The sequence below is a fragment of the Mytilus trossulus genome, chromosome 1, assembly GCF_036588685.1.
Source record: "Mytilus trossulus isolate FHL-02 chromosome 1, PNRI_Mtr1.1.1.hap1, whole genome shotgun sequence".
Taxonomy (NCBI): Eukaryota; Metazoa; Mollusca; class Bivalvia; order Mytilida; family Mytilidae; genus Mytilus; species Mytilus trossulus.
Window position 1 is genome coordinate 81,134,975 of NC_086373.1, and position 72,089 is coordinate 81,207,063.

The 72,089-nt window shown below is 32.3% G+C and overlaps 6 protein-coding genes and 1 long non-coding RNA gene across 7 annotated transcripts; all 7 read right to left on the minus strand.

Annotated features, from left to right (window-relative positions):
- Positions 1-13,074: 13,074 nt before the first annotated feature.
- Positions 13,075-15,900, minus strand: LOC134696571 (proton-coupled folate transporter-like). Its single transcript, XM_063558465.1, has 3 exons — positions 14,733-15,900; positions 14,464-14,547; positions 13,075-13,148 (listed from the first exon to the last, which is right to left on the minus strand). The coding sequence occupies exons 1-3, from the start codon at positions 15,898-15,900 to the stop codon at positions 13,075-13,077; spliced, it is 1,326 nt and encodes a 441-aa protein (XP_063414535.1).
- A 1,843-nt stretch (positions 15,901-17,743) lies between these two features.
- Positions 17,744-22,262, minus strand: LOC134696643 (proton-coupled folate transporter-like). Its single transcript, XM_063558591.1, has 4 exons — positions 21,140-22,262; positions 20,171-20,254; positions 18,420-18,576; positions 17,744-17,906 (listed from the first exon to the last, which is right to left on the minus strand). The coding sequence occupies exons 1-4, from the start codon at positions 22,260-22,262 to the stop codon at positions 17,810-17,812; spliced, it is 1,461 nt and encodes a 486-aa protein (XP_063414661.1). The 3' UTR covers positions 17,744-17,809.
- A 2,330-nt stretch (positions 22,263-24,592) lies between these two features.
- On the minus strand, positions 24,593-27,949 carry LOC134696735 (proton-coupled folate transporter-like). Its single transcript, XM_063558699.1, has 4 exons — positions 26,866-27,949; positions 26,280-26,363; positions 25,214-25,370; positions 24,593-24,680 (listed from the first exon to the last, which is right to left on the minus strand). Exons 1-4 carry the CDS (start codon positions 27,947-27,949, stop codon positions 24,593-24,595), a joined length of 1,413 nt encoding a protein of 470 aa, XP_063414769.1.
- An 8,998-nt stretch (positions 27,950-36,947) lies between these two features.
- Positions 36,948-41,572, minus strand: LOC134696819 (proton-coupled folate transporter-like). The gene is made up of 4 exons (XM_063558809.1): positions 40,459-41,572; positions 38,609-38,692; positions 38,063-38,219; positions 36,948-37,095 (listed from the first exon to the last, which is right to left on the minus strand). Exons 1-4 carry the CDS (start codon positions 41,570-41,572, stop codon positions 36,948-36,950), a joined length of 1,503 nt encoding a protein of 500 aa, XP_063414879.1.
- A 1,372-nt stretch (positions 41,573-42,944) lies between these two features.
- Positions 42,945-44,072, minus strand: LOC134696908 (lysosomal proton-coupled steroid conjugate and bile acid symporter SLC46A3-like). Its single transcript, XM_063558909.1, has one exon. It carries the CDS (start codon positions 44,070-44,072, stop codon positions 42,945-42,947), a length of 1,128 nt encoding a protein of 375 aa, XP_063414979.1.
- A 9,778-nt stretch (positions 44,073-53,850) lies between these two features.
- On the minus strand, positions 53,851-55,630 carry LOC134686849 (uncharacterized). Its single transcript, XM_063546664.1, has one exon. The coding sequence runs from the start codon at positions 55,467-55,469 to the stop codon at positions 54,015-54,017; it is 1,455 nt and encodes a 484-aa protein (XP_063402734.1). The 5' UTR covers positions 55,470-55,630; the 3' UTR covers positions 53,851-54,014.
- A 7,862-nt stretch (positions 55,631-63,492) lies between these two features.
- On the minus strand, positions 63,493-69,398 carry LOC134686864 (uncharacterized). The gene is made up of 4 exons (XR_010101680.1): positions 68,813-69,398; positions 68,309-68,404; positions 65,919-66,121; positions 63,493-63,895 (listed from the first exon to the last, which is right to left on the minus strand). It is a non-coding gene; the product is annotated as an uncharacterized LOC134686864 (long non-coding RNA).
- Positions 69,399-72,089: the final 2,691 nt, after the last annotated feature.

The window sequence follows — 72,089 nt, forward strand, 5'->3', positions numbered from 1 at the left end:
ACAAAAAATAGATCTATTCACATTATATTTTTTAAATAAAGAACACCTTAAAAAATGTTGCTATCATAACCAAAATTGACAGACATTTTGACGGAAAATTGTTATGTAAGCAACACAAACAATCCTGATATTTTCAGTATTATCAAGGTTTGGATGTATATCTTGATTTAATATGAAAGGCAAATTGGAATAAAACTTTTTTGAACATCTGCACCAATAAAAAAGGAATTGTAATAACTTTAAAAAAAAAAAGAGGATTATCTTTGAGTTGCTAACATAAGATTTGACAGACATGAACAATGCTGCTAACATAAAATTTGACAGAAATTAAGTTGTTGCTAAAATAAAAATTGACGGAATTTTTTGTTGCTAACATAAAAATTGACGGACTTTTTTGTTGCTAACATAACATTTGACAGACTTTTTTTGTTGCTAACATAATATTGACGGACTTTTTTGTTGCTAACATAAGATTTGACGGACATTATTGTTGCTAACATAAAATTTGACGGACTAAAAAGTGTTGCTAACATAATATATTGACGGACTTGTTGCTAACATAATATATTGACGGACTTGTTGCTAACATAAGATTGTGCTATCATAAATAAATTTGACAGACAATATATATTTGAGATTTTTAACCAACATTGGAGATCTTATCCTAGTTGAAAGTCATATTAAAAAACTCCTGCAAAATACCACTGCCTGAAATTTAAAAAGATTTCGACCCAGGACAGATAACTATAATTTGTAGCACATCCAAATGTTGCTAACATAAAATGACAAGTTTGACAGAAAATATGTTAGCAACAGAATTGATAAAACTATTAATTAAATAAAGTCAATTGTAAGATCCAAAATGTGTATGTTTAATGTACATTATGAAATACAATTTTAACAGGCTTATATAAGTACCTACAATGAAGTGGCAAGATTTTATGAACCTGTTGCTATCATAAAATTTATTGACAGACGAGCATCTAATAAGTAAGGTATTTGAAATTGAAAAAAAAAATATCACAGATGTTTTTAACAAAAGAAAAGCAAAAGATTTGGAAACAGGGATGTTTGAATAATCAAACTACACTAATAAAAACCATTATACCAGTGTCAACTTAAAGCATCGTAAAACATGAACCTTGTGTCAAAAAATGGGAAGTTATTTCCGTCAAACAGTTCACATTTTTCATCTTGTTTTGATCATTTCTACTTTTAATGGAAACAATCATATCCAATAATTGGTTTTCTTGCTTTATATAACATTCTTATTTAATAAGACATTCACACATTATCATTCAAATAACAGTTAGTATTATTATTCTTAATTTGTTCTTTTTGTTTCATTTCTTTTTGGAATCTGCCTTTATTGAAGAGCTAAACTTCGGTAAAATAAAGGTACTCGTTTTCAAGCGTAAATCATAATTTGTCCATTACAACATCAATGTGACCATTGTAGTAAAATATAACATGCATTTACACTCGCAAAGAAAAAGGGGAAAGATGGAACAAAAAAAACCTTTCTGTCACATATTATTAAATTAAATTATATAAATTAAAGCTTGTACAAATAAATTTTATTCATTCCGAAAATGACCGAATTTTGTACTTGCAACTGACAACTTTAAGGGGATGTGTTTACATTAATAGGCTGTGTAAGCGGCAAGCTACAACACCAATACGCCCTGCTCCTGAACATGCATGAAATATTTGCCACTGGACGTTAAGCAACCAACAATCAATCCAATACGCTCGAATTGTTCAAAATTCATTTAATGAAAATATAGTATTTTGTGACACCTAAATTACCTTTTCAGCCATTATTACTATAGGTCAGTCTTCTCAATTAAGAAACAGTCTCATAAGACTACTTGTAAAGTAAAAGCCTATCGCATGTTATATCATAGCAAACTAGATTTTGCAAAAAAAGACTTGTTTTTAACATAGTGCCCTTGAAGCTTTCTCTTTTGTTCCATCGCACTTTAGCGTGCTATACCATCGTACTTAGCAAACAGACAACCATCGTACCTTAGCGTGATACACCATCGTACTTTATAGCGTAAACCATCGTACTTTAGCGTCACCATCGCACTTTAGAGTACCATCGCACTTTAGAGAATCTATATCATCAGGTAAAAACGACAAATCGAAAAATCAACGAATTCAACTTTATATATAGCTAATATAGGATTACACCACTTCAGACCCTTTTGTTTTCCACATTATTTAATATTGCCAATAATTAACAAGTTCCGGGTCGATTCCGATACCGATACCAATAGTATATTCACCTGTAACCTATTATCTTATCTGTGCGTTCCGCATCTGACAGGTGCACCACCAAACGGTGTATTTAGGATTTTGCTATATACACGGGTCATGATCACAGGGTTGACACTACTAAATTTAATCATTGTCAAATTGTTCCCTATTATAGTATTTTAATCATTGAGAATTTCTAAGATAACAATACGAGTTTAATGTCTTAAATTCAAGTTTATATACTTCAACCTAACAGTAAGTGCTATTCTCTTTGTCCTCAAAACCGGAAAAGATGACACGCACTGAATGGTTTGAATTCTAATTTTATTTTTCTTCTTATTCCAAAAGCATATCCATAAAAAGTCTTTTTGTGTTCTTATTATGCTTTTGTATCAGTGCCCAGTATTAGACTGTATCATATAGTTGTGAAAATATAACAGAAATATGCGAAACAAAAGACTTTGCTTGCATCATCCGTGTGTGGTAAGCGGTTCATAAAACACTGATAACTTGTTCAAAATTCTGTACAAATTATAATTTGTACAACATTACATCTTGCACACAACATATATTCAGTTACTTAGTAGTCAAATTCACTCAAATACCCACAATATTTCATATATACCTTTTTTACGTGCAATTTTATTGATATCTGATTTAATTTTCACAAGAATTGATAAGAGTTGAGTTGACAAAGACAGTGGACGCATAATATATACAGGCGATGTTGCAACTATGTCTGAGATGCATTGGTTCAGACCCCGATGAAGGAAGAGGGATTTGAGTGCATTGCTCATAGCAATTTTGGTGTAGTTCTAATTCCGAATATATGTTACTTTTATTTAAAAGATTTGAAATACATTTCTTTAGTCAATATAAAGTGTATGGTCAATCTTGGAAAGCAGAAAAACAAATGCGTTAGAATTTTCCATTATGCTAAGTTTTCGTTTAAAGAAAAACTACTTTTAACATTAAGTATGAAATTCTTTTAATTCTATATTTAATATAATATTTCAAGAAAATAATAGTTTTAAACTACATTTTGCTATGCAGAATATTGTTGACAAGGAGAAATTAAAAAAAAAACAATCTAAAAAGTGTAAGTTCTTTGCTCTCAATCACTATTTTATATAGGTTAGAAAACAGGTGTTTTTATAAGAAATAGTTGAACCAACTCAAAAAGTATAGGAGCCTGTTATTCATTGGTTGTCGTTTGTTTATGTGCTACATATTTGTTTTTCGTTTATTTTTTTACATAAATAAGGCCGTAAGTTTTCTCGTATGAATTGTTTTACATTGTCTTATCGGGGCCTTTTATAGCTGACTATGCGGTATGGGCATTGCTTATTGTTGAAGGCCGTATGGTGACCTATAGTTGTTAATGTTTGTGTCATTTTGGTCTTTTGAGGATAGTTGTCTCATTGGCAATCATATCCCATCTTCTTTTTTTTATGAAATTTAACGCTCTATTTTTGTTTTATACTGTAGAGGTACTTTATAAATTCAATAAGGAACGGACATTTCAACATTGTATAAGACCAGGTTTAATCCACCATTTTGTACATAAGAAAATGTCTGTACCAAGTCAGTAATATGACAGCTGTTATTCATTCGTGTGAGTTGTTTGAGCTTTGATTTTGCCATTTGATTTTATACTTTCTGTTTTGAATTTTCCTTGGAGTTCAGTATTTAAAAAAACTTTTTAAGTATATTATACTTTAAAGTTGGTTATTTAGAGACCCACTCAATATGATAGATACAAATAATAATCTACTAAACTTACCCTGTTTGGTTGGATTAACCTTCCGTGAGAGTGTCGCTTTAAGTAATGGAATGCTCAAAACTCGAAATATCGCAGCAGACCCAGCTGTAATGGTGATGGCATGAAATATTAATTCAAGGGTAAATATAAAAAAAGAAGATGTGGTATTGCAACTCATAAAATACAAATATGAATTACACACCTAAGTTAGGATCATACAGTGCAATCATTTTAAAAGGTAAGATGGTAGTGGTTTATTTATATTTACTCTTTTTTTTTCTTTTTTTTTTGGTGGGAGGGGGGAGGATATGGACTGCTTAGTGTAAAACGCGAATAGTTTAAAAATGTTCTTCCAAAAAAAACCGGTGCAATTTTTACATGACGGCGACTATGGTAGGTAAAGCATATTTAGGAATGGAAATGCATGAAATGTTTAAAGAAATAGTTTAGACTTACCTCCATATACCATCCAGTCGTTGTTAGAAAATCCCATTAGTATTAAATAGGCAATTGAGGACAACATGGCAAAAACTATAATGATTTCATCTTTTAACCAAACACAACACGAGTGCATAATCTTCAACATTGTGGTTCCCCCAATATATTTCACAAAATCTACTCCTGCATTGTACCAACCGATATGTTCTGAGGTCCAGCAAAATGGTTCGCCTAATAGGAACAATGTTAGTATAGAAGAAATAGAAGTATACGGAAATAAAACAAGAAGTAATATAAATAGATTAGCGATAAAATATCCTAACTTATTACTTACGTGTTGTCTCTTAAAACATAATGTCAAATTCTTAATTGGTAATTTGAAAACGGATGTTTTTGATTTGTCTTTCGGTGGTGTCCATGTCTCTTCCAAAGTCAACAAAATCAGAATAGGAAGAATTAAAAGCAATGCACTTGAAGCCAGGTACGGATATGTAAAACCAAGCAATTGAATTAGGTATCCAGTTCCTATATTAGAACAGATTGCTCCCAATCCTAGGAGAGCATCATATACCATCATCATTAAAGATCGATCATTACCCAGTGTTGTTGTATCTGCAATGATTGCGTGATTAATCAGATTGAACGCAAAAGGGGTACCAGCAAGGCCCTCTATCGCACTAGCAGCTACGTAATACTGTAAAGGAAACCTTCCATACACAACTATAGTCTTCAAAACAAACGCTATAAAAACCATCACTGTATTATATAATAAAAGTGGCTTTCGACCGATCCTGTCAGTCAATGGTCCAATATAGAATAAAACCGGAAATGCAACTCCATATTCCGCCAATGATATGTACCATGTCCAGGAAGAGGCTTGTTCTCGAGACTCGTCTGCAGAAGATAAACTTTTGTTAAAGCAATTGTTTAGATGATTGCTAGAAATGTTGTTATGCATATCAACAGAAGTGTTGTTAGATTCGCGTGCATTTTCTAGATACGAATATATATACTGAGGTTGAGTCAATCCAGCGAATTCTATAGCAAAATAATTAATCATCACAAATAACGATAATTTTGCTTTAGTGTATTCCGATTTATGTGAAATTTTCTTTTGCTGCAAAGAGCTATTATCCCTCTTTATGAGAGGAAGTCTCTCGTCCATTTCGTTTGATCATCTGTTACATGTATTAAATATGTATAATCTATTTATGATAAAACCATGATTAAAATTTGTTTGTATACTGCAATATAAAGTTTGACCAATTATGAATCAATGTAATTAAACAATCACCATACGGTATACAAAAGTAGTTTATCCACATAAAAAACTCTTTGTTTTACACACTCTATTTGGGAAAGGAAAGGTCTTGTGTCATAATAAACATTATTTCTTAAAACGCTGATATAGTATGGTGCATATACTAATACATATAAGAAGATGTGATATGAGTTTAAAGAGAAACCTATCCATCCAAATCGCAATTTGTAAAAATTACCCATTATAGGTCAAAGTACTTTCTTCAACATGGAGTGTATAATTTAGATTACCATAATTTCTGATTTTCAAATACACGCTAAAAACCTTCTGTTGTTAAAATATAAGCCATCTTCACATACACATAACACGACATTTTGAACTATTCATATTATCATTTTTTTTATTTAAAAACTTATACATCGTGGTCAGTATAAGGTCTTGCCTCTGAATTATTGATATTTTGATAATACATAATGTACAATGATATACAGCATATCTTTGTGGGAATTATCTGTTTCATACATGTATATCATAACAGGTTAAGATAAATGATACACTAAACTGTCCCATATAAATGTATTAATAAAGCTCACATGACTATTATATAACATAAACATGTATGCAGTGTACCCGAACTTAAAAGTTTATGAGGTACATTTAAATGTTGGGTATAAATATTCATATTATACACATGATACAATGTTTGTAAATAAATAAATCCCACTAAATTTTGTATCGACAGAAGTTCTTACTGCCCAATGTGTTTGCAGATGCGTTTGTGGAAGTTGGTGGAGTAGGGGGATTGGGGGTTCTGGTGGATTTTATTTGGACTTTCGTTTGAAACTTTTACCCCTCCTCTTCGTTTAATTTCAAGACGTTTATATACGGGATTTTTTTGCATAAGTTATATTGATCATCATTTGATATAAGCTTCCTAAAAGATAATGTTATTGTCAATTTTCATAGATATGTTATGACATCCATGCCTTGAAAAAAAGTGACGGTTCCATACGATTACCTATCTGTGTGTATAAATCTAAATCATGTGCTATCCCATAATTCACAAAATAAACTTATTTGTATATTCAATACTTGAGAATTTTCGAGTTAATCAGTTATTTTGACAGACTGTTGTTCTTCACTGTGTCTAAACCACACCGGCACAATTTGCTCGGACTCGATGGTATCTAACATCCGGCACAATGACGGAACACCAATAGACAAAAGAATGGTAGGTTTCTCCTTATTATTTTATTTTTTTGATGATATCGAAGAATATATATGCATATACAACTATTTTTTATTGTGAGATGCAATATTTTCTACAACCGTTCTATATTAACGGAGAAATAAGTCAAAATGCATGTCAAAATGACGAATTGAGTGAACCTTGCCTCGAAATTGTTTAATTTCTTGTTAAAGTGTTCACATTGTACGGAATGAAAGGTACGGGAAGATAGATAGTGACACGGAGATTGCAAATTTAGTTATTATGAGCATCTCAATAATTGTAACTCTGTGTATGGAACGAAAGAAAAGGGTCATGTCAAAATGGAACTGACCGATTTCGTCAATGTATACAACCCGGTTTCGTCATAGATTTCCAAAACGCATAACCCGGTTTGGTCAAATAAAAAAAAAATCATAATCGCATTACATTATAATTGATTATTTAACTTCAGTGTTCAAAAGGAGTTGTGTGGGTCGTTCGAAAACAAGTCCGTTCACCAGACAGCGGCTTACTATTTAAATGATTCTCAGATTCAAATAAATAATAAGCAAATTCCTACTCTTATAGAACACAAATATTTTAATTTTACTTTGCATTCCGAAATTTATATGTAATCTAATCATTATGATGTATGTAATCTTTTCTACCATCGCTAAAAATAAATCTTCTTAAGGATAAACGTTGATAATAAGACAAATGTATAAGCATGCATAATCGACACAGAAAATGAATGTAGGATTTCAACTACCATGCATTAAAATAAAATATATTTATCACTAATTGTAACTATACTGCTATGTACAAATTAGTATAATAGTCTCAGGTCATCGATAAAATTCAATAATAATTATTTTGTTAACATTATTAAAAAAAACGAGTCTGTACTGTCGCCATTGTGTTATGATGATCGTACACTGACGTATATATACGGACAGACGGATTCAGTTTATTTCAAAGTGGGCGTATTTCGAACAACTTTTACACATCGCCGAGCGTAGCGAGTCGAACAATATTTTGATTATTTTTTGCTTTACAAAATCGTTAAATAAAGGAATCAATATAGTTTTGGCAACCAAAGGTGGGATCGGGGCGTGCAAACTATACGTCATCTAGATTCGCCACTTATCTTATAAAGTGTATACCGAATTAAAATATTGTAAGAAATGAGAAAACATGGACACCCGGGAAATCGGATTATATGAGTTTGATTATGTTTATTACAATAAATGCCGAATATCAAGTTCTTTTTATCGATTTCTATACCTTTTTTCAAATATATAATATATAAGTTATATAGGAAAATGACAAGGCAGACAAATATACAAATAAATCGACTTGGCCGATATCCTAATAAAACTTATTGACCTTTAATTACGATTTTTTTTTTTCCATTTCTTTGCCTTTTTACACGCCCGTCCCAATTTTGACAGGACGTATTATTGTATACACCCGTCTGTCCGTCCATAGAGCAGAAAACAGCCACAATGGGTCTTCAATGAAGCGAGAAACTCCCGCATCAGGTGGCGTACTTTAGCTGGCCCCTTAATAAATATGTATACTAGTTCAGTGATAGTGGACTTAATAGTAAACTGCGAATACATGTATATTTATCATATTTAAGGGATAATTTTAACTATGATACAAGTTTTGGAACAAATCACGAATTTACTGTACAGGCTCTGTCATAAGACGAGTTAAGGTTTATTCATCATTATTTTTTTTATTATTTGTACTTTTGTTGTACTGTTCGTGTCAGCGACAACACTTAGACTCAGACCATTCCCGAGTCACACGCTTGTAATTCCATGGTTGTTTTTGGTTGCTTTATGCCATATGTGTTTTGAACATAAAATAGGCAGGTAGTTTTCTTGTTTGAATTGTTTTACATTTATAATTTAGGGCCCTGTTATAGTTTGCTTTCGTGCAGTTTGTGTTTTCTCATTGTTTAAGGCATACGCTGACCTAAACTTGATTAATTCAAAATCATATGTGTGTCTAAAAGAAAGTTGTCTCATTGTCAATGTGTATGGGATAAGTGGTTACCGTCACTTCTTCTAAATAAGACCTAGATATAAATGACGGTCATGTTTTGCAAACCAACTTTTATTTACATTGAAAATACAAAACTGTCAGATATTGTTTTCGAAAGTTATCTTGAAGTTTTAATTGAATTTGAACTGTAAAAAAATGAATTTGAACTGTAAAAATGATGTGAAAAACATGCCTAGGAAAATAAATGTGCTTACCAGAAATGGGGAGAAAGTTACAAATCTCACTGCTATGTTATGGATGCTTAAGTATGAAAACTCGCTTTTGTGCGCAAGTAACACAGTATACTTTAGTTAGTATATAGTACCAGAAAATCTGGCAGGACTGCATGCATGATTAATTTGTACAGAACAGTATAGACTATAGTCGGGTTAAGACTGTTCGTCAATGATTGAATGCATAGTGTTTATAATGTAGTATAGTAAATTAAAATTATGACACAATCAAAACACATACTTTTTATTTTCCATCTTTACATACTACTATTATAAACAAAGAAAATATAATAAAGTTACAAAATAATTAAATACCATTGTTTGCTTTTGAGTATTTATATTCCATTAATTTAAAATTAGTTTGAAGTTAAGTGAAATAAGGGATACGCCTTTCATTATGAACATGTGTATTATCATAATTAACTATAAGTGCCCGTTTAAAATACATTTAAACACGCCAAGTTTACTTTACAATGAATATATATATTTAAATTCCCGAAAGACAATGTTCAGATCCGTGCCAAAGTTGCTTTTCATAAATTGTTTGTTAAAAAAGATAATAAAAAACCGGGTGATATATAAAGACGAAACCGGGTGATTGTGTAGTAACAACATTGACGAAACCGGTTTATTTTAATTTGACATAACCCTTTTCTTTCGTTCCATACACAGAGATAAAATTATTGAGATGCTCATAATAACTAAATTTGCAATCTCCGTGTCAATATCTATCCGAAGTTCCCGTACCTTTCTTTCCGTACAATGTGAACAATTTAACGAGAAATTAATCAATGTCGAGGCAAGGTTCACTCAATTCGTCATTTTGACATGCATTTTGACTTATTTCTCCGTTAATATAGAACGGTTGTAGAAAATATTGCATCTCACAATAGAAAATAGTTGTATATGTATATATATTCTTCGACATCATCAAAAAAATAAAATAATAAGGAGAAACCTACCATTCTTTTGTCTATTGGTGTTCCGTCATTGTGCAGGATGTTAGATACCATCGAGTCCGAGCAAATTGTGCCGGTGTGGTTGAGACACAGTGTTCTTTTGCTTCACAGAATCGAGATACAGCTTGATTTATGTCCAAAGATAAATATAGTAAGATGTGATATTTATATTGCACATGAGACCACTCTCCAACCAAAACCAAATGAGAAAGAAGTTATCAAATATAGGTTAAAGTCATCGTAGGTGGTTTTTAATAATGAGCAAAACCCATACTGCATGGCAGGATATAAAAAGCCTCAGAGAAACAAATGTTTGAAACAAGTTGAAAAAAGGGGTCTAGTATATGTAAAACAAAAAACATGATATAAAGCAGTAAACGATAACCACATATTTCAAAGCGATATTCCACTTATTTTACTGTTTATTTATATACATCACGCGAAGACAATTAAAATAACTGACGAGGTTTCAATATTTTTAGAGTTTTTCTTCACAAAAGTGCAACGGGAACTTATAATCCACCCAAAGCATCTAATCCTCACAGTTTGGTAGTTTTGAAAGAGTTTTTTGTGGACAATTGGTAATTTTCTAACCTTTATTCTTTTGATTTTAGCATTGTCTATCATTCTTTGTGTCATGATTTTCACTCTTTTTAAAACAAAATTTCTTGTAATCAGAAACATGATTTCTAAACCTATTGCTAACGGAACTTTACTTTGCACGAAGTCGAGACATTCAATTATACCTTAGTCCTAACATATCATAGGCTGTAGAACAAACAAGTGCATTTACAACAACAAATAACATTGCCCTGTTCCATGGGATATTGAAAATCGGTCATGTTTTCCTAAAACAAATTGCAAAATATATATAATAAAAACAGCAGATTTCCATGTAATTCCGCACATTTTAACTATATACACGACACTATAACTCTAAGGAGAGGTGGCGGTGGATTTCAAAATGAGTGTTTTGCAAATTAAAAGTGTCCAGTGTTTTGAGATCGATCTGATGCGTACTATATGTTTCATACATTCTCTTCAAAACCAAATACGTCATCCTTGTCGATTCATATCCGAACAAATACGAAACTTATTTCGAAAAAAACTAATCACTGAATGTTTTTTGTTTGGACTCACTATACCCTCTGTTTTTTTCTACATTTAACGTTTGTGACATTCATACTAAGAGATTAAAATCAAATGACAAAACACATCAAAAACGAATAGACAACAACTGTATGTTGCAATGGTCAATATAAGAATTAAAGACAGGGTTATACTTAGTAGAGACAGTAATTAAATTACATAAATAAATAAATAACAAAAGAAATATACAGATCAACATATAAAAGCTCTAGCAATAGACATGTCATTTAATTCAATAGTGGTAAGAACTTCCAAATATAAGAATTAGAAGATGTTGCATATTAGATGGTCCGGCTATGAATATATTGGACCATTTTCTTTCAAAATTCATTCAGATAACCTGACCTGCTTCTAGTAAATACTCATTACCCAAAACCTATTGCAAAGTTTGTTATCAATACGTTCACGATACAATGACAATAGTTCTACAAGTAATTTGCTTTCTCATTTATACATTGCTTTAATACATAATAATAGTGTTGGTACCTATAATATATTAATAAAGAGGAAGTCACATAGTAACATTAACTAATGACAATTAATGAGAAGTCGGATAATGATGACAATATTTCTCACATACATTAGACTCAATTTGTTATTATTGTTGCAGATCACGCAATGAATTTCAATTGTAAACATTCTAGAAGAAGTGCAATTTCATGACCATCTTATTTATATCTCTTTAAAAGAATAAGATCTGTATACTTTAATCATTTTTTTTTTATAACAGTTTTAGACGTTTGATTCTCTACCGTCCACGTCTTGGATGGCTGGTTTTTCAATACCGTCCACGTCTTGGATGACTGGTTTTTCAATACCGTCCACGTCTTGGATAGCCGGTTTTTCTATTATGAGTTCATTGGTTTTCTTGGTCGTTTTTAAGCATACCGCATACCTGAAATGAAAAGTAAATACCAGTTAAGCACACAGTATAAGTACATGTATTACTTAGTAAACTATTCATACAAAATCCAAAAATTTTCTAGGAAAATAAAATTATTTTATTTACGGGCCTTTGTTTTCGTTTCTGATGCTTGTGTGTGTGTGTTTTTGTGTTTGTTTTTTTTTTAGTTTTTTTGTCTTCTGTTGTTCGGTCCATAACTATAAAAATTGGTTTCTAGATATGGTTCATTCTAATTATATCTTTTACTATGATAATCTACATCGAAACTATTCATATTTGTGCATTTTTTGCATAGTTGCTAAAGTGCATGTGAAGATGGACTTTAAAAATCCAACAAAAAAAGCAACAAGCAAACAGACAAAGAAGAGAATGTATGATTTTTATTACTTACATCATTAAAATGAAGGCAACAAAGACAAAGCCCGCCATAGTGAAGAATACAAATCCATTATATAATGACAGAGTATGGTGATAGATGTTGTTAAACAGTGTGGCTCCTCCTATTCTCAGTAATGTTTCCATCACATGAACAGATGAATACAGTACCCCTGTAACAAAAAAAAAATATTAAACAGTGTACATTAGGGAGCTACCATTTGATTTTTATGGGGGGGGGGGGGGGGGGGGGGAGCTAAGATGAAAAATGTTGTCCTGCATTTTTTTTAGGTGTAATCTCTGTCCTGCCTTTTTATTTTTCACCCTATCCGGTCCTGCTTTTTTTTTTTAGTTTATCCTGACTTTTTTTACATAAATTGTCATCCTGACTTTTTTTTTTGCAAGTGTCTCATCCTGCCTGTCCTGCCTATTTTTTTCAAATTTCATCCTAGCCCCCCTCCCATAAAAATCAAATGGTAGCTCCCTTAGCTCCTCCTATTCTCAGTAATGTTTCCATCACATGAATGGAGGAATACAGTACTCCTGTGACAAAAATAAAATAATACTTAACTTCGTACAATTATTTTTAACTGATGTACATACTCGCTAGTAAGCGGCTTTAATTGGACTTGCGTGTGTAGTGGGTCTAGTGTCCTGGTGGATATATTGTCCGATCCTTACAAAACAGATCTCAGTAAAATGTTTCGTTGAAGATTGTTTTTGTATTTTGTTACATATATATTATATATAATACAGTTACCTTTACTTGTATCTGTAATGTGTTTGCACGTCATGCTGTTAGTTATATATTATCGGGTTATTTTTTTCTCGAGCAACGGATGTATCCATTTGATGTTGGTTGTGTACTGATTGATGGTTTAGTCTTAGATGCATGCTTTTTTTTTTATATCAGTTGTTAGTGGCTTTGAACTAGCTATCAGTAATTGCGTATACTCTCAAATCTATATTTTGTGTCTCTATGTTGTTGGGATGTACAAGTACCCGGCCACCTCCACTTGTATTTGTAGTTTTTGTATTTTTATCCATCCGATGAGTTAATGTAAAAAAGAAGATGTGGTATGATTGCCAATGATACAACTGTCCACAAAAGACCAAAATGACACATACATTAACAACTATAGGTCACCGTACGGCCTTCAACAATGAGCGAAGCTCATACTGAATAGTCAGCTATGAAAGGCCCCGATATGACAATGTAATCTGACAATTCAAACGAGAAAACAAACGGCGTTATTTAGAACAAAAAACAAATATGTAACACATAAACAAACGACAACCAGTGAATTACAGGTTCCTGACTTGGGGACAGGCACATACATAAATAATGTGACGGGGTTAAACATGTTACCGGGATCCCAATCCTACCCTAACATGGAACAGTGGTATAACAGTAAAACATAAGAACGAACTGTAAAATTCAGTTGAAAAAGGCTAGTACCCGGCCGTTAGAAAATTCAGCGGTTGTCGTGTGTTCATGTGTTACATATTTGTTTTTCGTTCATTTTTTGTTACTAAATTAGGTCGTTAGTTTTCTCGTTTGAATTGTTTTGCATTGTCATTTCGCGGCCTTTTATAGCTTACTACAAGGTATGGGATTTGCTCATTGTTGACGTTCGTACGGTGACCTTTAGTTGTTAGTTTTTGTGTCATTTTGATCTCTTGTGGGAAGTTGTCTCATTGGCAATCATACCACATCTTCTTTTTTTAAAAGTTCTTCTCGAAATTCAATATTTGACTGTTATGTATAATTGTAGTATTCCATTGCCAAAGTTTTTAATAATAATGGCCGCTTATTAAATAATGCTAAAAAAGCCTAAAGTAGTTCTCGGTCACCAACCTTGCTTGTCTTTGTGCACCATCTCGGACAAAAGTGCTCTAATTAAAGACACTGGCAGAACTCGAATAATTCCTGTCCCTATTGCTGAAAGGCGAAATAATGTCAATTAAGCTTGATTCTTTAATATCGATAAAAAGATATAAGCAATTCATGGTAACTTCAGCTTTTCCTTTTATGTCTCTCAAATTTAGATTGTAAAGAATTATTAAATTATGTCAATATTACAAAAATAGTCGAGAAGCGAATACAACTTAAATAACATATATTACCCCCGTATAATATCCATTGGTTTTTCGATAGCCCATACACAATATACGTTGCCATGCAGGATATAATTCCAAAGACTGCGATCACTCGGTCGGACAACCCGACGCAACAAGAATGAAATGTCTTTAGCATGAGTGTTCCACCTATAAACATGGCAAAGTCAGATCCTGCTCCATACCATCCAATATGTTCAGATGTCCAACAAAACGGGGTTCCCAACTGAAATATAGTTCTTATTGCACTAACCACACAATGTGGAAAATAAAAAAGGCAATACGCCAAGAAATAAATGATGAATTTGGTTATATTAACTAGTTTACTCATATTTTCAGGCTTAAAGCAGAATGAAAATAACTCGAAAGGAATAGTAAGCCATTTCATCTTAGTTTTCTTGTCTGGTGGTTTCCAAGAATCGGTTAGTGTTATCTGTACTAAAACACAAAGAAACAGAAACATGCCTGAAGTTATTATATATGGATCTGTAAAGCCTATTAGTTGTATTAAGTACCCAGTGCCTATTTGAAAGCTAACAGAACCAACAGCAGATAAAGCATCGTATACAGTCATCATTAAAGATCTATCTTTACCCTCTGAGGTTACATCTGCAAGAATAGCGAAGTTTGTTATTTGATATGTATAAAACGATCCTGCAAGCCCTAATATTCCGCATGCAATAGTATAATAATATAAATTCATGTTTCTATACACAATTACTGTTTTAAGAATAAATGAAACGAGTGTTATAACTAAATTCCACATCAAAACAGGTTTTCGTCCAATTTTATCAGCGATTGGTCCTGAAAACATTACAATTGGAAATGAAACTCCCGCTTCAGCTATTTGCATGTACCATGACCAGTCGGATGCTAATTGTTGTAGTTGATCGTCTGATGATGTTGAATTGGCTTCACACGTCTTAAAGTTTTGAGTAGAATTATTCTGTGTTTCATCACTGGTGTCATTAAAAGAATTATGATGTTTAATGTATGAATATGTAAATTGTGGTTCGATTGTTGTGGTCACAGTAATCGCACAGTTGTAAATTAATGCATACATCATCACTTTCATTCGTGTACTCATACATTCCGTATATGATTTCTCTTTAACCAAAGGAACTTCCTTTTCATATGTTTTATCCTTGGCCAATAGACCTTCCTTTTCATCGTCCATATTTATCTATTTAGATTATGTGTTCAATTACAAAATACACGTTTGTTTATCAATATTTCTATTTACATTTATTTGTGTGCATATACACTTACAGACAATTATGTCCTATATTTTTGACAAAGATAACTACATGTGGAGATAAACATTTATCTATAGAAATTTGAGGGAATAAAGGTCACTCTACATATTTATGATTTGCTTAGGATTTTTTACTGACTCAGTCTTATTATCGATAACTTGTTAAGATTGATGACAAATACCGTGAATACTTAATTCCATCTTATCATTTTTTTTAAAATTGTATGTAGAAATATCATCGTTCATGTTTTTTCTCCACATGTCACGTAAACCATTGGGAAACTAGGGAGCTTTCGTTTCACTGTGCGGGATTTATACATACACAGTCACGTTCGGTCGGAAAGGGAACTCTATGATTAAATTCTGGAACTAAAGAAATAAAAAAAAAATCTTTTCTGGCTCTTTTATTCACAAAAAGATCTACATGTTGTCTTGCAAAGTTTACTTTCGTTGTAGAATGTCGTATAGTTGTCCTGGTCTCCACTTGGAAGTTGTCTACAGCCGGACAGCAAATTCCTGATTTGTCCGTTAAAACCCCGGCTGATAGTGGGTAATTATGCAACATCTCCTTAATTTTTATAGAATCAGTACATATACTCATATATGAACAAAGTGTAGTAGTCAGTCGGGAACCAGCTTAGATCGCCTTTATCCCTGCACTATTAACGTTCATCGAGCGTTTTAGTGATCGTCATTATGCATGATAAACTGGGTACACTGTTCTATAGATACTTAATCACTGTTCCCTAATGACAGCAGTGCTGATTGTCAATTATGATAATCGTCCTGAATATGCATGAAATATTTGCCACTGGACGTTAAGCAACCAACAGTCAATCAATTTTTAGAATTTGATTTGCTGAAAAACTCGAGCAATATAGCATCATAGTTTTCTAATCACTCGCTCAACATGGGAACGGAAGTGACGATGCCCCTAAACGCACGAATGATGTTCACTAAAACCAAAGTTTTTTGGCGGAAATGCTTCGAACTCGAAAGTAGTATAACTGTTTAATATCAATCGAACAGTTTGAAACCAGAAATTGATAATGCATACTTTACTGAGGTCTTTATTGTTTTGATGATTTGAAAACCATTTTTATTTCATTTGAAAACCGATCAATGTCACGTGAAATTAAAAGAAATTCCATCTGCGAAGTGCATGATTTGGGAAGTATTTTTTTCTTTTGAATTGTTTCACATTTTTTAAAAATCTGGAACCTTTCATAGCTTACACAAAACTACATGGGTGTGCTGATTGTTGTAGGTCGTCCAGTGCATTAATGTTGTTTTGATTATTGATATTTGACTCTGATGGATATTTATGTCATTGGCAGTCATACTTCCCTTGAAATAATCCGTTGTAAATGTATCTGAAATTATGTCAATTGCGGAGGATAATGTTTTTGTGTGGATTCAAAACTTAATTTCAAATGTGTTTGTTTTTCAAACAAATACGAGTGCGTCAAAAAGTAAGTGCTATTTTCACAATAAATTTATAACACACTAAACAAAAGTTGTTTGAAAATATGTATTGTCTGTTTTTCTTCGACTAACGGTTTTATCGTTCCTTAAATGTATTTTGTCGTTCAGTAGCTGTGTTTTTCAAATATTATATCCATATCTTCCTTTATTTCTACTGTAACACAAACAAATTGATTTTTATCTTCGGCACAAGGTTAATTATAAATTTTTGTAAAAATTGATACATTATAAAAATGCACAACATTACAAAAACAACAACAAATAAGACCGTAGCCCCTGAGTTACGCATCTTCGGTAAATTGTACGACCATGATTTAAATATATTGTGCTCTTCTGTTCATCAAAATTATTGTAGTATCTTTGTTTTCTCTGTGCTCTGTATTGCAGTCTTTTCTATAAGGATTTCATCACGTATATGTTGTGTATTTGTACAGGAAATGAACCTGAAATACAAAAAGAAGTGAAAGAAAAATAGTCTGATGATTCCGAAAAGGTTATTTGAATACCTTCATTATAAACTACTACATAAATCAGGGAGCTAGCTGGATCAATATAAGGGAAACCGTGTGTCCGAATCTCTTTGTACTAAATGTGCTACTGTATATATATATGTGTATGTCATGTACATAATTTTTTTTAACTACAATATGTTTTAAGTCAACTCCTTAACCAAATATTTGAAACCAAAGGATGCACACTTACCTGATTCATAAGCAAACAATTACTAAAAACATAATTCAGTGAAATATTGCACACTGCAGACAGCTAGTGTATCTATTTGAATCCTGCGTTAAATAGACATCTTTACATTTTTTATTGAAGTGAAACCGGCTTGAATGATGTGATTGATTACCAATGTAATAGGAACCGTGCATTTGATTTGTGATGTATATATCTCGTATTTTGTGTGGAATGTATTGAGCATTTATTATAGATTTGTCGTTTAAAAGAATTACATTAGGAAAAATACTGCAACTGCTGAAACACCAGCCATAACAAAAAATACCAATCCGTTGTATATCGACATGGTCTGGTTATAAATGTTGTTAAACAAAGTAGCAGCGCCAAGAGAACAGACAGCTTCCAGTAGGTATACATTCGAAAATAATACACCTAAAGAAAATAGAAATGTATAGCATGAATTATTTATGTGGTTGAAGATCAATCAGAGATGGTAAAGCGTAATTAGCAGCTTTAAACAATTACACAAATTTAATATCGATAGTTTCTCTGTACACTTATTTTTTTTCAAATATAAGAAAGTCTGCTAAAATTACCGTGATGTACAACAGGAAATGATCCCTGGAAACGAACACCGAAACAATGTTCTGGTAACGAATACAGAAACAGAGTTCTGGTAACGAGTACAGAAGCAGTGTTCTGGTAACGAACACATACGCAATGTTCAAGTAATGAATACAGAATCAATGTTCTGGTAACTAATACAGATGCAATGTTCAAGTAATGAATACAGAATCAATGATCTGGTAACTAATACAGTTGCAATGTTCAAGTAATGAATACAGAATCAATGTTCTGGTTACTAATACAGAGGCAATGTTCTGGTAACGAATACAGAGGTAATGTTCTGATAACGAATACAGAGGCAATGTTCTGGTAAAGAATACAGAAGTAATGTTATGGTAACGAAAACAGAAGCAATGTTCTGGTAACGAAAACAGAAGCAATGTTCTTTTAACGAATACAGAAGCAATGTTCTGGTAACGAATACAGAAGCAATGCCCTGGTAACGAATACAGAATCAATGCTTTGATAACGAATACAATGGCAATGTTCTGGTACCGAATACAGAAGCAATGGTCTGGTTACGTATACGAAGCAATGTTCAGGTAACAAATACAGAATCAATGTTCTGGTAACGAGTACAGAAGCAGTTTTCTGGTAACGAACACATACGCAATGTTCAAGTAATGAATACAGAATCAATGTTCTGGTAACTAATACAGAGGCAATGTTCTGGTAACAAATACAGAAGCAGTGTTATGGTATCGAATGCAGAAGCAATGTTCTTTTAACGAATACAGAGGCAATGCCCTGGTAACGAATACAGAATCAATGCTTTGATAACGAATACAATGGCAATATTCTGGTACCGAATACAGAAGCAATGGTCTGGTTACGCAAACGAAGCAATGTTCAGGTAACGAATACAGAATCAATGTTATGGTAACGAGCACATATGCAATGTTCTGGTAACGAATAGAGAAGCAATGTTCTTGTAACGAACACAGAAGCAATGTTTAGGTAACGAATACAGAAACAGTGTTCTAGTAAGGAGCATCGAAGCAATGTTTTTGTTATGAATACAGTAGCAATGTTCAGGTAACGAATACAGAAGCAGTGTTCTGGTAACGAATACAGAAGCAATCTTCTGGGAACGAATACAGAAGCAATGCTCTTTGTTCCGAATTAGGTAGAATTGTATATTTATCCAGCAATTTTTATCAAAATAACATTTACAATACCAATTTTACTGAACCATATGTGTATTTCGACGATAAATGTCTCATCAGTGATGCTCGAAACAAACTGATTTGCAATCCAAACTTATTTAAAAATTGAAAAGCTAATAAATCCTAAAATGACAAACCCGATATATGAAAACTCTCATCATACAATACATAGCCTTTTTGTGGATTTGATTGCTTATCATTCAACATGTGAAATCAATTATCCTTATACTGACCTTGCTTGTCTTTACTCACTAAACGAGAAAGTACACCTTTAATCATAGATATTGGCAGAAACCTCAGAATACCAACTGCTGTTCCTGAAAAAATATTCTTGAACTTTATCATTTCTATAATATCTTGGGGCAAATTCTTTATAATTTAATCATATACAACTGTACAAAACCATTGCAATGTCAATTAAAAAAGTCAATGATGAATAGACTGAAGTGACCAGAGTGAACACGTGTATTGTCTAAACTGACTTTCTGTGCTTAACAATAAAACTTGGTTGCAATTTACTGATAAAAGTCATGGCTATATATAAGGGCGAAAAACGGTGTGGGTTCTTCTGGAAGGAATGTGTTATTTAGAAACCACAAACTGAAATTTGTATGCATAGAATGTCCTCGCGATTTGTTCTTATTGTGTAATATTAGAATAGTTTCAGTATTTCAATAATTGTTTGTCAAATCCACTTGATAAACTGTTGATAAAAATTAAATCAACTTAACTTAATATTTAATTACTGGTACTGTATATATATGCAAAATCAGGCAAAAAGTTTTTCACTTCTCTTTAAGCCATAAAAAAACAAATGAATAATTGTGATATATAATTAATGATTTTATAACATATATTTTATTTATATATATTGTAACATATCTTATGTATTCGTTGAAGTATATTAAAATGAAAAGTATACATAATATCTTTTTGTTTCATATAACGTATCGATATATATTATTATATTATTATATGTTTTATAAGTTATCTTTTCTTTTTTATAATGTTTCTACCAAAAAATATGATCATATCTTTTTACAAATAAATATAAGTTATCTTATCATATTTTTATAAGACCTTTTGAGGACCTGACTTTTTATCTAGAAAGTTAAAGAGAAGTTTTAAGGTTTTAACTTCCAGAGTTAACTTCAGATAATTTGTGACGCATCAAACTTTAAGTAATATTTTCATTACCTTACCTATATAAATCATTGAGTCATCATTTGATAGTCCGAACAGAACAAAACATGCTACACCAGATAGCATACAAAAAATTGAAATCACGTCATCTTTTAGACGAACACAGCATACGTGTAGACATTTGATCACAACACCGCCGAAAATATATACTGTACAATTGGTTATAGTGTTGTACCATCCAATATGTTCTGAAGTCCAACAAAAAGGTTCGCCTAAGATATAAATTGTTCTTATCGAGAAAGCACCATTCATGGGCAAGTAATAAAGACAGTACACAACAAAATATAATATTAGAAATCTGATGTAATGTTTGCTATTTTGTTTTGACGATTTCCATAATGTGAACAGCTGTCCTGGAATTTCGCGGAAACGGAGTGTTGAGGTAATTTCTTGTGGTTTCCACGGATCTTTAAGAGTAATGGTGATTAAGACTAGTAGAGAGAGCATTAGTCCTGATGATATAAGATATGGGTAAGAAAAACCAACAAGTTGTATCAAATATCCAGTACCTACTTGAGAGCAGGCAATCCCGAGTCCTAGAAGTGCTTCATAAATAACAAGAACGAAAGATCTTTCTTTACCATCTGATGTGCAATCTGCCAAAATTGCTATATTGGCTAAATGAAAAACGTAAAAATTTCCGGATAAACCAAGAATTCCACAAGCAATAACATAGTAGTATAAATGAAAGTTCATGTAAACAATTAATGTTTTTAAAGCAAGTGATATACATACTAACAAAACATTCCAAAGAATGAGAGGTTTTCGTCCAATTTTATCCGCCATTGGACCTACAAACATTAAAACCGGAAGTGCAAATCCAGCCTGTGCTAAAGAAATATACCACGACCAATTTGATGTTAAACCTTGTATATTGTCATCAGAAGCTGATGTTGTGTTGAGAAGACATGTCTTTGTTGCTTGTAGAGAATCATTAGCTGCTTTGAAGTCGGTAGCATTTGTAACACTTTTTAAATACGCATATATATACTGTGGTTCAGCTTGGCCTGACGTTTCACATGCACAACCATAAATCATCACATAAACCACTACCCGTAATTGAGTACCAAAACTACCGATTGATTTATCATGTTCTTTTAAAAGAGGTTTCGTTTCCTCCATTATTAAAAATTATTCCAGGGAGCCTGTTTTATCCCAAATTGTATTAGGTCACTCACTACATGCATAGTTTACTGTATATCATTTTATCTTAATATTTACAGTACACACGTGTCATTGTGTGCAAACATCAACATTTTATAATAGATAATGCTAAAAATAACATTTGAATTTAAATATTTTAAAGTAACAGTGATTTGTTTAAAATTGTAGAAGCAGTGATATCAATAGTTATCAAAGGTACCAGGATTATAATTTAATACGCCGACGCGCGTTTCGTCTACATATCAATGCTACTAATCATCTTCAACATTGCATTCGACCACATTTTCTATCAAATGCATCATAAATCTTGTCCACTGTCTACTGTCAGGTACATCTGATGCCAGTAGACTCAACCCAAGAAACAATGGCAAAGCCCCCAAATGTAGACTATAAGTGACTCAAAGGTTATTCGTACCATCTATTGTCAGAACATGGAATAATTCAAATCCAAATATAAGAAACACACCAACTATCCGACAATTTAAACGAAAGCAAAAGGTGACCATTCACCTCTGACATATTATGGTGAAGAGTCCAGAAAATTAAATTAAATGCATACTAGACTTAGAGCAGTTCAATAAAAGCGTACTTAATAAGGTAAACACAGTGAATGATTTGAATCCTGTTGAGGTGCTCCTGTTCAAGATGCCATCAATTACTTTCTAGTATGTTAGTAATATGTCAATCAAAGAATATCTCTGGCGAATGATCTTATAAATCTGAACATACACATTGATATTGAAACGCTATTGTCTTGGAAAAGATGCATACATAATTACGAAACTTTTTCTAAATTGGTATATGTCGTTTTATAAAACAGTCAAAAAGATTTTAACAGTTCTAGTCGACAGTTTTGTTTTTGTCTTTTTATTTTCTCTCTGCTTAATTGCTTTTTCAAAAGTTTTGTTGTTATCATTCCAATGTGACTTCTTCCTTTAATTTTCATTACTGTAAAGCCATATTGTGCATGTGTTTGCTGTCATCATATGTGTGTGTTGTATATATAAGGCAATGATATAATATAAGTTGTTAAACATTTATCTACATCATATTAGAAGTTCATGATTTTCTAAAATTAGATTTCGAAACCTTTCTGCTTATGACAGTTTAAATAAGCAAGCTAACAGAACTCAATTCAGTTTTAACTATTTTATGTGCTTTAACTTTGTTGAATATATAAACTTTAAATTTTCTGGATTTATTATTAGTATAAGACATAAAATACAAAGTCAAAATACAACAATAACTGATTCGAGCGGCCGTATGTAGAAACGCGACCCTGGCGTACCAAAAAATACGCCTGTGTCTTAAATGAGTTTTTACAAACAATGCACCTATGCCAATGCTGTTTATAGTTTTGTCCAGAGGGTGATTACGAGCTTATTTTGTGCATTCCTGTATTGACATATAATATTATTGATACAGTCATTTATGTCTATAAATTTTATGTTGATAGTTATTCGAAGCACGAAGGGTTTTTTACTCTACACGCTCCTATGACCTTACTCATATTTGGCTCAACTGTTTGGTTTTCAATGCTTTTCAAAAACGTATTCAGTTTGGCAGCCTAACTTTTTATTCGGGTGGCAGTGGTGAGTCCTATGCAGACAAAGGCGCAGTCTGTCGTTCAACTTATAGACCTTGCACAATTTATATTTGGTGACATTTTAAAGTGTATTTTACTAAATATCTCTAATATGATTTTGTTTTTATGAAACGTATTTTTAATTCAAGATAAATTTTATGTGAGGAGAAGTAGGAGATAGATTGGTCAATTTTAGCTGTAAACACTTATTCGACACCCAAACATATCATGCTAAAATGTCTTCCTTGATCCACTTTCGAATTGATTTGTTTCCTAGGTTCAATGATATCCAAATATCTATTGCTTCAAACTTACTTTCGTCCTCATTGGTAATCATTTTAACTGATAAAATCTATCCATAAATGCATATTGTAGTGTTGTTTTTAATTTATAACAGAAATTAAAGTTTTAGTTTAACCAAGAATATTATTTTCATTCATTTGTTTATAGCTTGATTCCAATAAATAGAAGAGAAATAATTAACATACAAAACGCTCGTAAGAATATGAAAAGATGAGTGATTTTATCCAATCGTTCACTTTTCCCGACAGTCCTCCGAGATTAGTTTAAACTTTAGTTGTATTGTGACACATTCAACAATATATTTTACAGAACCTTTGTCAAGAAAGTCAGTAGTGCGTGTATATTTTTTTTTTCATGGACAAACTGAATATTTAGAGATTATTCAACTATAGTATGGACATCATTTTTCAATTCTTTCTGTCTGAATGTCAGGATTATGGACCACCAAGTCAGTGTTGCTTGTTGAAGACTTTCTCAAAATGGCGTACCTTTAGAAATAAAAATAGGTAAATAAATCAGCAATATTTCTTGTTTGAAACTAAATATACATGATAACCAAATCAGTATGGCTTGTTAAAGATTTTCTGATACAAAAAAACCTTTAGAATAAGAATTAATATATAATTATTTGTTTTCGATTGATAAAAAGAGTTTATACATGACAATCAACTAACTCAGTGTGGCTTGTTGAATATTTTTTTCTATAAAAAAAAAAAAAGAAAGCCTTTAAAATTAAAAAAAAACCAAATCTTCACGAAATGAACATACATAACAATAACCGCATTCGATTTGTGGGTATGATAAAAGAAACACTTTTAATTAATTTTCTACACCTGCAGCATTTTTATTGTGAACATCGACTCATGTTTTTCATCTACTGTTCCACGCGATGGCGATGACAAAAAGACAAAAAAAGAAGAATAATTAATCCTCAACAATAGTTTTGTATACATATTCCCTTATTCCCTTATGAACTGTGGTTTTTCAATGGTTCCGTACTTGAAATGAGAAATAAACTTACAGTATCAAAATGGTGCCCAGTAACTGGAATCCAGCCATCACGAAAAATACCAAACCTTTGTATAAAGGTCTTGTTTCATAGTAAATATTGTTGAACACTGATGAACCTCCCACCGCACAAGCGGCTGCTACAAGACAGATATTGGAAAACAACACACCTAACAAGAAAATGCAAAATAAATACAAACAGTTTTAAATTAAGTAGCATTTAAAGTAAAGTGTTGATCAGTAATATCATGCAGTTGTATGGAACAAAATCACAAATAAACGGCCAGATAACATTTAACAAATGCCAGACGCGCGTTCCGTCTACATCAGACTCACCAGTGACGTTCATATCAAAATAGTTATAAAGCCACACTAGTACAAAGTTGAAGAGCTTTGGGGACGACATCAAAAGATCAATGAAGGATAAAAAACTTAATTCAAATACTTAGTAGTTTGGGGGTGGGGGGTTAAACTTGCTGCAAGTTTTGTTTATCCTACATCGATTTTACATATATATCCATATGGGTCAATCAATTTTTCCCAAATTAAGTTAAAAGGGGGGGGAGGGGGTCAGTAAAAAAACTATCTGAATTAAGTTTTTTTTATCCTACATTGAACTTTTGATGTCGTCCCTTGAGGACCCAAAATTCCATAAAGTTGTACCAAATACAGCTAAGGTAATATATGCCTGGGATAAGAAATACTTAGTTTTCAAAAAATTCAAAATGTTGTTAACAGGAAATCTATAAAAATGACCATATAATTGATATTCATTTCAACACCGAAGTGTTGACTACTTGGCTGGTGATATCATCGGGGACGAAACCTCCAACCGCAGTGGCATCAGCCCAATGTTGTTAATAGTTAGCAAAGGTACCAGGATAATATTTTTTATGCATCATCTAAATTATTATAGTAGCACACTTACTCATGTATAATGACAAAGATGTCACCATTCCTTCCGTATCTTGCATAAATCGTGTCGTTCTAGACAGTATATCATACCATACCTAAATATATTAACAATCTCATATCTTTTTAATCAAATACCCAGTGGCTACATATTTGTATTATTTTACCTTGTTTTTCAGGAATAACTAATCTAGACATGATCGCTTTCAGTAACGGTATACAAAGAATCCTTAACAAACCAACTGCTGTGGCTGAAAAAAATTATAATATAGTTTAATTAGTTTGAAAGTACTAATAGCTCATTATGTTCATCATCTACTTGGTGTGTTTTGAATGTGCAACGTTAATATGACTATTTATCCCGAAGTTGGTTGATTCATTTTGCCTAGGACTCAACAAGAGTGGTCTAAGTTAATAAATACCACTTTCATAATAGTGCTTATCGTCTAAAATGTCTCGTTGCTTTATGGTCTAAGCTTGATTAATTTACAATGCTGTTCTTGAGTTTAAGTGAACTATTTGCTGTCGACATACGTGTGTAGCTCATGTACATGTACAATGCAGTGTCAATCTATAGGATCAATAACGTACCCAGTTTCTACGCAAAAAAGTATAAATTTACGCCAAAAAAAACCTAGATAAATTTTGAAGAAATGAGTATCGTATCATGTAGAGGACAAATTATTTTAATGCTATTCTAGTGTAATTGAAGTTGAAGTGAAAATCAATCTATAAATTTAATAGCATATATACCTCCATAAAGCATCCAGTCAGTGTCTGACAGACCATAAAATACAAAACAACCAACTGAAGAAACCAATCCTAATACGGCAATCGTTTCATCTACGATAACATACTGTAGAATTTTCATTATGAAGGTTGCCACTATGAATAATTCTATATCTTCACCTGCACCAAACCATCCCACATGAACTGGATTCCAACAAAATGGTGGACCAAGTTGGTATAGCGTTCTTATTGTCACAAATGAATTAAATGGAAAATAGTACAAAATATACACAATGAAAAATAGAATAAAATGGAAAATAGATACAGTCACTACAGATTTTTGACGGAATAAGGTAAATATCTGCATAAGAAAAGACGATATCGAAAGCTTAGGTCCTGTTTCCAGTTGTCTACATGTATCTTTCAATGTAACATAAACCAACAAAATATACAACAAAAGAACAACTGATGTTATTAAGAATGGATAAGTATATCCTGTTAATTCTATTAGATATCCAGTGAGTAATTGTGCACAGGTAACAGAAATTCCAAGAAAAGAATCGAAAATTACCATAAGAAACGATCTTTCTTTGTTATCTGTAATGTCTGCCATTATGGCATGGTTTGCTAAATCAAACGTGTAGAAGGTTCCTGATATACCACTCACTACATGAGCAATAATCAACCAATAAAGATCCATAGACATATATACAATCACTGTCCGAAAAGCAAACGATAGAAATGTAAATACTGCATTCCACAATAAAATAGGCTTTCGGCCAACTCGATCAGCCATTGGACCAACCAAAATCACAATAGGTATGGCCACTCCATATTCTGAAACTGTGAAATACCAAGTCCAACTAGAAGCTTGTTCTTGGATGTTATCCTCGTTATTCTGACCACATTCTTTCGGTTTTGATGTTGTCACATTATTTGTTTCATTCAAATTAGTATGTTCTTTCAGGTGTGCGTAGATGAACTGAGGTTCGGCTCGACCGGTAATATTTAAAGCAAATCCATATAGTAATGCGTAAGATAAAATGAATTCCCGGGTCCAACGGCTTGATCTATTTTGTTTTTGCACCAATGGTGATTTTTCATCCATGATTTTATATCGTTATTTTGTATATTATGTTTATCATGTTTTCTGATATATAGGTTATCTCCTTACTAGTCGTGAACTGTGGTGTATGATAGACTATATATAGAGAGGACAAATATATGACTAAAGAAAGCAACGGAAATGTATACGAGACAATATACATTTGATACGTTCAAAAATGAGTCTTGTTAATGTCAAGCTTTCTAGAAACAAAAAGTGACTGCACAGATAATTACTTACAGGCTATATTATCAGGTTGCAGTCCAAATATGAAACCATTCCCTTTAAAAGCAGTCAAAATTTCTACCTAAAGTGTTTTGGACGACTGGACGACTGGACAGATTTTTTTTTAATTTTAATATAATATGACTTTAACTTGGCTTCAGTTCACAAATTATTGACAATGACGATCACATCTTACATGTAATTATTATTATTGGGAAACGTTGATACACATTTAAGTTTTCTTTGTATAGAAGCACATTCAATCCCAGAAAAATGACACCGAAGATGATAAGGTTGGACATTTTCATCGACATGTCAACATTCCGTGATGTGATGTGGGTACTAATTGTTCACCACTTATTTGCTTTTAGTTTTTTTTACTCGTTATGAAACATACAAGATATTTTCAAAGACAAAAACCATCTTGCAAATTTACATTTTCGGTTCATATAAATTGATGATGTTCTGCCACATAATAGCCAATACTACAATGTGTAATTACATCTCAAATACTAGAAATCTTGAGAATAAGAATACTACCTAGAGAAGAGGACCTGCTTCATATTTTGATCTTTTCCTCGGTATTGACACTGTTTGACGACTTCAAACTAGAATCTACGATAAACTTTATGATTTCAACTTTGAGATTATCAACTTCCCATTTCTCAGCAGGAACATATCCTATAATCAATCGTATGGTGTTAACATACATCATTTAAACATTACGCACTTGTGTGTTCACACAATTTTGACTTCATTTTTCGGTGTGCTTTGGGAAACCTTATGAAGAAGAACGACTGAAAACGACAACTCATTAGTGTAACAGACACAATTACAAGGCAAAAAGGTGATGTATCACCAAAAAGGTTATGTAAATAAGCTCATCATATAGACCAGGATTAAAATTGTATACAACAGACGCATGTTCCGTCCACAAATGGAATACAAAAATTATTAAAAAAAAGAAGTCCAAATAGAGTACGAATTTTAAGAGCAAAGTCAATAATACGCAATGCGATGACAAGCAGAAAGTGCTCTTATTTATTGCATTTTTACCTATTATGTCTTGGTTTTTTTTCACTCGCACATTGTCAATATAACGATATTGGATGCGACTGTCACAGAAGTGAGATGTGTAGCTAGCTATTTAATTCAGGTTTAATCCATATTCACTTGGAAACTCAACATATACCCTCACGACACTTACCAAACAGGAAATCCTGGATAATCATAGGTCTGTTCTGTGTTCCTTTGGAATTTCAACTAAAGATGAAGAACTGGATCTTCCATCACTGTATTGGATACCTAAACTACATAAGTGTCCTTATAAACAACGATATATTGCTGGGTCTTCCGAGTGCTCCACTAAACCTCTTTCTAAATTATTAACATCTATTTTATCAGCAATCAAAGACGGGCTTCAAAGTTATTGTGAAACTGCCTATTTTAGAGGTGGCGTGAATCAGATGTGGATACTTAAAAATTCCAAAGATCTTTTAGAGTACATACAATCTAACTCTCTTTCATCTTGTAACAGTAAAAACATTTGACTATTCTATTCTTTACACAAGTATTCCACATTCCAAACTAAAAAAAATATTGAAAGGGTTTGTATTGCTTTGCTTCATAAAAAAAAAGAATGGCCAAAGTAGATACAAGTATCTTGTCTTAGGGAAGGATGGATCCTACTTTGTAAAGGATCACTCTGATTCAAACATAAAATTCTCTGAAACTGATATTATCAGTGATTGGCAACATATTTGTTGCGTTCGGAGGACGTGTTTTTCAACAGGCTGTTGGCGTTCCAATTGGAACAAACTGTGCCCTCTACTTACCGACTTGTTTCTTTATTATTATGAGGCTGACTTCATGCAGGAACTTCTTATGAAGGAAAATAAGAAGTTATCAAATTATCCTTTAACTCTACTTTCTGCTATATAGATGATGTTCTTTCACTTAATAATTCATAATTTGGTGACTATGTGGAACGCATCTATCCCATCGAGCTAGAGATAAAGGATACTATAAATACAGTTAAGTCGGCCTCATATCTTGACATCTAGAAATTGTACGGTGTATATTTCTCCCAATTGATACGATATTTCCGTGCTTGCATTTCCTATCAGGATGTTCTTGATAGAAGGTTGCTGCTCACAAGGAAGCTTTTAAACCAAGAGTTCCAAATGTTGAAGTTTAAATCATCCCTTCGTAAATTTTACGGACGCCATCACGAGTTGGTTCACCGTTCTGGAATAACCGTTTCACAAATGATATCGAATATGTTCCTTACGTCGTAACTACAATCCTCTTCCCTTTCATGAATGCGACCTACCGAATTAGACTATTTACCGGATTTTTTATCACATAAGGTAGCAATAAACAGTTAGGAAAAAATATTAAAATTTGCCCTTATAAATTTTACCATCCCCTTTTCATTGCTTTCTTGCAATATCAAGCTGTTTGTGTCATATATGGGCATATGTATGTAATCAGAATCTTCCATAGATTTTATATCCAGTATATAAAATAGTAAAATATAATTTCTTTTGGGTGTATCCACGGCAACAGTCTGCATTTATTTGTTATAAAATATTGCAAAAAGGGGGGGGAAGATGTCACATATTTCACCAAAATTTGACTAAAAGTAGAATTTCAATCGCTTGAAGTAATACCTTTTCTGAAACTGTGTACATATATCATTCAGCAAATCCAAAGAAAATCATATGTCTTTCATCTCATTTTTTTGTAAAATTGCGTCAAAAACATCGGGTAAAAAAAATTTGTTTGTAAACATTACATTAATTTCTGGACCGCTGGCCGGTCTAGCTATGAAAATACGGATTGTCAAACAGAAAACAGCACATAAAACATGTAAAAAATAATCTTGATGCTCTTATAAACCATCTTTGAAGGCTAAATTAGCACTCAGCTGTCTAAAAATTAATTTTATTACACAATAACTTTCCTATTAGAAAAATTCACAGGGGCCATAATACGAAAATTATCTCCTAACTGTGTATTGCTACCTAAGCAACACGACGGGTGCCACATGTGGAGCAGGATCTGATTACCCTTCCGGAGCACCTATGATCACCCCTAGTTTTTTTATGGGGCTCGTGTTGTTTATTTTTTATTTTTCTATGTTATTTCATGTGTGCTGTTGTTTGTTTGTCTTTTTCATTTTTAGCCATTGCGTTGTCAGTTTGTTTTATATTTGCAAGTTTGATTGTCCCTTTTGTATCTTTCGTCCCTCTTCTACATAAGGATATGCATGTACCAAGACAGGAATATGACAGTTGTTTTCTGTTCGTTTTATGTATTTGAGCTTTTGATTTTGCTATTTGACAAAATAAAAATCACAAAAATACTGAACTCCTAGGAAAAATCAATCGGAAAGTCCCTAATCATATGGCAAAATCAAATGACAAAACACATCAAACGAATGGACAACAACTGTCATATTCCTGACTTGGTACAGGCATTTTCAAATGTAGAAAATGGTGGATTTAACTTGGTTTCATAGCGCTAAACCTCTCACTTTTACAACATCAAATTCCATTATACTTACAACGATATGTGAACAAAACAAGACATACTAAATAAAATAGTCAAAATACAGCAGTCATCACTGTGTTACAATCTTAAAACAAACAATTTTACAAAAAAGCACACGGACAATAGGAATCTCCGATTGGAATTTGCCATAGAGTTCGGTATTTTTGTTATTTAATTTTACACTGCCACTTAAAGACGGTTGTGATAATGATTGGTATTTAAAATTAAAATCATTTCAGTATGTCTCCACCAAAGAAACAATTAAATAGTTGTTGCAAAGACACTCTTCATTGGTCTGAAGTATAAGAGGAAGGTTGAGATCTCACTAAACATGTTTATTTCCGCTGCGTTTATTCGCGTCCCATGTCTGGCCTTATTTGGTCCTGTATATATTCTTCATTTAAATGTTTTGGAGTTTAGTGGGACGTTCATTTTCACTGTACTAGTACTCAGAGCATAGAGAAAAATACTATCAGGACAGTTAAACAAACGCTTTTCGTTCTGTTAAACTGTCCTAATAATCGTTTTCTCTATGCTCTTTTCCTGAGTACTAGTATGTTAAAACACAAACATCCACATCCATATAAAAATAAAATTGATTTTAATGATATTTTTATTTATATGATAACTGAAACATTTTGACATTTTCAAAGTCATATCTTGAAAGTCTGCTGTGCAATAAAAGTAAAGTGAAACCTGTTTAAAGAGACCACTTTAGGAGAGCAAAAATGTTGTTTCATAAGACGGGTGGACAGATTCTATCGATGCTTCAAACTATAGAGTGACCTACAATTAATGGTCTTATAACACAGTTTGTTTGCTCAATACATGTGGTATCTAAAGCAAATTTGACTGTATATTTAACGCAAGTAACCTTTGTCTGTTTATTTCATATATATCTTAATGTCAATAGCCTCATTACGTTGTTATATATTCATGGTTTTTGGATTCTTTGACATCTTTTTGGTTTTGTACTGTTGGTTCGTCAACTACTATTTCCTGTTGTTCTGTCTGACTTCTGGTACGCTGTGTGCATCTGAAAGATGGTATACTTATAAAAAACATGCAAAGTAAAATTGACATTAATATTGACGTTTTCTAAAAATAAAATGGATTTTTTTTTAAGATTCTCACCTTACCTTTTCCATATCTCTAATTTTATCAAAGGTTATTCAATTTTAATTGTTTTGACCATTTTTTAAAACATGGGCTCCTTCCACCTACCACTTCGTAAATGCTTGTTTGAAATAGTTAGGCATAGAGCAATAATTTAATTCCAATGAGCTTGAATCTGAAAATATGACACTTCTAATCCGAAATGTTTGATTGATAAGATTAGTGATGGCAAATATTTGATGCGACTGTATTACATAATTGTATTTCCGTTTTCTTAAAGAATGTTTAAATGAAGATCACGACGATACTGTAAAAATGAAAAAAAAAACAAGGACTATACCAATCTCTTTTTTTTATTAAACTCACATGAAAAGAACTACAGCACACGTACTAAAACTGGCCATAATAATGAAAACCATTCCTTTGAATATTGGTCGTGTTTGATGATATATGTTGTTAAATACTGTTACACCACCAAGCCTGCATGTTGCTTCTATGAGGTATATATTAGAGAAAAGGGTTCCTATGAATAAAACAAAAACTTATTTTATGTTTGTGTACGTATTTTAATAATTTATCATTATTTTTCTACTTTTCATAACAGGACTGAAGGGTCTTTCGAGATGAGAAATTCGAGATTGTTAAATACTAACAATTCAGTAGAATATTTGGAGTTAAAGAAAAGATTTTGTAAATCATTTCACACTGAGTAGATACTTGCTTATTGTTACAATTGTGTATGCCGTCACTGATTTTCAATTATTCAATTACATATACTCATTAAAGTCAATTTCAACAGTTCGGTGATAAACGTTAAAAAATCAACTAAATGTTCGTCATGACATTATTTTGAATTTAAAGAAAACTTAAACTTTCATAAACTGAATTTGTTGACTCTGTTTTTTTTCTTTTAAAAATACGGAAAAGTTATTTTATTTGTGTATTCCTTGAATTCTTTAAACCTATGAGCTTATTTTTATAGGTTCAAACCTACTGTATTACTTCATAAAAACATACTTTGAATATTACCTAGTTTGTCTCTTAAAACCATCCTGGACAAAAATGATTTCAATAGAGGATTTGGTAAAATTCTAATTACTCCAATAGCTGTGGCTAAAATATTAAAACACAGTAGTCAAAACTCAAACATTATCAAATCAATAAATCATTTAATAATGCAGAATTAAAACAAATAATGAAAATGAGAACAGAGAGCGTAGATGGTACTTAGCTTTTAACATGAATCTATAGGTTCATATATTTTCTTAAATTTTATGTATAAAGAAATATATAAACAGGAATACACAAGGAAGCACGACCGATCGTATAATAACGATTTTACTGGGTCTGTTTGATTTCATGTCATAGATTTAGAGTATATGTTAACCATAGGTTTTTTTTTTATTTGATTGATTTTTTATCTGTGCAGAATCAGATTACGAAAGTTATCTTCCCTGTGGCAGCCTTGTTTCATTTATTCAGTGTTTACATTCTTTTCTTTTTAATAACCAAACATACTGAACCAATACGTAAGCCCATCCAAGTTAAAGGTTAAGTTGAAGTTCGCATGGATATGGATTTAACTGAGTGGAATTATTGACTTGCAAACCAATATACATTATTGACAAATGTTAACAAAATTGAACAAAAACAGGCCGACTATAGCGAAATGTCATATTAAAATTCCGCTTTTTTAAATGTTTAAAACACAAAATCATATTTTTATATTGCCAACTTCGCAGGTAATGCCTATTAATGATAGATTGATTGGTGTTTAACCCCACTTCAGCACTACTTTACTATTTAGTTGTGGTCAGTTCATATTTCGGTATGATCTATAATAACTGAAATATTTTGAATATAAATAAACACAAACTCTAGTTAAAATGTCTTTTTCGCTCATTAATAGTTAGAACTGATAATATTTTATGAGACAATATGAGCGTCTTACCTGTGTATATAAACCAATCAGCTGCGAACATTCCGAACATTACCAAAAAAGCAATGTTAGAAACAAAACCTAAAATCGTTATCGTTTCATCTTTGGTGACCATCAGAAGACATTTGAGGATCACAACACTAAACACGTACTGAACGACATCAACTCCAGCAGCATACCATCCTATATGTACTGACGACCAACAGAAAGGTATTCCTAATGTGTATAATGTCCGAATGGAGCCGAACGAAGAAACAGGAAAATGGTAAATGAAAAAAATTAAAATGGTTATGGAAAAAATCTTCCAGCTGACGTTTCTTGACAGGGATTCCTTTTTTGTACAGAAAACATACACTCCTTTTGTTTTAGCAGAAAATGTATATGTTTTCTCTTTCTCGGTGTTTTCCTCTTGAAAAGTACAAAACGATATGAAAACAATAATGTTTAAACCAGTAGATATTATATATGGATATGTGAAACCTAGAAGTTTAATTAGATATCCTGTTCCTATTTCAGAAATACATAGTCCTAATCCCATCATAGATTCATAAAGTGCAAATGCAAACGGTCGCTGTTTACCAGCTTTCGTACAATTCGCCAATATTGAGCAACATGCAAAATGATATGCATAGTGACTCCCAGCGAAACCTTCAATGCAACACATCAATAAATACCAATATAAATTAAGATCTGCATACACAATATAAGTACGGACGAAAAATGATATCGCAGTTAGTCCTAAATTAAACAATATAATTGGTTTCCTTCCCAGTTTATCGGAAAGTGGTCCAATTAAGGCAAGAACCGGAAGTCCTATGCCATATATAACAAGTGTAATATACCACGTCCAATCTGTTGCCAATCCCTGTATATAATTATCACCAGTATTTGTTGTATTGTCCAGACATTTTTCATCATATTTTGAAGTGTTGCCTTTCATTTCCAAAACAGTTTTATTGCTATTCGTGTGATTTTTCAAATAAGCGTACACAAACTGTGTTTCCGTTATACTTCTCATTTCAATAGCGCATCCATATATTAATCCAAAAAGACTGATTTTAAATTGGTTATTGAACCAACCAGAAGTACTTTGTTCCGATTGCTGTGTTTTCAAGAGCGGCCTGTTTTCGGTCATTGTTTTACTTATGACTGTGCGAATCTAGATCAGTTATCCTATCAAATTATTTATATTCCCCTTGTTGATTCAGATAAGATAAATAAACCCGTTTACATTTGACACAATAATATTTATTTCTTGATGTATATCATACCTCGTGAAATTATTTATGGCAAAGAATAGGTGGTTAAGCGGTATTGTGAATATGCATGCAGTTGATAATATCGGTGTGTTACAGTAACAAAACATTTGTAAATGTCATTTTGATATAAACTTTAAAAAGATTGAATGCTAGTATTTAGAAAATAAAATACTCAAAAGACTACAAAAGAAGCAAAAAGAAATTTTCGTTCGTTTTCTTAGATCTCTTGTATATTTATTTTCATAATATAGTTTGTATACTTAGGATGTTCTATCCATAGTAATAGACATTTCAGCTGTGTTTGTCAATTTCGGAATTATTGGTCTTTGACGCTCCTTTTATTTGTTATATTTGGATTATTGTATGGCTTGTTTTTGCTCCAGCGTCGAGAACCTTTTTTTATATTCCCTTGTATAATATATTATGTAGTACTAAGATCCATACAATGTCATATTGATACCATTCTGACTATAGCACTTCATAAAAAAAAATGCAATACTTAAAATAATCGGAGATAATATTGTCAAGATGCATTTTATTATAACTTATATAAACAGGTATTATAGATTAAAAAATATATAGATAGTTCGATCCAAAGAAAAAATAAATCCCGACGAATGCACTGCTCGAAGCGGAAATCTCGTCATGGTCTGTTTCAGTATGTTATAACACCTTCGGAATTCTGTTTACATATAGCGCTTATTCAAAGGTAGTGATGATGGATCTGTAAGTCATACCATTTAGACATTGACCTGTAGTATAGACACATTTCTCTTGTTAGTATCGTATGTCTACATCTTCTTTCATTCATTTTACGTATATGTTTTTTTTATAAAATAGTAAGAATATTCGTATCCACTATATGTTTGTACAGACTATACTTTGTACAGATTATAGCCCTTCTTGTTTAGTTTTTTGCGATAACAAGTATATCTTCCTTCTGTGATTTCTCGAGATTTTCTTCACAATCGCAATTTTCTTTCCTGTTCTGAACTGTTGGTTCTTCAACTTTAATCTCTATTTTATCTGATTGAGTGTTTCTGCATGTCATGCACCTGAAATGTAAATGAAAATATCGTGACACGTCAAGGGATATTATAAGTATACTCCCTTTTTTTTTTTTTTTTTTTATTAAAAGCAAATTTGCAGCTATTGGATAATTTTACCTACTACTCCATATACAATTCAAGCAGAGGGAAATATATTCAAGGCAAAGAGCCTCCGAATATCTTTTTTTCGCTTTTTTGTAAAAACTGCAAGTAAAAATGTAATTGGTAAAAACATTCAAAGCGAAATAACTAAAGTGTTTTAGAATTATAAGAAAAATATAGATAGCCTCAATCCTGGGGTTCCAAAAAATATGAAACTGACATAAAGAAATAATAAATACTTGGATTGAAAACAATATGCATTAAACACTTTTTTCTATGGGTTATTGGTGAGTAAACTAGTCTGATTACTCTATAACAGTTCTTGTTAATCAAGCCAGTTAATACATCAGGAACTTCCCCAAAAACAGAACATCACATAGAGCTGTTTGTCTTTTTACATGTTTGTCTTTTTACAATCAATTCATTCATTGTTTGGCGTGTCTGCATAGCTTTTAATATTGCTATTTTGTATAGTTTATATTTTATTTATTATTATTGGTAAAATGAGGTTTGAGTTGGGGTTTTTTGTTCTCACGACAAATTATACTATTACAAGTGTTCTTTGACGCAAAATTAGGCATTCTCTTTTGAATTTTCTTTATCCAGGAATAGATTACCTTAGTCGTATTTGGCACACCTTTTTGAATTTTAGGTCCTCAATGCTTTTCAACTTTGTACTTCTTTGGCTTTTTTATATTTTGATTTTAGCGTCACTGATGAGTCTTATGTAGACGAAACGCGCGTCTGGCGTATTAAATTATAATCCTAGTACCTTTGATAACTATTGAATGTCTTACAAAAGTTTACATTCAACAAGAGTGAAATAATCTACACGAAAATTGAATTACATTACTACCTTAAATCTACTCACATTAAGAGAATACCAGCACACAATGGAAATAAAGCCATAACAAAGAATACCATGCCTTTAAATATCGGACGAGTGTGGTGGTATATATTGTTAAATAATGTGGAACCACCAAGTCGGCACACAGCTTCTAGTAGGTATATATTAGCAAAAAGGGCTCCTGTAATGAAAAAAAAACATGCGAGTAAGCAAAACAAATAGATCTATGTGTTCTTAAAATGAAAAGATAATGCCTGACCATTCATCTTTTGTAAAGAGGGCATGGTTGATTTTAAGTGAATAGTTTGATTTGGAATTTTATGAAAACAGATATGATTTGTTTCAAAAGGAACTTGAAAATAACAGTTTGATTCCATTTAAAAAATTGTTACAAAAATATCGAACTCCAAGACAAATTTAGATAGGGGAAGCCTTACGTTACAAATCTAAATATTAGTAATTAACGAACAAAGTAAAAGAAAACCGTCATATTCCTAACTTGGCACAGGCATTTTACGAAGAAATGCTTCAATTGTATATATGCATCATTGAATTTTGAAAATTGTTTACCTTGTTTGTCTGAATGGACCATTCGAGAAAGGATTGACTTTATTATCGGTATTGGTAATATTCGGATGACACCAATGGCAGTAGCTAAAATGGAAATCATTGATTAATCTACAAACACAATATTAGAATGGGTATTATATATCTTATTTTTTTCGTGTTCACGCAAACAAATTAAACAATGCAAAACCACGAGCATTGCTAAATATTATAAATCCCTTTCTGGGAAGTCTTTTGTAGACATAACACGAGTCTGTCGTATAAAATGATAATCCTGGTATCTGCCATGAGTTCATTTTGTTGATTCCCTCTTAATCGACAAATAGTATCTTTACAAGTACTATATATACCATGGTTTTTACGAGTTAACATATTTAAACAAACGAATCCGAAGGATGAGTTTGTTTAAATATGTTAATGAGTAAGACACATGGTATATAAAATTTGTAATATAAATAATGATTGACAGCTTCAAGACCTTCAACTAATATTGGAAATTGATCACGTTACAGTTTTATCCAATGAAATGGAAGCTCGCGCAAGTCACTTTTGCGCCTCGTGTATGATCGTTTGTGTATTTCATGTAATAAAACCCTTGAATTTGCAAAAAAGGAAAGAAAATGTCAGATTTTCCCGATTTTTATTTCGTTTTGCTCCCCGTGTATGGTTGTTTGCGTAAGTAACTTCATAATGTCATCACACTGTAAACAAAAATATCGGATTCCAGCGTCGGACAAGGATTAAATAATTATTCTAATGGCGGTAAGAATTGTTTTTTGTTTTGTTTTCAAGTATCATATAAATTAATCATATTTTACAGAATTTTCATCTCATTGAAAAATGCATATTTATACATTTCTAGTTTTCGTACAAACTGCTTTCTTCCGTTATTTTATTAATTCGATAATTAGATTATTTATTAAAACACAATTTTAATGATAAAACACTGTATTTAAACAGTAGCGGATCCAGGGAGCGTAGATATTTGATCGCAAAAAAAAATCATGTTTTTTTCAGATATTTGTAGCCGATATTTATTCCCTTTTATATAGGTACCCCCTTTTTTTAAATCGAAATTTAATTGGATCTTTGCAAAGGGAATGATAGTTTCACATTTCAATTGTTTCACAACTTAAAGAAGAAACATTTAGTAATTGTTTCCAAAATTAGGGGAATTCGTAACAATCCTATATAGTTTGAAAAAGGTTTCTTAAGATTTGGGTACACATAATTTTTTGCTTTTTGTTATGAAATGAAAACAAATGAAGATCTTGACCTTTTAGTATGTTTAACAGTTTCCTAAATATTCAAGAGGAGGATACATTTAAAACTGAAAAGGTGGAGCTTCAGCCATGGATTAACATGAACATGAATATGTTATACCATGGCTGAAGCTCCGCCTTTTTCCCTTTGAATTCTAGTTGAGTTGCATATTTAATTAGCAAAGTATGGTACAACATTACTTTGCATATAATATACCATGGTTTTCCCTCACCACACTTTTTAAGCAAATTATTTCATAAAAACATCAAAGGAAAACATCCAATTTATGTTACAAACAGAGTTGTTTTATGAACACTGTCATAACACTGATTGCCTAATGGCATTCAGATGTTAGTTAATGGCAAACACTTATTTATAGCTATACATTTGTAAAATGTCCAAAAGGAAAACATGATTATAGGAATGGACAAGAATCCGAGCTATTTATAGCCATACTAAAACTATATAAACCATGAAGAAAAACAAACGTGAAATTAATATTATACTATATGCTTATAAGCTGTATCTGATATATAATATACAAATCAGAATTCTTAGCAGCAAATTAAAGAAACATCTCAAGAATTTACCCAGGTAAATCATCCAATCAGATGACGAAAATCCAAACACTATGTAACACGTTACTGAAGAAGTGAATCCCAAAAAGGCTATTGTATGGTCCTTCATACAAAGAAGAAAAGATTTAAGAATCAAGATTCCAATGACAAATTCACAAAAATATGCAGCAGCTGTATACCATCCTACTTTGACAGAGGTCCAGCAAAGAGGAGCTCCAAGCTCATACAATGTTCTTATACCTCCGTTTGCCAAATAAGGAAATTCATTTGTAAAGTATACAAGTATATACATCAAAAATAATTGTCTAGTAGAATTCATTAATATGTTAGTCCTTCTACACAGTGAACATACGTCAATAAATGAAGACGAAATGTTTACAGGATTCTGCTTGATTGGTAATTTATAGTTTTCCTTCGTGATGATAATTAGAATAAGAATTAAAACTAATAACGCAGTTCCTGTAAGGAAAGGGTACGTGTATCCAGTCAGCTTGATAAGATAACCAGTCGTTATATCAGAGACACAAATTCCAATTACCATCATAGTATCAAATAGTGCTATATTGAATGGTTTAGATTCATCTTGTTTTGTGCATGTGTTAAGTATTGAAAGACAAATAACATCATATGTATAATGGCAACCAGCTAAACCCTCCACAACGCAAAATAGTAGGTACCAGTATAGATTCAGTTTTGCATACACGGCATATGTCCGCAATGCGAATGTTATCGCAAAAAGAGAGACAGTAAAAATAAGAACTGGTTTCCGACCTACTTTATCCGACAAAGGTCCTAACACAGACATAACAAGCAATCCAAAACTGTAAATCACAAGTTGCATGTACCAAGTCCAGTCCGATGCTAATCCCTGAATATAATCGTCTGTTGCAGACGTCAAATTTTCACTGCAGCTCATCTCTTTTATCGAATTATATTGTTTTACCGATGTATTATTAGTTGGTAAATTGTGATCCTTAAGGTACGAATATATGTACTGAGTTTCTGATATGTTCAGCATTTCAAGAGAACATCCCCAGATGATGGTATAAATACATATTTTAATACGAGCGTCAAACCATGATGACTTCTTGTCTATTTTCGCGATCAGTATTTGTTGCTCATCCATATTTACTATTCTGATGGTCGTGGTTGGAATCCAGAGGCAAATATATCATGCATCTTCAGAACGATATTTTTATTTTGTATGTTTATATTTTGTAATCCGTACGTTTAATTTACTCAGAATGTATTTGCCTAGGAAAGATAACACATATAGTGATCAGTTTCTGTATATCATTGTGAATTGTAATAATTATATTTTGATAAATAAGCACATGTTTATATCGGTAATCAACTACTGTAACACATGATGTTGTAGTCCTTTCCTTTAGGTACATGCATACCTACTGATATAAATGTTTAAAACTACATGCATCGCCAAAAACGATAACGTTTGGTTTTAAAATTGAGAATGATTTTAGTCTATTAATCATGTTAATTATTAGTTACTTTTTAAACAACTAGGTCCCACATTTTATTCAAATATCTGCTCTCAATAAATTAAGTGAAACAAATACAAAAATAAACGTAAAAGTCTATAATACTTTAAGTTGAGTATCAAATGAGTATTCAAAATATAATTAAACAATTATGTTAATATGTCTGTACCGAGTCAGAAAACTTGTCACTAGTTCTATTTGTTTATTTCTTGGAGGTTTTTCTGTATTTAGTATTTCAGTAGAAGATTAATTCTGCATAGCCTTTCTAGTCAGATTTATCAATGTTTAATTAAGTTTTGATTATTTATTTTTTTATTTTTTCGCATTTTTGCATTTTATATAACATGTATAACAGGGGTGGCCATTTCAGAAATTTCAATCGATTTCAAACTATCCATCCCGATATACATGTTGATAGATCTTTGCCTGGTTTCATGTTTCATTGTATTATTGCATCATTGGCATATTATACCGTAAATCTTTTTTTCACTAACACTAAATAATATTAGAAATGAGTATCTGAATATAAGTAATAGTCACTTTCGATTTATTCTTGTTCGATAAAACTGAAACATATTCGGTACTATATATGTGATTTGACTAAAATGGACCAATGTAACGTTACAATGATTAAACTGTTTTGATATGTGTAAGGATAACTTAGTTTAGACATATTTATTTATAGTAGTTGTGAAACAAGTTATTACAACTTTTCAATCCCTTTCCACTTTGTCACTGTCATTTAGCGAAATTAGCCTGCTCTTTTTATAAATCTATACGGGTATCTTTTACGTGCAAGATATGTTGCTCTCTCAAAACGCAGATCAGTCATTTATCGTCGTCTTCCGACGGACTATCGTCGTTTTTCAAGACAATATTCGCAAAAAGGGAGAGCCGAAAATTCAATACCAGAAAATTTCTTCCCTAAACGGGGATCGAACCAGGAACCTTAGTGTTAGTAGTCTGATGCGCTTACCACTACGACTCTTCATTTTGTGTTTATTTAAATATGAATAAATATAACTCACCACCATATATCATCCAGTCAGCTGTACAAAATCCGAAAAGCACAAAACTTGCCAATGTAGACGCGTATCCAAACATTGCGATTACATATCCTTTAAAACATGATAGCAGACCTTTTAGAATAACAGTCCCAATCACTAGTTCACCAATGGCAAGTGCCGCACTAAACCATCCTATATGAACAGAAGACCAACAAAATGGTGGTCCTAAGATAAACAACAGACGAATTGTAGAATTTGCTGAAAGTGGCAAAAGATGGAAAAGGTATATGGTATAATATACACATAAATACCTAATGTTGTTACTCACTAATGCATTTTGATTGGAAAAAAGAACGCAGAGATTCTTTGGGAGTGATAATACGTCGACGGTTTTCTTACTGGTATTGTCTTCCAGTGTTAATATAATAAGTATAAGTACGAGACACAGACATACAATTGATACAAGATAGGGATATGTATATCCTGAAAATTTGATAACATATCCTACTCCAATCTGTGAAATACCCATTCCTATCCCCATCATGGCGTCATAAACAGCCAATATAAATGGTCGTTCTTTGTTCGGTTTGGTAGAGTTTGTAAGAACCGCACTACAAGTTAGATGATATACATAGTGACATCCAGATATGCCTTCTACTGCACTGAATCCAACATACCAGTAAAGATTTAAATCTTCATATATGGCGTAGGCTCTAGCAGCATATGATAAGATTGTAATCATTAAATTGTACATTAACACAATTTTTGCTCCTTTAAGGTCGGACACTGGACCTGCTACTACCAGTACCGGTAAACATATGCCATATGTCACAAGTTGAATGTACCACGTCCAGTAAGATGCTAGACTTTGTATATAGTCATCATTCTCTCCAGTCATATTGCCTGGACAGTTCTGTTCGCTCAAATTGTTTGACGTGGATTCATAGGTAGTGTTTTTATTTGTGTGTTTCTTTAAATAGGAATACACATATTGTGTTTCAGTAACACTTTGGATTTCCAATGCACATCCATGCAACATTACAAATAAACACAATTTAGTACGAACATCAAACCAGCTACTTCTTGCTTCTTTTGTTAACAATTTTTCACGCTCATCCATGTTAACTTTTTAATACTCAGTGAATGGATGGATTTATTATTTTCATATCAATGATTACGTGAAAATCGTTTATTTGGGCAGTAGATTAAAATCTAGTCCAGTTTTGCAGTATTTGTATCACACTATCATTAGTGTGTAAGTATAAATAGAATGAAGATAACATTAAGCAAGAAAACTTCGTAAACTGTATGCGTACTGTTTTTTAAGCTAAAGAACTGTACGCTTAGTGTTGTTTGTGCTAAATATCAGTTACTGTACACCTATTGTTGTTTATGATAAAAAAAAAATGTACGCTTACTGTTGTTTGTGTAAAGAGATATTCACTTACTGTTGTGTGTATTAAAGCACTGTACATTTATTTCTGTTTGTACCAAAAAACTGTACGCTTACTGTTTTTTGTACTAAAGAACTGTTCGCTAACTGTTGTTTGTACCAAAGAACTGTACGCTTACTGTAGTATGGCCAAAGAACTGTACACTTTTTGTTGTTTGTACCAAAGAAATGTATGCTCACTGTTGTGTATGCTAAAGAACTGTACGTATACTTCTGTTTGTGCTAAAGAACTGTACGCTTACTTTCGTTTGTGCTATCTGTACACTTACGGTTGTGTGTGCCAAAAAACTGTACACTTACTGTTGTTTGTGGCAAATAGTTGTACGCTTACTGTCGTTTGTTCTAACGAACTGTACACTTACTTTTGGTTGTGCTAAAGAACTGTATGCTTACTGTTGTTTGTGCCAAGGAATTGTACGCTCCTTGTTGTATGTGCCAAAGAACTGTACGGTCATTGTTGTTTTTGCTAAAGAACTGTACGTTTACTGTTGTTTGTGCTTAAGAACTGTACGCTTACTGGTGTTTGTGCTAAAGAACTGTACGTTTACTGTTGTTTGTGCTTAAGAACTGTATGATTACTGGTTTGTCCAAAAGAACTGTGCACTTATTGGTGTATCAGTGGCGGATCCAGGGGGAGTGTTCCGAGGGTTGGTACCCTCCTTTTTTGGACGATCAATGCATTTGAATGGGGACATATAGTTGGAACCCCCCTTTTGTCCTGGTTTGGGACCCCCCTTTTTTTCAAATGGCTGCATCCGCCACTGTGTTTGTACTATGTGCTTAAGAACTGTACGCTTACTGATGTATGAACTAGTACTAAAACACTGTATACTTACTGGTGTATGTGCAAAAGAACTTTCGTTAACTGTTGTTTGAGCTAAAGACCTGTACACTTACTGTTGTTAATGGTAAACGAAAACTTAACCAAGTTTCTACAGTGTAGATGCAATCGGGTTGGCACCGTTGCTGGCTTTCTCTTTTTAATCTTTTCACACATTAATATTATCCTGGGACGTGCAATAGCTCTCCATATGGTAGTAGTTTTGCTCATTGTTCAAGGTCGCATGGTAAATTGTAGGTGTTGACTTCCTTGTCATTTGTTCTTTGTTGATGGTTAACTCGTTGGCAATCGTGTCATTTCTATTTTTCATAGTTCTTGATAATGTAAGATCGTTGGTTTTCAATTGATAGACCAGTTTGTTCGATATGATAAGACCAAATCTCCCCCTGCCTAACTTGTTTTCAATGAACACAATTATTTGTTTGATAAATGTAAAACGCTGTTCTTGCTGAATAAATACATAATATTACTTGATTGGAAACAATTCCAATATATCTATTCCTCATTTGCTTGCCGTCAAGAACATTATTGGTGTACAGTCTGCAGTGGAAGGTAACTTTTCGCAAAAAAAAACTACACATTTTATTTGGGGGGATCATGCCAGTACTGAAGCTGCTTTTGAATAAGAGTTTGTATATTAAGTTCAACAATGTTGAGTATGTGAATGCCTTGTTAATAATCGTGTATTAAACCATAATTTCGTTAATATCAGACTTTGATCCAGAAGAACTTAACTTTGATTAATATGAACATTCCTTTTACTTTTAAGAAATTTTTTTTGTTAAAAGGAAAGATATAGCAACAGGATAAATATGTTTATCTTATTTTGAATCATAAAGACATATCCGTTTGCATGTACACATGTATACAAAATTGTGTTTAATTATTTTCTCTTTAATATAAACTTCAAACAAAGATTTATATCAATGCAAAGGTTATTTTGTCAAATTACTTCAGGTAAATTTGATGAAAGTATTAATGTATTCCCCAGGTATCATACCTATTGAAAATCTACATAAATAGCTACGGGCATATTTCTTGTTTGTTTTCATTAAATTTCCAATATCTTATGTATCAGTGTTGCTTTCTATGGTATCGTATCAATCTTTTTCTTAAACAAAAACGATAGCATAAGAACTACGACATAAATCACTCCATAGTACTTACACATGAATATAGGATTACATAATATTAAACCTAAGGTTTGGTATTGAATTTCATCTTGCTAGCTAACAATTCAAACCGATATTTTTCTGGTCTGATAATGTTGTTGAAAGGTCGCATATCTTATAGTGACAAGTTCTCTTGACTATGCTGTTTTACAAAAAACAGGCCTATCAAAACAAGAGAAGTTTGCTCAATTTGAGAAAAAAACAAGATCGTTTACAGTCTCAAAAAAGAAAGAAGAAACAAACTACATTTTTGCAAAGTGTATCCCATCTTAATATTCTAAAATGTTATTTATTTACTAGTGTATTTGTATGTGTCATAAAAATATACATGTACACTCTAAGTGTATATGATCTTTACATTTTTAAAGTATGTAACCTTTGAGTACTTGATTAGCTTGTAAACATGTTGACAAGTTTGGACAATTTGGTGGTGTCTTTTGTACCATGTCTGAATACAACAGCCAATCGACATTATTTGCCAAAGACATCTTCAAAATATAAGCCAACATAAAGCCCTTAACAATAAGCAGGTGTCCAGGAAACAATTCGCTATCGATATTCCTGACAAGGGGCTGCAGTATAGATAGTCATGTCACCGTGGAATATATTTATTTCACACTTTAAAGAATTTGTTCCACATAACCTTTACAAACGTTGAACACTTAGGCCAAATTATATATTACATGGTATATTAGTTAGCAATAATTGATAAAGCAATACGTAGAAAACAATTTGAAAATAAGGAGATGTGGTCTTGCTTCTTTTACAATTTATTATTTTGCTGAATTTGATGAAAAAAAAAATAGCGCTAAAATGGACATTGATATTTTTGGGGCCCTTTATAAATGGCTGGTCGGTTTTAGCCAAAGCTCTGTGTTGAAGACCGTAATTTTACCTATAATGGTTTAATTTTACAAATTGTGACTTGCATGGAGAGTTGTGTCGTTGACACTCATACCACATCTTCTTATATCTATTGATAATTGCACTAATCGCTAAAATGGGTTAAATATTTTTTGTTAAGATAGGTTACACTTTTGGGCTAAACCATCCGATTTTTTCACGCTTACATTTTTTAGGGAAATATGATTTAAACATCGAAATTTCTAATGTATGTTAGCTAAACGGGCAGTTGCCAATGTTTATTTGTGATTTGTACAGACATTGTGGAAATAACACAACGACAACTATAAAACCAAAATAAAACATTAAATTGAACAGATATTGTTTATTATGTTTTTTTGGTTTCTTCATAGTTTAAAAAAAAACAATCTGGAGCCAGTTTCCTATTACTCTAACGAATGATCAGCTGTCAACTCCATCATTACAACCACGAAACATTAATTCTGGTAAAGAATTTCAAATTACATATCAATTACAATTATTTTAAGAATTCATATAAACTGAAACATGAGCATTGCATAGTTTAAATTCACATTTTACACATGAATGAAATCATCGTTTATTGTGGTTTACCTTAAGGCTTCTGTCTTATTTATATGTTGTCAGTAAAAGTAATGTTTACAACATTTTCATGTTGAAATGCAGTTGAGTATATCATTAATCTAACATGAACACATATGTATGATCAAATACGTGTTAAAGTTCAAGGGAATTAATTTGTGAACGATCTATGCATGTGTGTTTTTGTCCAAATTTGAGATTTATACATGCACACTACAAAAGGAATAGGGTCACAGACGACGTTTTTACGGTAAACACTATTCAAAGTAGTCAGAGGCAGATTTAATGCGAGGGGTGGCATGGGCCGCAAAGACTTTTAAAACGTCAAACTCTTGACGTTGACTACTCACCCTTTTGAATATGGATCAATACTCCCATCCATTGTGAAAACTCAACATATATAGGGAGCCACATCATAAGTAACTTAGTATTATGATATACTATGTGAGCCAATTCTGTAATGTGATCTCCGTTCAATGATAACTTACTTTCTTTGATAACAATCTGATGCAGACCTACATGTGGCTCTAATATAGCATATGAGTATAAGGAAATCAGAGAACATTATTTTAGTAAGTTTGCTTTGATAAAAATGTGTCTCCAGTAAGCAATATCAGTCAGTATGTGTAAACATCACAATAAGATCGACGAGAAAAACGCATACTAGTATACTAGTATGTGATTTTGGCACTTTTCGATCAAACATTAAAATTCGCATCAAAATCTCTTATAAGATGAGATCAAAAGGGCTGACAACTAAGGGGAAGGTGTCAATGTCATTGTGGCTGTCACCAGCGATACATAGTGAACATTTGTTAATGTTTTACCCACAAGTCCTTCCAAACGACTGAACATAATGTATCCATACTTGCACAGGTTTTTCCAATGAACACAAAGTTGGGTACCTGTTATTTTAATTATTAATAAAAGCGATTTGGGGAATTCCAAAACCAAAACCAACCGCTTGAATACAGCTTTATTCCTTATCCACACATCGAGCTTCTGCGGTTACAATATACTCAATTTGCCGATGACGGTGAACTCGAATTTGTTTGGCCAAACAGAGGATCTACGTAGAATTTAGCTTAAGATTAAATCAGAGAGATTTTAAATGCCGTATTAAGGTCAATTAAATGGATTCACAGGTTGATAAATGGTCATATCACTATACAAAGTATTAATTGGTAGCCATCCGTGAATTTAATTATTATCTGCCAGGGTCCCTGACATTCGTTTATTTTATAAATTGCGAACCGTGTATTCTTGCTTGGGTGATTCTTTTACTTAAATAAATTTCATAGCGATTAGACGGAGGATTTTACTTTTATTATTAGTGTATGAGGTGAAGAAAAAAATAATTACATAGGTGTCGTTTCAAGTTACTTTAATAAATGTACTAATTCGATGTGGGAATTGACAAACTCAGAATGCAGAGTCCGGTAACATTGTGTGGCAGACATACAACTCTATATACATGTATTGAGATAAAATTTAAGTATCACTTTAGGTTTCTCTTAAACACTATATATCATATTTTGGCAGTTTTATTTAAATAACATACAATTGAATATGCAATAATGTAGAAAATTTGCCCATTCACAACACCCCATCCCGGATATTCAGCATTTTTGTTCCATGATCAAACTTTCATGTAAAAACATTTATTTGTAGAAGCTACGATAACTTTATCTTGCATTTTTCTTGTATGCCTGGGGCCGTGTCAATGAAAGTATCCTAGGATATGTCCTAAGATAGGTCTTAGGACATTATTTAGGATGGTCTTAGGACGTGTCTGAGACATGTCTTAGGATGTAAAACAAAGCTGTCTTAGGACAGTCCTAACTACGATGGTCCTAGGACCATCCTTACACATTTATTTAATTGAAAATATATGTAGAGATTTGTATGAAATAGATTAAATTGTATTTTAGAACCTATATGTTAAGACAGGGAGGATGACTCTTATATAGAAAACAATTAACGCAAAATACAAGTTAAAGTTTTTACGGAATACTAATAAATACGTTATTAAATATGATAAAAGATATAATTAAATTTAATACGAAAACAAAAGTAAATGGTCACAAAACTTTGTGATATTCGTGCTGCAATTTTAGTACATAAACTAGTTTTGTACTTAGGTCCACTCGATTTCATTACATGTATCGAATTTGAATTAGGTAAAAAACTAAACTTTTCCCATATTTGAATTATAATTCAATATATCAGTGTTGCTTATGCTGATAGTATTATTTAGTTTTCAAAAAAGGCAGCACGAAATAATTTATTATAATACAATTAAATCTATAACAAATATTAAACTTGGCAATATTTTTTATTAATTTTATCTAATGATAGTTTAATATTGTATTAGTATTTTTAGTATTGAGTTTATGCCATATTTGTTGTTTTTATTACGTTTTAGGACGATGTAACCTTTAGGACTATCCTAAGACACCTAATTGTTTATCCTAACTTTAGGACCAAATTTAGGACGTATCTTATTTTAGGAGACTTTCGTTAACCTGACTTAGGACTAAGACGTGTCCTAAGACCATCCTAAGACATGTCTTAGTCCTAGGACAGCTTCGTTGACACGGCCCCTGGCGTTTTCTGACATGGATGTTTTGAAGTCTTGCACATTTTTACCTTGTTGAAATCAAACCTAGATTGTTAATGAATGCACTAATGAAAAACCATTACATTTTGAGGTTTTATTAAAAACAAATCATATACATTTATATTATATAGTGTGTATTTCCACTTATGATAATAATTGTTAGTGCTGATAAGTTTTAGAAGGTAGAATTCAGACTATTGGAGTTTTCCTGCGAGAGAGCTTTCACATGTTTGATGGAGAATTGTCTCATTGGCACTCACACCACATCTTCCTATATCTATTGGATGGAGAGTTGTCTCATTGGCACTCACACCACATCTTCCTATATCTATTGGATGGAGAGTTGTCTCATTGGCACTCACACCACATCTTCCTATATCTATTGGATGGAGAGTTGTCTCATTGGCACTCACACCACATCTTCCTATATCTAGTGGATGGAGAGTTGTCTCATTGGCACTCACACCACATCTTCCTATATCTATTGGATGGAGAGTTGTCTCATTGGCACTCACACCACATCTTCCTATATCTAGTGGATGGAGAGTTGTCTCATTGGCACTCACACCACATCTTCCTATATCTATTGGATGGAGAGTTGTCTCATTGGCACTCACACCACATCTTCCTATATCTATTGGATGGAGAGTTGTCTCATTGGCACTCACACCACATCTTCCTATATCTATTGGATGGAGAGTTGTCTCATTGGCACTCACACCACATCTTCCTATATCTTGTGGAAGGAGAGTTGTCTCATTGGCACTCACACCACATCTTCCTATATCTTGTGGATGGAGAGTTGTCTCATTGGCACTCACACCACATCTTCCTATATCTAGTGGAGTTTAATAAAACAAACAAAATGGTAAAAATCATTGATTCACAAAAGATGAAAGAGTATAACGAATAATCAAGCATTTGTATTGTAAAATCTTGAGAAATTGAATTGTTATAAATTAGGCCGTTAGTTGTCTTGTTCGAATTTTTCAAGTCGGGACCTTTTCTGTCTGTTACTTGTTTACATTCACGTCATTTGAACTCTAGTTGATATTTGTTATAAATTGAAAACATAACATGGAACACAGCTTTTTATGTGTATTCTGGGTGTGTATCATTTTGTGTGTCTATATATATGTCATGTAATATGATATAAAGCTTACAGTAAATTGTTTTTCGATGATGTATCCCTATAGACTTTACATTTACCCATGGGCTACTTTCAGCTTCAAAGTAAATATCTTGTTCATGTCAAGGTAAATCTCTCCTTACAGTTTCTGATGTGTATATTAATTTCATGACCTCAAAATTACAAATATGATCAACATTGTCAGAATTGAATATTTTTCAAATGATGAATTTGTAGGATGTCCTAAGGAAAAATGCAATTTGTTTCTTCATCAATTGGACAATTTTTATTGTTTAAGCTCTCGGTCATGTCTCACTTATCTATCTACATTTTATTTCTAACTATTAAAGTGCTTATTTTAGATTAATTTTTTTGATTGTTTTTTTTTGGTAATTTTATTTATGTGTGGAAACTTTGACCAAGGCATATTTTGTATGAAGCGCCTACACTAAAAATGTGCACAAGATCACTTCCTTTACAACCCTATGCAATTACAGAAAGAAGCTCTCAATTCTTATTGAAACGTTCATTTGGCTGCAACCATGAATTTATGAGATTTATCTCATGTTCGTTTGATTTCCGGTGCATTGTTGTGAAGTTTACACGAGAAGCATGTGTTGTCATGAATGCTCAATTTGATTAAGAAATAAAATTTGGTATTGCAGAGGCGGATTTAGGTTGCTTATATAGGGAATTACTGAGGCGTGACTGGAGCGGGCCCCCTCTTAGGTCAGTCAGTGGGTCCCCACTTATGAAAATTCCTGGATCCGCCACTGTATTTGAATTGCTTAAGCAAATTAAAAGTACGGATTCTTATAAAACTATATATGTAACATATATATAAAAGATTATGGAAACCTACTTTTTCCATCATAGATTTTCATTACTTTCAAGATATTTCTCGGCTCAGTAGCAATGTTTAACTGCAATAGTATAAGTACTTACTTGAATGATTGATTGCTTAAATCCTTTTTGGTTTAACGTTCTTTTGAGATATCAGTGTTCTCAGGATAGGAAGCATACATGTCACAAAGAAGTTTTGATGTCTGCAACTTCATTTTCGTTTTATCGTTTTTCGTTTTTGTGTTTTCTGTTTTGATATAACAAATTGTGCTTATTTCTCAAAAAAACGTAATTACAAAAATAAAAATAAGAAGAGTACCAATGAGAAAAAAACTCTCCACAGAGAAAAATAATGGGATATGAAGACAGCTGAAGACAGCTTTTTCACAAACAAAATACCATTAGCATAAAATCACGAGCAACAGATTCTGCGGTAAATTTCAAAATAAGAAGATCAGAAATAAGAAGATGTGCCACAGTGGTATGATGGCAAATGAAACAAGTTGGTGGCTAAAGATCTATTAAAACAAAAAAAGGCATGGACCAATTTAACTTTTATGGCCAAGCGAGTTTAATAAATTTTTCGTTGGGTTCGTGTTGCCTAATTTCAAGTTTTGCTCGTCCGCTGTTGTTCGTCTTTTTTTTCTATTTTTTTGTCATGGTATTATCTCGTTTCTTTCGACAGAGACTATGTTCTGACTGACGTTGCACCTCATTACATGTATAATGTAATAAAATATATTAAAAGCCCTAGTAAGTTACTTCTGATGATATTAAGTAAATCAAAAAAAGTACAAATACCCGAGGTAATTCAGTAATTTTGTTGAAATCGAACTATATCTTTAAATTTCTCAGAACTACGTCTTCTTGTATTATTAGTCACGCGTCGCCGTTTCTCAACACAGACTTTTTAAAATTGCATTTCTTTTAAACCAATACAACAATAATATTGTTGGTAAAACAATCCTATGTATATCAAATATTTAAATAGAACATATATAAAATATTTAAATATTTGTCCTATATAAAAGTGGCTGACCTTACATGTGGTAAAGGGATTAAGACCACAAAAATTAAGAGGAATGCTATTGGCAAGTTTTCAACAAGTGATGAAGATCCGTAGCTAAGGACAATAAAGTACTATAAAAACACGACGCATCTTTTTGAATATGTAAGGTGTAATGTATACCATGCGATTTACATACAGTTAAAGAAACTTGCATCTGATATAATTATGATGTCAACCGGTCACGATGTAACTGATAAAACATGGTGTAATCAATTGTATGTTTCATCATGGTATAGAATGATGGAGGTCGCCAGTTAACTTTTTGTAAAGACAACTGTGTCAGTGTAAAATAAATCTTAAAGTAACATAAATTTAAATATTTTATATTTCGATACATATTATATGACACTGGAAAATAGTTATTTTATCGCACACATATATAGCACTTTTATATAATGCTGATTAAATGCACCCGTTTTCGGTAATATTTTGATTCTACAGAAATGTTTGATGTTTAATTTTATAGTTTCGTTATAATCTATCATAATCTGGATTGTTTTCTACCTGAAGTCGTTTAAAACTTTCCATATCATATTCTGGTACTGTGTCGCTGTACCTAACCACATCCGTTGGTGGAACCGATTCGGATTTTCGTTCGTTGCGTTTCCAGGCTTGCTGTTTGATTTTGTTACCTGTTTGTAGGTCGGTTGCAGGTACATTTCTAGCATGAGCGATTTCTAAAGACTGCATGTCTAGATGATATCGACTACCGCTATCGCGCGTCTTGGTTTGATCGTCTTTTTTCGAAGCCGATAATGCAGACCGAATATTCACTGAATTGGCATCCAATTTTCCTCCTTTGTGCGTTTCTTCACTTCCACGAATTTGTTCATTAACTTTGTCTAATTTTGGTGCCAATAATGCACCTTTTATTAAAACAGAATTGGCATCAATATGAATTGGCTGTGAAGAACCCTGATCACAGTGTGATTTGCAGTATACGTGTATATCCAAATCGTAAATTTTATTATGGCAAAAATTCTTTAAATTTAGTTTTGTCCCACATGTTTTGCACGTAAAACACCCTTTATGGTATACAACATCTTTAACTGGTCCTATCTTTTCCATCGGGTATACCTTTTTCATACAACGATAGCACTTATCTTGAGGATATTTAGTTTCGATTTTCAACGATGAAGCCCTTGTTGGAACTTTTTGAACATTTGTGGCTTGTGGTTCGCTAAAATGTCGAACAAGAATTGGTGATTTTGGAGAATTGGGTCCAGGGCTGTTATCTGAGAACGATAAGTTCTGCATTCCTATTCCACTCGACGACGGCGAAGCAGGTCCAGATGATGTCGTACTGCTGGTTTCAGACAACATTATCTGTCGTCTTGTGGTAGTGTTTGGTGTATTGGGGGATGATAAATTCACTGGTGTTGATACGAACTGTGGACTTCTTGGAGAATACTGTGGTTCTTCATAGTTTTGATAGCCCTCGATATCTCTTCGAACAGTTTTTCTCAAGTCTACAGCAGATGGTATATTGTTCTGAAGTTGTAACATAAGAGTAAGTTGTTGTTTCGATTCATTACTAGAAGGATCAAAAGACTGACCTGACAACATTGGCTGTTGGTACATTCCTGGGTTTGAACTGTCCATTGTCGACTGTGGGAATGGAATGTAAGACGTCGGATATGTCGGTGAAATTGGTAATACTCCCGCCATAAGTCCAGAAGATGTTGGCACAAAGTTTGGCATTGATTGAAAAATATTGGGCGATGTCACATTCTGGCTCTGATATAAATCAGGCTGAAGTCCATTTGTTAGTGTTAAATTTCCCATTTGAGCGTTTAATTGCATTTGTTGAAAAGCTAGTAATTGTTCAGGTGTAAAAGTCGTACCAGTCACATTCTGTTGTTGAGGCAAAGCATTAAAATGTCCAGAACTGCTCAAACTTTGATTTAAATTATAATTCACATCCATTTTCAAAACAGGTGGAATTTATATAAAAGTCAAATAAATGGCAAGAATTTAAACAGGTGTTGTGCGGTAGACCTGAGTTTTTCTTTTAAACGAATTACTGTCCTCGTTTTATTGTGCCGTATATACACTTGTAAGAAATGACAAACGTAGGGTAAGATTTCAGTGTCATGCTTGGCAGATTCACACCAATCATAAACAACTTATTACCTGATTATTTTTCATTGTTCGGGGGAGATTTTTAAACCGTATATTCTTATTATTGCATTGTGTATTTAAAGAAAACAATCAACATCTTAAAGAAAGGCGATTTTGAGGATTGATATTAAAAGGAATTTCACTACTTTGATTTTAAATCTGTTCATAATATCAACTTATCCATCTAGCTGATTATATATCTGCCTATCGATAGAATAATAACTATCTTATAATTTATTATACTGTATGCCTAATTTGTCTTTCCAAGCCATTAATTTCTTTTATTCACTTATTTCTTTAACCTTGTAAACAAATATGTCACATAGCTATAATTCACTATGAATATCAAGTTTTGATTATAAAGAAATATATCTAAATTTTACAATTGAAGGTATGCATGTATGGTATTTCTTAATATGCTTTATCATTCAGGTTTATAATTTCGTAATGCTTGGTGTATATAAACCTGCATGCGTGACAGTAATTACTACAAATAATGTATGGCTTATTAAATTCATTGAAGTGTTTGAGCGTTTGATTTTTCATTTGTCAAAGGACTATCCGTTTTAAATTTTACATTGAGTTAGGTATTTTTGTTACTTTACTTTTTATAATATCAAAAACATATGAATGTGTACTGAGTCTCCTTTCGTAAAATATGAGCTGGCAAACGATGTTGTATCCAGTAGTAACGAATTGTTTCGAATAAAAAATGGCAAAAAATATAGACATGGCAAGTGTTTCTTTACTGGTAACCTTAAGGAATCTGATATAGAAAACTATATAGATAAACGCAATAACTAAATGATCCAAAACCTGACTTACTGCATATAAGGGAGATGCGGTTCTATTAATTTGTTTGGAGGATGAAGAAACCTTCAAATATTGATACCAAGCAGTTGAATAGTACTTAGGATTCTTAGTTGAATAGTCATATCCAGCAAGCGTTTGATCATTCTATTGTTGCCGTTGAGAAATGTCCAGTAATAATAATTTGAAGTACATAAAGCTTTTATAAATAGTATCTCCCCGTTTTGGGAGTTGTTAGATACATTCAGATAAGGAGATGTCAGATAAATAAAAATAAGGAGTTGTTAGATAAATAAAAATAAGGAGATGTGAGATAAATAAAAATAAGGAGATGTGAGATAAATAAAAATAAGGAGATGTGAGATAAATGACAATAAGGAGATGTGAGATAAATGACAATAAGGAGATGTGGTATAAATGCAAATGAGAGAAATGTTCACAGAATCTAACTGACAAGAAAATAGGCAACATTAGGTCACTATGTGGATTTCAGCAATGAGCAAAATGCACACTGTATGATCATCTATGAAATATTAACCAATCCAAACGAGAAATCCAACAGCCTGAATTATGACAAAGCTTTCGAATTATCGTTTTTGATAAGACTGTTACTTATATCAATTTTAACATAAAACGTGCGTAAACACAAATGTTATTTTAGGTAAAATATATTAATTTGATCATGTTTACGACGTCTCTATGATATAATAAATGACATTTATTCACTATAGTGACCAGACCTTATTTATTTATTAATAACGCAACAAAATTTACTGGTCCTAAACAATGTATGTGTAACAGGAGGGATGGGTGGCTATGCGTCACTGTCCTCTCGTGTTGATTGAACGTGTCCGTCTCTTCCGGACAAAGGTTCGTTCTACTGGAACTGAGCTCTGGCAAATGAGACCAAATACAGATGTTCAGATATTTTATTAGATATTCTACATACATTTATACATGATTGATGAAGCCAAAACATTTATTCAATTAAGTTAAGTTCACAGTCAAATGAGTGCTATTTCAACCTCTCTCGGTTTAAATTTTACCCAGTACAAATGTTTCTTTCATAAATCTATTATTTTCATTTAAGAGGGTATAATACCTCCTAAAGAATGGAAAAGTCTTCGATAAAATATCCAGTAAGTTGGAAGAAACGTCTACCAAATCATCACGAAATGATTTCATTTAAATATTCACTTCAGTATTTTGCTTTTGTGTACACACAGTGATCTTGTTATTTTTTCATCATCCTTTATTCTTGCCATAGAAAATAATTTCAGCATCTCCGTTTCAAATTTTGACATACTTTATTCTTTTAGTGATTTCCTATATATATTGGACGATTCGATTGCAAAAACAGTGTTCAGTTCTTGTGAAAAATAGGAAGGATCAAGCTTAATTTTAGTGATTTCCTATATATATTGGACGATTCGATTGCAAAAACAGTGTTCAGTTCTTGTGAAAAATAGGAAGGATCAAGCTTAATTTTAGTGATTTCCTATATATATTGGACGATTCGATTGCAAAAACAGTGTTCAGTTCTTGTGAAAAATAGGAAGGATCAAGCTTAATTTTTTTTTTATATAACTGTCAATGAAAAAAAAAATATAAAAAAATTACAATACAAATGTTTTATTTGATAACCAAATTACAACGACTGATGTCCTCACACAAAAATAGTAAAAAGTTAGGTGATTACATGTGAAACGCATATATATATATTCTTACATTGATACCAGTGGATTATCGGATTTATCCAATCGAGATAGTTAAATTATCAATTTTAAAGTCCGAGCCGCCTCGGCGAGGACTTTAAAATTTATAATTTAACTATCGAGATTGGATAAATCCGATAATTCACGAGTCACTATGTAAGAATCTGTTTCTCTAATGATTAAAAAGACATTTTCTTTTTTGTTAACCGAAAATCCCCTTCGAGTGCCTTTCACATTGCACGAAGTTGTCAATTTCATTAACACCTGTTATCATATTTTGATTCATTCAGTTAGCTTAAAAGGTCATGACCCTTAAAATCATCCAATGATCTTTTGAGATCACCAGCAACCACACGTTGATTAAATTTATTTATACAATGGGTTCAGAAAGGGTTAAATTTCCAAAGAATTAGAGAAACGCATATATCTATTCAATCGATAATGTAATGCAAAGTCTGCCTCATATCTCCACTTACATCTCGAAAAGTCATGAGAATGAAGATCGACCGAGAACTGAACTTTATGACAAACGGGATGATTTTACATTTCCAATAATTGTAAACTTTTATTCATATTTCGGAACAAAGCAGAAGGGAATGCATATTGAGTACATGTCTTCAAGTTGATACGATATTCCAGAGCTTGCGTTTCCTTGTTTAACTTGTTTCTTCGGGGAAAAACCCTCCTCCTCCACACACAGTTGTTTTACACTCGTTCCATTGGTCGATAACGTTTGATTTTGTCAGATTTTTAAAAGAGTCCCCCTTTTTAATTTATTTTGGAGTTTTTGGTATTATTATTACTTTCTTTCTTATTATGAAGCATTGACGAGGGTTGTTGCCGGCTTACTTAACGCTATTGATAAAAGTCTTTCTTTCGGAAATTTCAGTCATGGATTTCAGCATGATTTTGTCGACCGTTATGAAATATCTATGTCATAGATGCATGTCTAGGGATATGTCCCGAGACAACTGTATAATGACAATCCGTACTCCTTACCCTTCTCATTCTAATTCATATATAATCTGTGTCTGTCAAGTTTTACTGGCGACGCTAGAATTTAACACCATTGTTCTAAGTAAAATAATTTGACTGAAATACTGTCAATCTAAAAACTAGTACATCAACTGAGAAGATAAAATTGTTAAAGAAAGGCGAAATATACTTAAATTCTAGCGTCGCCAGTAAAACTTGACAGACACAGATTATATATGAATTGGGTTCTTGCACATAAAAATTATGAGGTTAAGACTTGAATTCGACAATATTTAATATCTTTGAATACCTGGTGGAACTCGAAAGAGATTTGGTAAAGGTAAAGGATGCTGTTCTTTAAAGTAAGGAGATTTGGTATTTATTTATTTTTTTAATTTGCAAAAGATCTGGTATTTGATCGTAAATGCAGATAAATCATAAATGCTATACAGAAAAGATCAAAATCTACAAAGTCACTTGTTTCATAAAAAAGTGGAACAATATCAAAGTTATTATTATTATTATTCAATATAACTGTAGATGCATTAACGTAGCATACATTCTGTAGTTTTGAAGGAAATACAAAACGCGTCACATTATCCTATGCGAATTGTTAAAGATATATAAAACACGTTTTAGAATTCATTATGGTCATATTTCAATTTATCATTCTACATATGAAAGTTAATCGTTTGTGTGTCAAATAGTACAATAAAGTGTACATTTTTATAGTCTTTGAAAAGGTTCAGATAAAAAATTATATCTGGTTTTGTTAAATTTTACTATAACTGATTGTGAAAGTTCAGGTAACACATTCTTATGATTGGGATGGGTGACCGAGTTAAATTAGTAAAAATGTTAAATGAAGTATAAATTTATGAAAATAAGGCGGATTATAGGAACAGTTTTTCTTTAGTGCATGGCGTGCAAATATCCTAAATAGGAAGGAGGATAGTATATATATCATGTGTTTTTAAAAATATGAGACAGAATTTCTCAACGGTGAGTGCCCCTGGTATGAAGTTCCTTAAAAATGAAAACAATCTCAAATTATATGATAGTAATGATTGTTTTCCTGACCTCAACTTTTTATGGGCTTTAATGATGCGGGGATCCTTAAAATTGTGTTTGACATGCAGTTAAGGGTATGTATGAACTGAATCTTATCGACAAGGATAATCATAACTTAAAGTCATAAGAAACCTCAAATAAAAACAATAATGCATATGTTTTTTTATAACTCAATGGATAGTTTTCATTATAAAACTTATGTACATATACTTTTTTCTAAAGAAAATTCTTTAATTTATTCATATTTAGAAGAAGTTTACTTTATTTTAATAGCTTCCTTCCAGAAAGCAATTCCCCCCGACATATTTTCCGTATGCAAAGTGACCTCGGTGTGACCCATCTCGTAAAAATCCGGTGATCACAATACGCATGGATGTCCTTAAAATAAACTATTATCTGAATTTAGTTGTTAAACACGTGCTCAATTTCCATGCTTTTTTGTTGATTTTTTGTCGATTGTTGACAAACAGGTGACACTCGTTAAACTTCGGCTTCAAAACACGAACTTAAATTACCTGCCATTTTTTCACAACACTGATCGATGGAAAAAGAAATTGACGATTATACGAAATTTTCACGAAAAAAATGATAAATTCGTACACAGAAGACTAAGTTTATGATGTTTATATGCATTGGTTCAAGAATTGGAAGAACATTATTTTTCACTGGTCACTCGTTTCTTATGACTTTAAAAACAATTTGATGGACCGAATTTGTATCTAGAAAACTATTCCTAAATATGAGTGTTTACCGCTTACGTCCATAATAGCAATTACTGATGTTCTGATGAGGGTCGTTGTTCGGTGACGTCTATTATATCATTCTTTGGTAGGAATTAAGAGTGATGTGTTGAGATTGATTGATTGATTGTTGGTTGTTTAACGTCCAGCGGTAAATATTTTATGCATGTTCAGGACGAGAACAAGTTCACAATAAATATAATAGATAGGTATTGTAATAGAGGCCATCCGGGATGATGGTCAGGGAAATTTGGACTGTCATTGGAAAATGAGGGTATACTGGATAGAAAGTTTGACTTGCTACAGGCCACCTACAGTGCCCTCAAAGAGTTGTTGCATTGGTTCTTAGCATGCAAAGTGTTATAATGAGGGTCTTTGTTTACCGGTTATGTCCATTATAGCATTTTGTGGTAGGGATAAAGGGTGATATGATGAGTGTCGTTGTTTACCGGTTACGTCTATTGTATATATGTATATATATATATATATATATATCATATATGTACGTCTGAGTCAGTGACAACCCTACAACAGATGTATCCATCGGATCGCCATCAATGATGGTGATACATGGCTGTGTACATAATGTATATACAACTCGTCTAAACATCAACCCAACAATGTTAGATCTGTAAATTTGCTTTCGCAAATTTTTGGTTCTTCCCTCGCCGGGATTTATACATAATGTACATAGCCATGTATCACCATCATTGATGGCGATCCGATGGATACATCTGTTGTAGGGTTGTCACTGACTCAGACGTACTTATGAATATAATTATTTTCTGTGACTGTATCTTACATTAATTTGTAGGATCCTTTACTATAGATAATTTAGCTGATCTGTAACAATAACTTCTTCATGCCTTATATATCATGTACTGTAGTACGCCGCTAGATTAAAACTGACGTGGAAAGGTAACATATGCCCACCGAAAGCTCTTTTTTTGAGAGCCCAGGTGGTCGTGTGGTCTAGCGGGACGGCTGCAAAGCAGGCGATTTGGTGTCACGATATCACAGTTGCATGGGTTCGAATCCCGGTGAGGGAAGAACCAAAAATTTGCGAAAGCAAATTTACAGATCTAACATTGTTGGGTTGATGTTTAGACGAGTTGTATATATATATATATATATATATATATATAAGTGCCTATAAATAGCAGCACATGACATACAAATCTATAGGAGTGTGGATTAATCAGTACAGAGATTAATTCAATTACACAAATAAAATTATAGATTGCCTAACAATGTAATTTTAACACACTATTTAGTATGTAAATATAAGAATGTTTAAAATATTTACAAAATGATGAAAATAAACGCAATATTTCGCTAGACCAACTAGCTTTATCAAGCGTGCATCAATCCAGGTGAATACAATTATGATGGTATAACATGTATACGCATGATAACGTCTGTAAATATATATATATATCAGTCTAAAGATTTGCACAACGGTACTGATATAAGATGTTATTATACGAAAATGTTGTTATTAAATCGTGTTGACAAATATTTCGGCTCAACAAATGGCCTTCTTCAAGTGTCACAAGTTTTAATTATACTGATACATAATGTATAAGGTGTAAAAAAAAAAGATAAATATATTTATAAGGACGTCCGAGCCAGTCACAACTCTACAACAGATTAATCCATCGGATCACCAGTCGCGATGGTGATACATGGCTATGTACATTATGTATATACAACTCGTCTAAACATCAACCCAACAATGTTAGATCTGTAAATTTGCTTTCGCAATTTTTTTGTTCTACCCTCGCCGGGATTTGAACCCGTGCTCCTGAGATATCGTGACACCAAATCGCCTGCACTGTAGCCGTCCCGCTAGACCACACGACCACCTGGGTTTATATATAAAAGATGTGGTATGATTGCCAGAGACAACTCTCCACAAGAGTCCAAATGACAGAAATTTCATCTATTAACACTGGACACTTTTAATTTGCAAAACACTCATTTGCAAATCCGCCGCCGCCTCAAATAAGAGCTACAGTATCATGTATATAGCCAAAATGTGCGGAATTACATGGGATTCAATAATTTCATTGGTTTTGTACTGTTACTATTATATTTATTTTGCTATTTGATTTATAAAAACATGGGATTTTCAATATCCCATGGGACAGGGCAAAATCCCATGGGATTTACCATTATCCCATGGGATTTTGGTTAAATCCCATGGGATTTTTTTTGGTCCCATGGGATTATTGTAGTCCCATGGGATATTTCTTGTCCCATGGGACAAAAAAAATCCCATGGGACTATAATTATCCCATGGGATTCTAAATATCCCATGGGACAAATTAAAATCCTATGGGATTTTAATTATAAATATAAAGATAAAAATATAGAGTAATGTGTATGTTACAATATATTGTATTTTGGTAGTAAATTGTTATAAGATGAATCTTTTAAATTGAATATATCTTTTTTTCTTTGAAAATGTTAATTCAACATATTGTTCTATAACTGTTCAAAACTTAACTTTTGAACAACAAAGCAGATATTGTAAGTATCAATATATGTTTATTTATGAATTATAGAATACTTTTTCGAAACACAATTATTTACCATTTGAAATCAGTGAAAAACTCTATTATTGGCTAAACATACTAGTAGCTATTTAAGTAAATGTATTTTTTTCACAATATCCCTCCACACAAAACATTAATAGTTTCTTATCATCAAGCACTGTGTGTTTGTATAGTCCACTTTTTGGTCATTCAGCAAAGAACATTGACATTATTGTGGTTTCAAGATAGTTTGGTATTTTAAAGAACTCTAAATCATTGACTGCTTGATGAAAATAATAACTGATCCAACATTGTCTTTGAATGTATTCTGGTCTTGTTTCTATGTTTTCTTCATTTATTCTAGGTGATGCATTTCAATCCTTCTGAAAAAGAACCAACAAAAATTGAAGTTATTGATTATACAAAATTGTTAGCATTCATGTAGTGTTCTTTAATATGATTTTCAATAAAAATAGTTATGCGGTATGGATTTTACTGATTGTTAAAGGTTGTCCAGTGTCATCATGGTCATCAGTTGCTAACCGCCTACTTCCTTTGGTCTCTGATGGAGAGTTGTCAAATTATCAATATACCACATCTTCCTATTCTAATACTATATAAAAATCAATTATTTTATTCTTCTTTATAACATTAGGGTATTTTCCCAAGCTATATATAAAAAGGTCAATGTTAAAACTTTAGACAATTATGATACCATTCCATTATTCATAAAAATTCGCAATATATTTTACAAAACGCAATTTTACAAAACGCAGACAAAAGAAATAACATTTCCTGAAGCTTTTGAAGTTCTGACAGTTGTGGTTGATATTAATTTTAAGAATGTATATTAATGTTCCAGACCATATCAGTATTTGGACCGTATGTTTACAGTCTGGAACATATAAGTATACTCTTACAGTCCGACCATATGCATACAGTATGACAGTCAGACCATTTGAGTATACTTGTACTGTCTAGTACCAGATGGACCAAACATGTGTTTTTATTTCAATTTTAACTTAATACAAATTTAACTTTTTGTATTAATCTATTAAAAGGTTTCAGTTATATTGATCTGTAATGTAAATTTGTTTCTAATAAACTTGACCAACTTCTTAAAATTGGGCAGATTGTACGTGTACAGTACAAATACTCATATGTTCTGGAATATAAACACGGTTAACGAGCATTTGACAGGATGTCATGCTAAAATCCCATTAATATAAGTACTAAATTTTGAGTATTTTACATGTAAATCCACAAGTAACTTACTGAAATTCATGACGATCACTCACCAATATTTAAAGAGAATACAATTTAGAGGAAAGACTGGACAGATGAATGCACAAACACTACCATGACTATTAAGGAGGCTCACGGGTGTAATATTTTCAGAAAAAAATTAAACACTTATTTTTCATTACCATCATTACAAATTTTATCAGTTACCTTTAGTAGAATTTTGTTACTTTATCATATGGTACAAAAATAATTCAAAACAAGAATGTGTCCAAAGTACACGAATGCCCCACTCGCACTTTCAGTTTCCATGTTCAATGAACCATGAAATTGGATAAAAAATATAATTAGGCATTGAAATTAGAAAGATAATATCATAAGGAACATGTGTACTAAGTTTCAAGTTGATTGGACTTCAACTTCATTAAAAACTACCTTGACCAAAAACTTTAACCTGAAACATGCACTTTCATTTTCTATGTTCAGTGGACCGTGAAATTGGGGTCAAAAGTTTGATTTGGATTAAAATTTAGAAAGATTATATCATAAGGAACATGTGTACTAAGTTTCAAGTTGATTGGACTTCAACTTCATCAAAAACTACCTTGACCAAAAACTTTAACCTGAAGCGGGACAGACGGACGAACGGATGGATGAACGAACAGACAGACGAACGAATGGACAGAGGGACAAACAGATGCACAGACCAGAAAACATAATGCCCCTCTACTATCGTAGGTTGGGCATAAAAATCAATTCATGTTGGCCCAAGGTGACTTTTAAATTTCTAGATCTCATTGAAAAAGCTTCAAGTTATCTCCCTTTGGTGTAAAAATGCCATTTTTTGGGCATTAAAATTGAAATATCTTTTATAACTCATCGAAGGCAGATTGTGATCGAGAGAACAGTGACCCCATTTTAAGTTTAAGATAAGTTCTTTTTAGATAGAAAAATATAGCAAAATCCTATATTAAATAAAGAAAAATATAGCGAAATCCTATATTAAATAAAGAAAAATATAGCGAAATCCTATATTAAATAAAGAAAAATATAGCGAAATCCTATATTAAATAAAGAAAAATATAGCGAAATCCTATATTAAATTAAAAAAAATATGGTTAAGACCAGCGAGCCCCAAAAAAACAGAACAGAATTAAAACTTACCGAAAACAAGATGTCTTTACATTTATCCTTTGTAGCAGGAAAATTGAAAAGATTTTTTTTTTCTTTCACTGCTGTCCATGATATAAACTTTAAATTCATTCATGCAAAATATGAAAATCTGCAAAAGTAGGACCTTGAACTTTGAAGCTTATCCACATTTTGACTTTTAACTGCATATTTATTCTTTTCATCTTGCTGACAACCTAAACATAAAAAAATGATAATAACATAATTCTAGATTAACTTTGTCATGTTTGTGTTTTTATTTTTGTTGGTACAAACAATTTTTTCCAACTTAAAACTAAAACATCATCACAAAAAAGAAGGTCATACTAACCTCCAAAATATTAAAGCAAACCAAAATTATTACTTGATTAAGATCTTGTCATAAATTAATAGCATCAATACTCTAATTTTTGAAGACCATATATGTCTATTGCATACTTATATTCCTTTGTACAGGAGTATGCATATTAAGATTGAATTCAAGGACTTTAATGTTAAATTAGCATGATTAATTTTAGTTTCTCAGCTCCATGTGTAAATTTTGAGAGAATGTTGCAATACTGTATATTCTGATATTCAGAAATTATTTATGTTATTGTGAGGTTTTTATTAGCAACTGAAAGCTGTATCTCATTCTCATTTTTGATTTATTTATGAACTGAAGACCAGTGCCGAAATTTTCTCACTGCATTGAAGACACATAGGTGACCTTTGATCGTTGTCTGCTCTTTGGTTGGGTTGTTGTCTCTTTGACAAAGTCCCAGTTTCAACTTCCCATTTTATAACATGTATGCATATTTTTCTTAATTAAAATAATCAATCACTGAACTTTGTTTATTATCATGATTATTGAAAGTAAGCAAAAATAAATGCACACAAAATTTAACATTGTTATTAAAGGCTTTTTTAAAAATTCAAAACAGTTGTCTACCATATCTACACCATTAATTTCCTTGTTTGATTTATTTCATATTTTAAAGCCTTTATAGCTAGCTAGATAGTATGCCTAGGCGGATCCAGTCATTTAAAAAAGAGGGTTCCCAACCCAAGACAGAAGGATGGGGAGGGGGGGTTGTTGTTCCAACTATATTTTCCCATTCAAATGCATTTACTGTCCTAAAAAAAGGGGGGTTCCAAGTTGAATTTTCCACCCTTGAATCCTTCCCCTGGATCTGCCATTGGTATGGCTTTTGCTCATAGTTTAATTCATATTGTTACCTATACCTTACTTGTGCATCATTTGGTCTCTGTTGGGGATAGGCCTACTAAAGAAGGTTCAACTTGCAATATGACAGATTATGAGTCTATTTCTCCAAATATGTAGATGAAAGACATGCATAATAAAAACCAAAATTATGTTCAAACAAGAAGTAATTGTAACAGGATGTTGTTACAAAATCTCCCAAACAAAGCTTCCATAACTCGCCATTCCTATGGTCCCATATTCATTTGATTTGTTTTGCTGTCTCATACAAGATTATATATGGTTTAGGAGTGGGGATCAGGGATCCAGAAATTTTTCCACCTTACGACTGAGGATCTCAATGGTTTAAAAGTTTTTCAAACATGTGGCGGTGGGGTTGACCCCCATGAACTCTCCCTATATTTCATTTGATATGTTTTATTGTTACATACAAGAATATACATGGTTTAGGATGGGGATCTTGACCGTATACAAGTTTTCAAAAAAGAGCGGGTTGGGTGACCCCCTCAGGACTTCCTTTTATTTCATTTCATTTATTTTTACTGTCCCCTACAAGAATATATTTGGTTTAGGGGTGGGGATCTGGGTCACTCACAAGCACATTCATAAATTGAACGGGGTAGGGTAACCCCCCCCCCCCCCTCATTCAATTTAATTTCATTTGATTAGTTTTATTGTCCCATACAAGAATATACATGGTATAGGGGTGGGCATCTGGACTGTTAACATGATAATAACACATTCTCAGATTGAACAGGGTGGGGTGACCCCCAGGGACTTCCCTTTAATTGATTTGTTTTATCGTCCCATTCAAGAATATGTATGGTTTAGGGGTGGAGATCTGGACCGTTTACAAAATAATAGCATATTCTCAAATCAGAGGGGCATGGATAACCTCCAGGGACTCACCCTATATTTCATGTGATTTGTTTTATTGTGCCAGCATCATTTCTGTAGACTATGACGTGTGTTTAAATTATCTCTTACAGTTTACAAAATATATCATGACGTATATATATTCATTTGAAAGTTTTAGTAAATAAAATCCCATTGGGTTCTTTAGTATTTAAAACTCCTGGTCCTCCCTTCTTTCTTACCCCCAATATAAGGGGATAAATAACTTCTAAATATTTTTTTCTAATAAAATAAAGTTGACTACCATCCTTGTGTTCTTGCTTACCTAGTTCACACAAAGGACCTGTAAAGTTTTGTGGACATGCGCAGTAGTCAGGTCCTCTACATGAGCCTCCATTTAAACATTCACTTTTACACACAGCTGAAAAATATAAAGTTTTTATATTACAAAATGTATACTATTTTGGGATTTCGTGTTTTTCGGGAGTGCAGGATCAGGACCCCTCCTTCACTCCCTCTTGGTTGTGAATATATTTTTCCCACAAAAAAGGGGGCCCTGAACTCCTTATCATGCCCCCCCTCCTTTCCTCATTTCAATCACCCTGATATAAATTTAATTTTATCGATTACAATAGGAATGGTTTAAATGTTTTTATACTATTGACAGAACGTCTAGTGCCTGTGTTACTAATTTGGGAAGCTTTTCAAATTCACAGCATGTCGGTGGCTGTGTACAAAGTGCTGGGTTTTCATCACCCTGCTCGTTGTTTGCGGACTAAGGATTTAGGCCTGTGGTTGATAATAGTGTGCGTGCATTAATTTTCTATACCTTCTTAATCAATATTTTCAAATACTGACGGCAAGTGTTGCATTGTATCAATGTCTTATTTGAGACCAACGTGCTATTTACTTGTGCGATCAAGAATGCAGGGGAAAGAAACTTGTCAATTGTGTTTATTTTTAAGCCAAAATAAAATGAGCCGCCGTAAAAATATTAACCTTGAGTAATGATCGGTAATCATAAAACTGATGCAAGAAGCTTTCTGCGTGGTACAGGCTGACTACTTATACGTGTGTTTGTCTCAAAACAACTCGGCAGTATCAAATAACAGTTGAAGTAAGGATCGTCTCGGGGTTGGTGTGGGGGAGGGGGGTCTTGTTTACTTATTCATCTGTCTTCTTTTATTAGCTATATTTTTAATAACTTACACTTTTTTTCATTATTACACTTTTCTATTTTTCTCTTTCTTTCACTATTCTTTATTCCTTTTTTTCTTTGTCCGTTATTCTCTATTCTGTTAATTCACATCTCTTATGTGGACTTTTGGTGGTTTATTTTTTTTAGTTCTGGTATTGTGCGATAAGTCAATTTTTCATGCAGTTTCATGAAATAATGGTTTTATGCATATCAGCCAAGATTGTGCGTGAAATTTAAAAAAAAAAAAAAACTCAACACTTCACGTTATGTGAATTCGATTAAAATAAATGAACATGAGTTTGACAGCTAGACAGACAGTGATCCTTTAACAGGTAAAATTTAATTAATCAATTAACAAATTCTAATCTACTGGCATTCAACACCAAATTACTTACTTGATAAATTTGATTGTATATTGTCAATACCTCAACATCGCGAATACGCCATGCGAGGTGTTGGCTATGTTTGAGACGGGGTCAAAGGTTGTTGATTCGAAACAGAGCAAAAAAAACAAAAAACAGGTAAAAAACTAAAGTGTAGAATTTTGTGGTTTAAAATTTAATTTGTAAATTCTCAAAAAAAAGAGTATTTCGGTTCAACTGTTAACATATTAGTTCGATACGAAAAAAAGGATAAAGAGCATCTGGAAAATTTGTGATCAGTAATTATCATTCGAATATATGAAGAGCAATGGGTATAAACCAAAAACTGAACAAGAAAAGTATTAGTAAACAGGCAGAAATTTAAGTCGTTGAATTAATTATTTTACAATTGGTTCATTATACGAGAGAAAGTTTTAGGCGAATTGTCTTTATTTACAGATAAATGTATGTTAGTTCACGAAATGATTGATTTTTCTTGCGGCTTCAAATATTTTTTTTATCAATAACTCATACACAAGGAGACATTTTTTTTTACTTTTGACAGCATGAACCGCAGTTAATTAGCAAACACAAACTAAAATCGAACAGTTTACAATTAAATTTTATAGAAGGAAAAAGGGGGGGGGGGGGGGTAAACAAATTTTACTATACGCTCACATACTTCTAAAAAGATTTGCATATATAAGCTGTCTATAGATAATGTTATATTATTTGAGAAGTTTAGAAAAAAGAATATATACAGTTTTATTTTCGACATCTACTGCTAAAAAACAACAGTGATTCTTTTCATAAATTTAATACTTCAGTTTCGACTCAAAATTTCTTTTGGAATTGCTAGATGGCAAACTGTTTAGGAGAAGATTGTATCTAAACTTTGTGTTATTATGGTGACATTGGCGACGAGATTCATTTTATTATAGCAAGGGCTTGTACAAACCCTTGATTTATATAGAATGGGCAATATAAATAGACGAAAGTAGGCAACCCATATAATTAAACGGGGATTTGATCTCCAATCCATACGGGCCACATAATTGTACATCGAATAAGATCTATATTTCTAAACGTTTTTAAATGAAATTTTAAACTTCAATCGAAAATTTCCCAACTATGTGAAGATTTTTTAAATTTCTTAACGTCTTCAATTATTACATACGAAATAAAAAATATTTAGCATATTCATATTTTTATAATTTTTTCGAAGGAAACTTTTTCTGGCAAAGTTTACTTCTATGTGTTTATAATCATCACCAGAGACACATTATGCCATCTCCACTCAGTCCTAATGGTTCAAGATCAATTAACCAAACTCACATGATGATTGGTATTGAATATGATCATCGGTCATCCGTGAAGAGGTGACGTATCCCAAATAACGGCGTATACCGATAGATAGATTGATACTTAATTTATTAATTAACGGATCTCGCCATTGAAATTTCATCAAGGGGTTAATTGAAGCAATGATGGACTTTATAAAACTAGATTCAGATTCAATATTTTATTAAAGTCTCACCACACACAATTATATATATTTACACAATTAAACTATGTACATGTACTAATTACGAAAACGTTTGGTGTAAAAATAATCGATATATAAAATGTCTATTCCTGCCTAAAATATATTTGCAGGTTTTGACATTTTTGTAAATAAAATTAAGGTTAACGTTGGCATCCCAATGCAAAAAACAGCCGATTCAAACTTAAATAACTTCTTTCAAGATGGTTTGATTTTATCAGAGACATATAATACATGTATTATAAGTCTCGATACATGTATTATAATTCTCGATACATGTATTGTATGTCTCTGATTTTATCCAATTTTTTTTTTTCAAGATTATTAAATGAGTTATCAACCGAATGTATACCCTCAACGCTCACTAAAACGTATATAGATACATTTCCTAAGTGACATTTTATGTCCTGCGTGCACCAGGAGATCCCGAATGGTTTTTAGACGTTCCATTATTTTACATGCATATATTTGAAGTTGTTCTTAATTTTGTTCATAATAGGTATACATATCTTTGAGTATCAGACCAAATGATTTCCCTATTAGGCTAGCAGAGGCGGATTTAGTTTTTTTCCAGCCCCCCCCCCCCCCCCTAATCTTCGGGAAAAAAATGGTAGATTAAATAGGAAATCACTGAAGCATGACTGGAAGTTAATGGGTCCCCATTTATCTGGATAAACACTGCATGCTTCTTTCTGGTTATCTTAAGTCCTAGTGTGAAATAAAGCCAATGGGAATTGAGTTTTTTTTTTTTTTAAACACATCTGCATACATGTATACGTTTTCTCAAGGGTTGGTTCGTGCAATATTGAATTTATGTTTTCTAAATGCGCAGTTACTAAAGTTTATATTTGCTGCTTTTCTTCTTTATTTCATATGATTTTTTGAGAAAAAATGTGTGTTAAAATTGGGAATGGACACAGATACATTTAACAAAAGAAATTTTGTGTAATGTCATCAACCTGTATTACACGTAGACAGGATGTTCTCTAGAAAACTATACGTT

Coding starts and splice junctions, on each gene's coding strand:
- LOC134696571 (XM_063558465.1), bottom strand. CDS start 15,900: ATGGACGATGAAAAGGAAGGTCTATTGGCCAAGGATAAAACATATGAA. Junction 14,548..14,732: donor CCAATGGATATTATACGGGG/GTAATATATGTT, acceptor TTCGCCTTTCAG/CAATAGGGACAGGAATTATT. Junction 13,149..14,463: donor GGTGCACAAAGACAAGCAAG/GTTGGTGACCGA, acceptor TTTTTGTCACAG/GAGTACTGTATTCCTCCATT.
- LOC134696643 (XM_063558591.1), bottom strand. CDS start 22,262: ATGGAGGAAACGAAACCTCTTTTAAAAGAACATGATAAATCAATCGGT. Junction 18,577..20,170: donor AGTGAGTAAAGACAAGCAAG/GTCAGTATAAGG, acceptor TATTTTCTTTAG/GTGTATTATTTTCGAATGTA. Junction 17,907..18,419: donor GTTGCAGTATTTTTCCTAAT/GTAATTCTTTTA, acceptor TTTGTATTTCAG/GTTCATTTCCTGTACAAATA.
- LOC134696735 (XM_063558699.1), bottom strand. CDS start 27,949: ATGGATGAAAAATCACCATTGGTGCAAAAACAAAATAGATCAAGCCGT. Junction 26,364..26,865: donor TGACTGGATGCTTTATGGAG/GTATATATGCTA, acceptor AATTTTTTTCAG/CCACAGCAGTTGGTTTGTTA. Junction 24,681..25,213: donor CTGGGCACCATTTTGATACT/GTAAGTTTATTT, acceptor TTATTTCTAAAG/GTACGCCATTTTGAGAAAGT.
- LOC134696819 (XM_063558809.1), bottom strand. CDS start 41,572: ATGGATGAGCAACAAATACTGATCGCGAAAATAGACAAGAAGTCATCA. Junction 38,220..38,608: donor GGTCCATTCAGACAAACAAG/GTAAACAATTTT, acceptor TTTTCATTACAG/GAGCCCTTTTTGCTAATATA. Junction 37,096..38,062: donor TGTGCTGGTATTCTCTTAAT/GTGAGTAGATTT, acceptor TTTACATTTCAG/GTGCATGACATGCAGAAACA.
- LOC134696908 (XM_063558909.1), bottom strand. CDS start 44,072: ATGGATGAGCGTGAAAAATTGTTAACAAAAGAAGCAAGAAGTAGCTGG.
- LOC134686849 (XM_063546664.1), bottom strand. CDS start 55,469: ATGGATGTGAATTATAATTTAAATCAAAGTTTGAGCAGTTCTGGACAT.